Source organism: Meles meles, chromosome 17, assembly GCF_922984935.1.
Source record: "Meles meles chromosome 17, mMelMel3.1 paternal haplotype, whole genome shotgun sequence".
NCBI classification, from domain to species: domain Eukaryota; kingdom Metazoa; phylum Chordata; class Mammalia; order Carnivora; family Mustelidae; genus Meles; species Meles meles.
The window spans coordinates 20,770,394-20,842,482 of record NC_060082.1 but is presented as its reverse complement, the minus strand read 5'-3'; the positions used below and the strand labels follow the sequence as shown (position 1 = coordinate 20,842,482).

Genomic DNA, 72,089 nt, shown 5'->3' with positions numbered 1-72,089 from the left:
ATGTATCCAATAGACAGCACTTTGCGCCAATGTTTTCTTTGCCACGTAGGAGAGATTTTCTGATGTGTTCATAAATACAATCACCTGCTTTGAGACCAAGAATTACTACATTAACTGTGGAATTATTACTACATTAACTGCTATTTAGATGGAAGCACAAACTTTATAGTTTTATTTTCTGCCCACTTGCAGAAGTGTAGTTCTTTTCAAACCAGATTTTATAAAGATATCCGGCAACTATTTCTGGCTGTGTACATCTGATACTTAAGTGAACGAATTTAGAATACATTTTTGTATCCTTTAAATAAACTGAAAATTAGTTAGATAACAAATTCTGAAAACACTTACTTTGGTACTTAAGGCAAGTACTGTATGAAAATGCTGGTTCCTGCTTACTAATTTCAGAAGAGAAAACACAAAGAAAGCTGTACTGGAACAATCTGTTGAAGACCATAAGTGATGTGAATGTGTCAGATACTGCCTCCTCAGTCTCTAACAGAAGGTTTTCAAAAAAGCAATTATCTAAAAAAGAAAAGTAATTGTTTTAGTTCTATATTCCTTAAAGAATTTTTTAAAAAATATTTTAAGTTTTTATTTACAATGATATAGTTTTCAATAAAAACTTAAGAAACGTTTGAGTTCTGTAGAGTGTTGATTTGTAGATAGTACCTTGCTCTAAGAAACCACTCAAAGTACTAGTTTTGTGGGTTTTTTGTTTGTTTGTTTTTTGTTTTGTTTTATTTTATTTGAACCAGACTCTTCATTTTGTCACCAAGTAAGAAATACCGCCCTTCTCCTGGAGTGAGCAGATATGCATGAGCTGTTTCTTGTGAGGGTCTAGTTGCCGTTCACGGATCCTGAGACATCCGTCCATGTGGATTTTCCCATGTTCTGCCTCCACTCTTTGCTTCAGGATGATGGAAGTCTGCTCCTGTCTTTTTTGAACTCTGGATCTGCCTCCCCCTAGACTTTCTACTCTGTCCCTTCAGCCTTCACTTCCTTCCCATGTTGTATCTTTGCAGAGCAATCTCTGTCCTTTAGACTCCATGTCCCTATCTTAGAGTGTGGTCGAACATTCTGCAACCCAGACTTGACTCATCCCCTCCTCTTGTCTTTTCTGGCTTTCTGCCGACCAGAAACAATCTAACTTTGGCTTTTGCCTTCTGTAAACAGAGTGACAACATAAATTAGAAACAGATTCCTGAGCACCCCACACTTTTGCCAGTACAAAAATGCACTTAAATGTCAGTTAAAACTAGCTACTGATTTTGTCTGCATTTATTCAAACAACTTACTCTAAAGATGCCTTTATTACAATTGTGGTTCCTCCAGTCTGTAAAGCCCAGTCACGAGTTCCCAGTCATTATAGCTTCTACTTGATGGTGTCTCTAAATCCATTCTCTTGACTTTCCCAGGAAATTCAGTAATGCTTTCAAGTTTCTGATCTCTAGTTTGTAATTGAAAAGGAACAGCAGCCCTACTTAGTTGCCGTTTTCTCGAGAGCACTTAGCGGTTGGTCTTTTTCTGTCCTAACCAGCTAGATTCCAGGGGAGTAGTTAGAATCTCATTGTCCATGCCCCACCCACCCCATCCTCAGAAGTGTATTTAAGGCAACATTAGCAACTAGAAAAGCGATGTTCTTTTCCTGGAAAAAAGAAGATAGTTTAAATTGCTTAACTTGAACTGGGATTATCTTTTTTTTTTTTTCTCATTTTATTTATTTTTTCAGCGTAACAGTATTCATTCTTTTTGCACAACACCCAGTGCTCCATGCAAAACGTGCCCTCCCCATTACCCACCACCTGTTCCCCCAACCTCCCACCCCTGACCCTTCAAAACCCTCAGGTTGCCCCAACCTCCCACCCCTGACCCTTCAAAACCCTCAGGTTGTTTTTCAGAGTCCATAGTCTCTTATGGTTCGCTTCCCCTCCCCAATGTCCATAGCCCGCTCCCCAACAAGATGGGATTGGGAGGGAGACAAACCATAAATGACTCTTAATCTCACAAAACAAACTGGGGGTTGCTGCGGGGAGGTGGGATTGGGGGAGGGGGAACTGGGATTATCTTTTAGCTTTATTGTACATTCATGTTGTTTACCCTGTGGAACCCTCTCAGAACAAGGTTGAAGGTACATTCCTTCGAAAAAGATGTACGTTGGCTTTGTTAGGCAACCCAGGCACTTCCAAACCAGGACTTCTCCGTTATTTTCGTGGTTTGTTGGCATGGGAAAATGGTGAGTGGGGAGGTGGTTTCCTGGACCACACAGATAGAATAAATTTAAATTATAAATCTAGGAGAGAACTTAATACCCTGGTATTATGCTGAACCCAAATTTCCTTATTATCAGTCTCTGCAGGTAACTGGGTTTTCCTGTCTACTCTTTCACTGAAGATGTAGCTCTTTGAGGATCCTTGGCTCGTCTTGCTACAGGGTGCAGCCTGATCTCTTAGAATTTCTGACTTGCAAAGGTCTCCTAAGAGCCAGCCCTCTAGGTGACTGAGATTAGCAAATGCTGAGCTCAGCTATATGTTACATTCTCTGGTTAGGATGCCCTTTGTTTTTCCTTGGGGATTTTCTCTAATTTTTTTGCAAGCTTAAGTATACATTTAAATTAGTGGTGGTGGTATTTGTTACATATTTTTCCCTAGCATTTCTAGGTTTCTGATAGTGAGAAGATATTTCATGATATATCTTGTCTACCATAACCCATACTTTCTTTTATATGAAATAATGTGATATATTCATCTTCAATAAGACCAAATGTAAAAATATCAAGGAAACTGGAACTTCAGTATTTGTTTGTTAAGTCAGATGGAAAGCACCAGTATTTCCTTCTTCGAGACACCATTTATGCCTTAAACATACTAGGTCTTAAACATTTATGCCTTAAACATACTGGTATATGACTGCAAATCTGAGGTCTTTCTGGTTCCTCATCACTGAAACAATTCACTGTCCTTATTCTTTATATGAGCCTGTTACTTTCTGCAAGGTGTCTGAATTCCCTGCCATGGAAGGACAGAACAAACACACCTGTGTCATGGCAATTTTTCCTGTTTTGGGGTTTTTTTGTTTGTTTGTTTGTTTGTTTTTCTTTTTGTTTTTTTCCCCCTTCACAGAGGTTAAAATGGCTCTGCTGCAGATCACTATTTAAAAATTTGTTGACAATCTTGAAATGAATCTGTCTGTAGGGCAATGGTGATGTATAGCCCCATTGGTCCCATTCATGATAGAGGTCAATGTGATATCCAGGGACTTATGGAACAGAATGGCTAGGAAATGGCTCAGATGCAGGGCAGTTTAAGAAGAGGTCCTTCCATCAGCAGGTCAGTGGTGCCACAAGAAAAGGTAAAGAACTCAGGGTTGACTTGCCTGACTTCCTTTACTAAGGGAATCTCTTATTTTTCTCAGACATGCTTCCACTGCATATGTGGACTTAGCGCTGAGATTGGTATAGTAGATGCTCAGTAAACATTTAAACGATTAATGAACATATCTCCTTTCTAACAAGATTCATCCAAAATAAAAAATACTTAATGATCCTTTAACCGATTTTCATCAATACAAAAATCATGGAGTGGAGTTTGGGAAGAAGAAGCATATTGTGTAAGTTTTCCCATTGTGTAAATCTTTCCTATTGTGTAAGTCTTCCTCAGAGATAGTCCTGTGTCTCTCCTATAACTTTTTTATAACCCAGGATTAGTGTAGTAGTTAATGAGACATACCTGGAAATGCCAAACTTTGTAAGTATAATTTGCTAAAATATGTATTTTTATGAAGCATGCAAATTTCAACAATGGAGTCCTTGTGTTTCTATCAAATAAGGAAATATAATAAAACAAAGCAAACATTTGTCTTTAGGATCTGAGAATAACATAATAAAACTATACCTTAGAACCTTTAGAAGGACGTGATATGCAAATAAGATTAGTTAAAACACGTTAAATTTTAGTAAAGGCAAAGAATTAGAAAAAATGTGATCCCAGAGCTTTAGAAATCCACTTTCATATGCTTTCCACCATAAAAAAAAGGTACATTTTCCCCTGAAAGTTTGAGTGCCTAGTGGCTTCCTTAATAACTGTAAAGCTAGCCCATCAAATAATTTATTTCAGATATTGAAAATGTATCTTTAAAATGCTTTTACATAGAGGAAAAGTGTTTTGGCTCAAAATTATAAAGGAAAATGAAAGTAGTTGCCACGATGAAAATTATAATTTTGGGGGCCTAGAATCATTTAAGGCATCCTAAATGCAGGACATCAGACCAATAGAGATTACCCCAGTGATTTTTATAGATGAAGCCAAGGAAAAGGGTAGAATGAAAAGCAGAAGGGAGACTGAGACACAAGAAGCAGGATTTTATTTTGAAAAAGAAACATTTCTGGGCAGTAATTACAAACATCTGTTTTTTCCCAAACACATTTTCTCTTTCCTTTTTTAAAGATTTTATTTATTTATTTGAGAGAGAGACAGCTCAAGCAGAGGTTGGGGCAGAAGGAGAGGGATAAGCAGACTGCCCGCTGAGTGTGGAGCCTGATGCGGGGCTCGATCCCAGGGCCCTGAGATCATGAACTGAGCTAATGAAGTTGGATGCTTAGCTGATTGAGCCACCCATGTACCCCAAACACATTTTTGAACATGACAGAAAATAATATTTACAAAACCATGAAACTTGTTTAAGTCTATAGAAAAATTTAAAATATAGCAATTTAGGGAAAATGGCATTTGAGAATATTTTTCCCTAGGTTCATGGGCATTTATCCCATCTTACCGCTTTTCTTTTTTCTTTTAACATTTTATTTCTTTATTTGAGAGAAAGAGCAGAGGGAGAGAGAGAGCACACAAGTGGTGTTGGGGGCAGGAAGAGGTAGAGGGAGAAGCAAATCCCCACTGAGCCCGATGATTCTGATCCTGAGCCCAGGATTCTGGGAACATGACCTGAGCCGAAGACCAGACACTTAACTGACTGAGCCACCCAGGTGCCCCCATCTTATTGCTTTTCTAAGTGAGTAGGCAGAAGATAAGTAGAAATGCGAAATTTACATCAGTTAGTTGTTGTGGTTTTTTTTTTTTAATATCTTGGCTGAATAGCTTTGTGAAAGAGACTTTTATAAGAAGGGAAGTATTTCTCTATTTAAATCTTGGTGGTCTCTGTAAGAAGTTGAAAAGCTTGTTCTCAGAGACAGTCTTCTCCTACTCCACTTTAAAATAGGAGTCCTATCAGAGAAATTTAAAGTTTCAAGGAACTTTAGAGATAATCTAGTTTAAAATTTTCATTTTAATAATTTTCCCCCCATTTTACTGGCAAAAACTCTAATCTTTTATGCATTGCTCCCGACTCCCATGGTGGTTGTGCTATAGCCAAGGTTAAAATCCTGGCCCCCAAATTTTGTGCTCTTTTTATTCTAAGGTCTCTGATTCCCTTTCTGATTTCTTTCTCATTGAAAACTGAAGAATCTTATACACACACACACACACACACACACACACACACATATCTATATCTTAGAGTCTCATTTCAAATTGTGTAAGAGCCATGAGTTTTGAGGCACGTGTGTCTAGATATCTGTGCCCTTTCCCTTTCTTTACCAGAAGGACGTGTGGCACAGATGCTGTCCTTACACAACTCTGCCCCATTCTTGTTACATTATGTTCGTTGTAATTAATTAATGTCACGTTGAGAAGTTGGTCTTGCCACTTGGTTGTTATTTACATGGTTTCTTTTGAGTTGAATAAATCTAACTTCTCTGTCTCAAATGATGCAGTTTGGGCATCATTCTCTAACAAAACAGAGTATCTGCTGCCTGCCACCAGAAAATGATAAAATATCTGACAGCACCATATAGAGTGAGAAATGATTATTTATACCAAGAAGAGTGATTTATTTTACAGAAGAATTCCATAAGGATTCCTTTAGTGAATTCCTCTGGTTTGAATTTCTGAAATTTAGTCGATGCCCAGTTTTTTAGGAATATAAAGCAACATGTCTTTGAATTTTGATGATAAATGAAAAACACACCAACTTTTCTTAATAACTCTAGCAGTTCAAAACGCTGGTTATATCTAATAATGCAAATGTTAATATACTCACTAATATATTTCTTATTATTTTATTTTTACTTCTGCCAAGGCCCGGGTTGTTTGGTAGGATGAATGATCCTATCTGCAGATTGGCAACAGATTTAAATTGCTAAATTGCAATGCCTAGAAATACCCTGGAGAATTAAACGTGCCTGAGAAAAGAGAGTCAAAAAAAGTATTATGAAACACTGGTAATTAAGGAATATTCCACTTAGGTCTGTTTTAAGTCAAGCAGCGTTCCAAAGGGACCGTGTGGCTTTATATTTAGGCTGCAGTTTATTGATTCGGGCTGTGGCCTCAGCTAATTAATTGGTAAAGCTGCTCTTAGCCTACAGATGTTTTACTGGCTTTATATAATGAGAAATTAAATGTTTTGTCTGTCATCCTGGAGAAAAGACACTATTACTCTGTTGAGGAAACTTTCTCCAGGATCAAGCCCTGAAGCTAGGTGGACTGTACACAAGGTTACTTGACAGACAACTGAGATTCACACTGTCCACATACTGGGTTTCCTGTACCAATTAGTGACGGATAAGTCAATAAAAACAGAGCCAGGGTTTTGGAAGCCATATTTGACATGGAAGCAGGAGGACAATTTTGCAGATAACATTATTCATCTAGTGAATTAATTAGCTAACGGTCTCCCTGAGGGGTTGAGAGAGAATAGCAAACTTCAATGGCGCATAAGATAAAACTGTGGAGCCGAGGGTTTGGCAAAAGAAATCTCTTGAGGTTGCTGTGAGGAGAGAGGAAATAGTTCAGGTTGATGAAAATGCCAGTGTATGCATCCGTAGGGATGTTTTGAAAGGGATATGAATAGCTCAGGTCTCACAGCTAAGTGTGCAGATCTCTAGTGACTAGATCTAGTAGCTTGTGGTTCAGGGGTGACACTTGGGGGTTAGGGGCAGCTCCATGAGCATGTGACATGGCCCACAGCTACCTGGGGCCTGGAGCTCACTTGAATTCTCTGTTCATAATTTTTAACAAAGGGTCTGTTTTTTTCATTTTGCACTGGGCCCCACAAATGATGCAGCTGGTCTTGCTATAAGGGCACATAGATAGCCAAGAGGATAGACACAAAAGGCAGATTTTGGGTAAATTTCAATTTGGGCTATGGAAAAGTCTATTCTCTAGAACATGACTTAGAGGGAAGGCATTTAAATAATCCTCCTAACATTATGACTTCGAGAAGCATCAGGAGGGCATTTGACCACGGAATTGTTCAGAATGGAGGGGTGATGCTTCTGGTGGGGTAAAGGCAAGAGTGGTAAGGTGGGATGCGGGGTGGGGGGCACAGAGCCAGGGCAGAGGTCTTGGGGTGAGGGAGAAGCGCAGCCATGCTGATAGATAAGAGATCCAAAACAGGGGACATCACAGTTGCCTGGCAACTGCAATTGCACTAATTAGGAGGCCTTATGAGTCCATAGAATTTGGAGAGTTACATGGTGGTGGTGGTCAAGAGAAAGTCACTTGACTTTCTGTGTTTCAGATTCCTTATCGGTAGGATGACGTTTCATATTAGTTGCCCTCCAAGAGCTAACAGTTTTAATGTGATAGGATCTGTCAAGTGCTCCAAGCTCCTAAGAGATAGGCTCCTTATCAACTGGCACAGCAGCTTGTCCCTTTAGCAGAAATGAATCAATTTGGGGTCTAATAGACTTGCCTAGGAGGATGTGGTCCTAGTTCAAAGAAGTTTAGGAGTTCAATTGTTCTAGTTAGCAGTTCTCTAGGGAGATATCTTTTTTTTTTTAAAGATTTATTCATTTACTTGAGAGAGGGGGTGAGGGGAGAGAGAGAGAGAGAGGGAAAAAGAGAATGAGAGGAGGCAGGGAAAGGGAGAGGGAGAGAGAAACATAAGTAGATTCTGTGATCACGACCTGAGCTGGTACCAGGAGTTGATGCTTTAACCTACTGTACCACCCAGGCACCCTAGGGAGATATCTTATAAGTAATAGCCACCCACCTCCCCACAAACACCTCCAGTGTGTTGCCCAGTTGTATATATTTCCTCATGTATACATTTCCTCATGGGTCAGACCCAAGACATGAGGTCTCTCAGATATTCTAGGTGGGCCTTGCTTAATCTAAAGGATCCACTAAAATGATACTCTGTGAGCTCTCAGGGGCATTAGAAACACTTTAGATTGATTTCTTGAATTTTCAAATGACAAATTTGAAAGAGAAAGGGGTATGAATGGCTCAGGTCTCACAGCTAAGTGTGCAGATCTCTAGTGACTAGGTCTAGTAGCTTGTGGTTCAGGGCTTTTCCCTTATACCACATGTGGCTTGCAGGCAGTCAGGCCCATTACCGGTATATTTGAGGAGTTCTGTTGCATTCTGTTTACAGATGTTCCAAGGTTATTATGGAGTGTTTAGTAATCGGGGTACTACTACCACTAATAGTATGATTTATGCAGGTCCTGCAATGGGCATAGAAAGCTTAGGACTTTCCCCAATCCTTTTAACAACCTTATGAGATAGATCTTACTATCTTCACTTATCAGAAGAGGAAATCGAGACTCAGTGTCTCATGGCTTTTAATTAGATCGATTTTAGGACTTCATTAACCTTCCAGCAGTTTTCAGCAGCTGTTTGTCTTGGAGGAGACTGCAGTGCATTTGGTGGGAGATCTTCCTCTCTATTCCTCCCTGCTGAGCAAGAACCAGGCACTAATTACAAGAGTGTTTGTTTATCTTATAGTATTTCATCTTTTGTTGCATGCATTAATTCATGATGTTTCGTTTCACTGTGTTTTTTTTTTTTTCCAGTTGATAACATTGAAGCCTTAAGTTATTCTTCGTGATCCGATCTCTGAGTTGGAGAATATACACACTTTCACAAAGAATCCAGGTGAGAGAAATGAGGGTGCCACTTTATGGAAATATAATGGTGACTTGTGTGTATTTGTCAACTATCTGGAAGACAGAATCAAGGCGAGTGTTTTGATTATGAGAAAGAACAGCGTTTGAAATCAAAGGAGAATAAAGGAAGTGCAAGGCTTTTCGAGGCTGTGCTTGCTCAAGACATTTAGAATTAAGCTACAGGTCAGAATATCACTTCTGTCCCTCTGCTGGGTGCAGAGAAGAGTGGGCAGGGTTGAGAAGAGGGTAGTGGATATCAGTCTGGGGAAGAGTTGTAGAGGGGGTATGTCCTCCCTCCTCTAGCTGTTTGTTAACCTTGTTCAGAGGCAGAGAATACGGCCCCTGGAAATGAACTCAAGGCCCTTCTGTTCCAGCTGTCATTTGTGTGAACAGCGAAGCCGCTAGACTTCATTTACCTAAACCCGTGTTGTTTCTTCCTCAGAACAGTCTTGGCCGGGTAGCATTGCTGTAAGCACAGTGAAGTGTAAAATAGCCAAGCATGTTCCTCTTTGACAAGTGGAGTGCAAGTTTCTCATTACTCCCCAGGGGCCACTTATAATGAGAAATTGGTCTTGTGAGCTTTGAAACTTTTCCATTTGCCACCTTGTGTGTCTTTTATTATTTTGACTTTTAAAATTAGCAGGCTATTTTAGGAAATGAAGAAAGGTTTTAGAAGCATAACAACAGCATCTGCTTTGCAGAGTCCCTGTCTCTTTGCATTGAGTTTTGAGTTATTATCCAAGATAGGAAAATATGCAAACAGAAGATATCTATATTGACTGTGCTTTTGTCTTGAGGCCCTTCTATAAATCTAAAGGGTGGATATTTGTGTGTTGATTTGGTTCCTGTTTCTCCATGAGACTGTGCTTGTGGACTCTAGAATGTGGCACGCCCTAAAAGCATGCTGATTCTATGATGTGCTCATACAGTCCCCGGCACCTTACTCTGAGTCCTGGGACTGGACCATCAAACAGACTTTATTATTAATAATGACTATACGTTGTAGGTCCTGAGTTTCCACTGAGATGTGAACATGTCGGAAGAGTGACAAAAAGTCTGTTATGATTCCATAGGTGTCCCTCATTGGGACCCTAAAAGCACTCTGTTCTTGCTTCTGCATTACTGGGCTTGTCACAGGTGCTACATTTGCATGTTCGAGTGTCGGTCTCCTTCTGGACTCTGAGCTCTGGGAGAGGAGGGCCTATGCCAGTTGCCAGTCTTATTCATCATCGTGTCCTCAGAACAAATTAATGCAAGGCACTCAGTAGGTATTTGTTTAGTTGAATTGGTACCTTTAATTCAATATTTTTTAGTACCTTTATTATGCCAGGCATGGTAAAGAGTGTCTTAAACACCTATAATCCTCAAATAGCCACAAGAGGCTATTATCTTGGTTTTCATATTACAGATAAGTAATCTGAAATTCAGGGTAAGCAATGTGCTTAAGTAGTACGGCTGAGCTATATATAGTTTGGAATTGGGTCTATGTGACTGCAGAGGCCACACCTTATCTACTACACCACACTGCTTTAGATCAGAGGGTAGAGTGATATAAAAATCGTCTCAGAGGCTGATGGAAACTTGCAAAATATGAGAGTCGTGGAGGGCCTTGTAATATACTCTGACAAAGGAACATTGGTAGAAAGTACTCCCTTCAAAATATTCACAGAGAAATTCTTTCCATTGAATACAAGTATTTCTTGTTCCGGGCACCGGGACCACTCAGTCAGTTAATTGTCTGACTCTTGATTGGGCTCAGAACATGAACTCATGGGTCTTGGGATTGAGCCCCGCATCAGGCTCTGTGCTCAGTGCAGAGTCGGTTTCAGATTTTCGCTCTCTTTCCCTCCTGCCCCTCCCCCCTCACTTGCATGTTCTCTCTCTAAAGCAAATAAATAAATCTTTTAAAAAACACACAAACAATTCTTGCTCCTTAGACAAATAAACTAGATAAAGCATGTTTGTTCATTGTTTCTGCCATTTGAACCGGTATTCATGGATATTATGATTGTGAGGATGGCATACTAAAACTATTTCATTTATTGGTCTTACTGAGCACTTTTTTTAAAAGGTTTTATTTATTTATTTGACAGACAGAGATCACAGTAGGCAGAGAGAGAGAGAGGGGAAAGCAGGCTCCCTGCTGGGCAGAGAGCCTGATGTGGGGCTTGATCCCAGGACCCTGGGATCATGACCTGGGCTGAAGGCAGAGGCTTTAACCCACTGAGCCACCCAGGCACCCCTCAGGACTTTCTAATTCTGACAATGACACTGGGAGAGACTGGGGGTTGGAGGCAGAATAGAAAACGCAAGTTAGCAGAGAGAATACCTTTATTTTCATAAACATACAGTATGATGGGGAATAAGAAGGATAATCAAATTAATACATAACAAAAGAGAACATAATATGTGTAGTAAAACTGGTACAATATAGAGATGATATGAAAGGAATCGGTACTTACATATGGCTGGTGATAGAAATAAATTATGGAAGGGGTCGCTTTGGGATGGCTCTTGAAAAATGGGTAGGATTGAACAGTTTCATGCGTTGGACAGTTGAATAGGAATACATGGTCTCTGTCTTTAACAGCAAACCAAGACTTCTTGGCAGAAATGAGTACTGAGTATCAATGGGTCAGAGAACAGTGGACTGGAAAATGCAATGAAATAATGATGCATGATAACATTGAAAAAATAACATGGGACTTTGTGTCTTTCTAGGGGAATAGTAAAGACTTCCAGTATGGGTAGCTGGCAGCCCTAGACTCTGCGATTTAATGTTATGCTGATCTGGCTCTTGAACGTTTGTTCTAAAAATGGATTTAAAAGGGGCTTTGAGACGTAGGAAACTCAATTAACGTAAGCTCTGGTTCAGTGACTCAGTTTTCTTGGGAAGTCAGGATGCTTTGAGTATGGAATCCACAAGGTCTGGTAAAGGGAAAGACTCTTCTTTAAACAGTGGAGTGTGTTGTTGTACTATTCATCAGAATTGGCAAAGAAGAATCAGGCAGCATTTGGGTTGGATTATACTGAAATCACGTCAAAGACTGAATAATTAAAACCACTTGAAAGGGAAGTTTGTTTTTCCCTCTTGAGATGAATACATGACTCTGGCACAGAAACGTTTTTCTGGTTAAATGTTGTTTCATTTCCCATTTAAGATTTGTCATGGTAAATAATCTTTCTCAAATGACAATAGCTTGAATGTAAAATACAGTGGGTGCTGCGTAAACATTAGGCAGTCAGTTCCTTGTGGGATCAACTAGCTTTTCCTTAGATGAAGACTGTAAAACGTAGTAGAGCAGCACACATAATCAAATGCTAGGACTGTTCCCATGGCAAGGGTGGCCAAAGCTTCTTTTGCTAATAGAAGGAAAATGGGGTGGGTATTAAAGATGTTAATTAGCTGCCTATGGCAACAGCTTTTTCTACAACCCTAAGCTCTTCCATTCGTCTCCCGTGTGTACAGCTCCGTGTTGCTGGCTATGAACATGCATCTAGTGTAGAGAAATATTTCTACTCAAAAGGATCAACTTATTATTTTTAACAGCTTTGTTGAGGCATAATTTACATGCCAGTAAGTCCATTCATTTTGATTGTAAAATTCAATGATTTTCAGAAATATGTACAGTGGTGCAGCCCTCACCACAATCCAATTTTAGAATATATCCGTCATTCCCCAAAGACCCCCTGTGCCTATTTGCAGTCTCTCCTCAGCCCCTGACTGTAGTCTAATTTCTGTCTCTATAGATTTGTCTTTTCTGGACATTTCACAATAATTTATTCTTGAATAGTTTCTATGAATCGGTGACTGTCGGGGAGTATTTTCTTTTAAAAGTAAAGCATGTTTCTTTCCTGTTTTCAAAAACCTGACAAGGTTTTTCAAAAACCTTAACTAGGTTAAGGTGGGATTAACATTGTACTTATTCAATGGTAAATTCTGTACAGGGCTCACAGTTACAGAACTAAAAAGGGGCAAAAACCATACATGCAGCAAGATGAAAAAAATGAAATGAATAAATTAGATATCAAGACATTTCATCAGAAATGTCTCATTCATTTGGATGAAAATGTTTGGATAATGTGATAATCCGTCCACTTCTTTGTTTTTCAATGAGGAAAGAAATATGTATTAGGATAATTTTAAGTCAGTCCTGAGTTGTAGTTAATTTTGAATTTAAATATTGGATATGATGGGGTACTCAGTCGGTTAAGCCTCTGACTCTTAATTTTGGCTCAGATCATGATCTCAGGGCTGTGAGATGGAGCTCTGCACTGGGCTAGGTGTTAGGTGTCGAGCCTGCTTACCATTCTTTTCTCCTTTGTGGCCCTCCCCCTGCTCACATGCTTTCAAAACAAACAAACAAATAAATAAAATATTGGACATGTTGGCTCAGGTATTTTCGGAGTTGCAAGGACATATAACACACATCACAGCGAAACCCATCCTGGCCATATGCGTGAGTGCAGAAAGCCTGCTTCGCACGCATGGAGAATTCATAGGCTGCTGGTGTCATATTACACTCCCCAAGGAAGTTGTCCATGCAGTTCAAGACCAGTGTTCTGCATTGCTGTGATCAATACTCGGGTAGGCTTCTGTCTGTCAAACAGCACTCCGTTTAAGGAAAGAAGGTATCTTTTAAAAGAAAAAGTAGATTTATTTAAAGACTTCTTGATCACATTTCTAGACAAGAGTGTTTTATCTAACATATTAGTCAGTGCTGTTGTAACAAAATACCACAGACCGAGTGGCTAACACAACAGAAATCTATTGTCTCGCAGTTCTAGAGGCTAGATATCCAAGATCGAGCTGTCAGCAGAGTTGTTGGCTCCTTCTGAGGGTGAAGAATCTGTTCCGTGCTTTCCCCCTCAGCTTCTGGTGGTTTGTTGGCCATTTTTCCTGTCTTTGATTTCTAGAAGCAATCAGTACTTCATCTCTGCCTTCATCCTCACAAAATATTCACAAAATATTCTTCGTGAGTGCATGTCTGTCCCTGTGTCCACAGTGACCCTTTCTGTCCTACCCTGCTTAAAGCAGTATATTATCCTAACTGCACCTGCAACAATCCTATTTCCAAACAAGATCATTTTCGGCAGTACAGGGGGTTAAGACTTTTTTTTTTTTAAAGATTTTATTTATTTATTTGATAGACAGAGGTCACAAGTAGGCAGAGAGACAGGCAGAGAGAGAGGAGGAAGCAGGCTCCCTGCTGAGCAGAGAGCCCGATGCGGGGCTCGATCCCAGCTCGATCCCACGACGTTGGGATCATGACCTGAGCGGAAGGCAGAGGCTTTAACCCACTGAGCCACCCAGGCGCCCCGGGGGTTAGGACTTTAACATATGAATCTTTAGGGGACACAATTCAACCCATAACATCTACTAATGATACCAAACAATTATGTACATAACACAGAATATACCAAGCACTTTTCTGACAAGTACTTAGAAGCATTAACTCATGTAATCCTCATAAAAACCCTATAAGATAGGTACTATTATTATCCCTTTTTTATAAATTAAAAAAAATTTGAGGCACCAAAAGGTCGTTAAGCTAGCAAATGTGGATCTTGGGTCAGAAGCTAAGCCAACAGACTCCAGCGTACATACTCTGATACAACAAAGTGTGTTGTGCCACCGTCTATGAATTTCTGATCTGTCCACGGGTTTTTACATTATTTAATTCATAGATGGACAGTTTATGACCCTCGTCTCTTAGGACGCCATTATGAAAGGAATTATATTTCTCCTCTATGGTATAATATGGACTGTATAGGTTCAGAATGGTTCTTGATTTCCCCATTAAAGAGAGAATACGTTAAACTCATGAAATGACTAATTATAACGTGTATATACTTATATTAGGTTGAACCATATTAAATTGCCTTTTTTTTTTTTAAGAGAGGGAGAAGTGAGGAGGTATGGGGCAGAGGGAGAGCGAGAGAGAAAATTTTAAGCTGGCTCCACTCCCTGACACAGGAGCCTGACACAGGGCTTAATCGCACAACCCTGAGATCATGACCTGAGCCAAATCAAGAGTTGAATGTTTAACCAACTGAGCTACCCAGGTGCCCCCAAATTGTCTTTTTTTTTTTTTTTAAGATTTTATTTGTTTATCTGACAGCGAGAGAGGGAACACAAGCAGCGGAGTGGCAGAGGGAGAGTGAGAAGCAGGCTTCCCGCTGATCAGGGAGCCCCATGTGGGGCTTGATCCCAGGACCCTGGGATTATGACCTGATCTGAAGGCAGACACTTAATTACTAAGCCACCCAGGTGTCCCCAAAATTGTCTTTTTATAAGATAAAAAATGGCAGCAGATTAATAATTTTATGTGATTCAAGTCAGTATCTCTATTCATATTTAAAAACAACTTTTTTTTAAAAGATTTTATTCATTTATTTGGCAGAGAGAGATCACAAGTAGGCAGAGAGGCAGGCAGAGAGAGAGAGAGAGAGAGGGAAGCAGGCTCCCTGCTGAGCAGAGAGCCCGATGCGGGACTCGATCCCAGGACCCTGAGATCATGACCTGAGCCGAAGGCAGCGGCTTAACCCACTGAGCCACCCAGGCGCCCCTAAAACCAACTTTTGTTGGCTTCCAAGACTCATTTCTTCTTTGTTGATAAAGCAGGCAATATCTCATTTCTTTGGAAATTCCTTTACCCTTTTAATATATTAGTTTATATATTACCTTTCCTTCTTATATATCACCCTTCTAATATATTACCCCTCTTTCTACCCCAACCTGTCTCAAACGTTCAAGAAGCAAGACTGGTGGTTTTCTTTGCTTCTGGGAAGAATGTTATACAATATGCAGAGAGAAAAAACAACAACAAAAAAAGATGATTACTGGCTTTTGAAGTTCAAACACTTAAATCAGAATATAAAATACAGATTTTTGAGGGCAATATAAACACTAACTTTGTCCTAGATTAAATAAAGATTCCATTGTAGAAGGAAAGAAAAGTCTGGTAGCAGCAAGAAACTTCTGTTCTGGGGGAGATGAGAGTCAGTTACTGAGCAGAGGCTGTGCCTATCTGCTTAGGGCCAATCCTGGAAGAGGTTAACAGGATGGTATTTCTGTCCTGTTTTTCAGTTAGCATCATGGAAAAGAGCAGGACAGTTGCTTCTGGAACCACATGGTCTAAGTTATTTTGTGGTAATAAGTTTCATTGGCTTATTTCATAGTTAAGTCTAAACTTGCATAGACAATACGTTTACTTTAGAAAAAGAAAGTTTTTTGCATACTTGAATTTGTTAACTGATATTTATTTATGTTTATTTAAATTCAAGTTAATTAACATATTAGTGTGGTATTGGTTTTAGGAGTAGAATTTAGTGATTCATCACTTAAATGTTATACCCAGTGCTCATCCCAAGGGCCTTCCTTTGTACCTATCACCTATTTAGACCATCCCCCCCACCTACCCTCCAGCAACCTTTAGCTGGATCTCTATATTTAAGAATCTCTTATAGTTTGCCTCCCTCTCTGTTTTTATCTTATTTTCCCTTCCCTTCCCTACGTTCATCTGTTTCGTTTCTTGAATTCCACATGTGTTGTTTTTTGATAGATGATAAAGAGGCACTGTAGATTTTAGAACAGTCTGAGAAAGTTATTTTAGAACATTTTTTCTTTTCATCCTGCTGACTATCCAAAAAATATCTAGACAGTGAAAACTCATCAGTAGGTTGTATTTTGAGGCCTACTTGCAAGTCCTTTATTTTGGATTTGGCATATCCTCAGACAAATCTTTTTGTACGAAGAGTTAGTTTCCAAGACGGTCCACAAAAATTTAGATAACTTGTAATATGAATTTTCATTTATGCAGATACAGTATTTTACAAATTATAACAATCACTACATTTATGGAGATCTAGGAGTTCTGCAAGAATTTTAAAATCTTGTGTTTTTGTTTTTTTTTAAGGTTTTATTTATTTATTCAATTAGCGGCAGAGAGAGTGGGGCAGAGGCAGAAGGAGAACCAGGCTCCCCAGAGAGCAGGGAGCCCAATGCAGGACTTGATCCCAAGACCCCAGGATCATGATCTGAGCTGAAGGCAGATGCTTAATTGACTGAGCCACCCAGGCACCCCTTGTATTTTCATGCTGATGACAATCTAAAAATTATTGTAATCATATTCCAGATCATCTAAATAAACACCGCATTCTGTGATTCTCAAAAAAAATTCCACATGAGTGAAATCATATAGTTGTCTTTTTCTGAGTGACTTATTTCACTTAACATGATATACTCTAGTTCCATCCATATTGTTGCAAATGTCATGATTTCATTCATTTTGATCACTGAGTAATATTCCACTACATATATATATATATATATATATATATATATATATAGACACACACACACATATGTGTGTGTGTGTGTGTGTGTGTGTACGGATAAATTGCATCTTTATCATTCATCAGTCGGTGGATATTTGGGCTGTTTTCATAATTTGGCTCTTGTTGATACTGCTGCTAAAAACACTGGGGTACATGGGTACATATGTCCCTTCAAATCAGCATTTTTGTATCCCTTTGGATAAATACCTATTGGTGCAATTGCTGAGTGGTTAGGGTAGTTCTATTTTTAACTTCTGAGGAAACTCCATACTGTTTTCCAGAGTGACTTCACCGTTTTTGTTCCCCCAACAGTGCAAGACAGTTTCCCTTTCTCTACATCCTCACCAACATCTGTTTCCTGAGTTGTTAATTTTATCCATTCTGACAGGTGTGAGGTGGTATCTCATTGTGGTTTTGATTTGTATTTCCCTGATGCTAAGTGATGTTGACTATCATTTCACGTGTCTGTTAGCCATCTGGATGCCTTCTTCGGAGAAGTGTCTATTCATGTCTTCTGCCCTTTTCTCAATTGGATTATTTGTCTTTAATGTTGAGTTTGATAAGTTCTTTCTTTCTTTATTTTTAAAATATCTTATTTATTTATTTGACAGAGAGAGAGATCACAAGTAGGCAGAGCAGGCAGAGAGAGGGGGAAGCAGGCTCCCCACTGATCAGAGAGCCCAATGTGGGGCTCGATGCCAGGACCCTGAGATCATGACCTGAGCTGAAGGCAGAGGCTTTAACCCACTGAGCCACCCAGGCGACCCTGATAAGTTCTTTATAGATTTTGGATACTAGCCCTTTATCTGGTATGTCATTTAAGAATATCTCATCCCATTCTGTCCATTGTCTTTTAGTTTTGTTGATTGTTTCCTTCACTGAGCAGAAGCTTTTTATCTTGATGAGATTGCAATAGTTCATTTTTGCTTTTGTTTCCCTTGCCTCCAGAGACATATCTAAGAAGTTGGCCAAAGTCAAAGATGTTGCTGCCTGTGTGTTCCTCTAGGATTTTGATGTTTTCCTCTCTTACATTTAGTTCTTTCATACATTTGAATTTACTTTTGTGTATGGTGTAAGAAAGCGGTCCAGTTTCATTCTCCATGTTACTTTCCAGTTTTCTCAAAACCATTTGTTGAAGATACTATCTTTTTTCCATTGGATATTATTTTCTGTTTTGTCAAAGATTAGTTGGCCATACAGCTGTGGGTCCATTGCCATTAATCTATGTGTCGGTTTTTGTACCAGTACCATACTGTCTGAAGATACAGTTTTGTAATACAGTGTGTATTACTTTTGTAATACAGTGTGAAGTGCAGAATTGTGATGCTTCCTGCTTTTCTTTTCATTTTCAACATGCTTGGGCTCTTCAAGGTCTTTTCTGGTTCTGTACAAATTTTAGAATTGTTTGCTCTAGCTCTGTGAAAAATGCTGGTGTAATTTTGAAAGGGATTACATTGAATGTGTAGATTGCTTTAGGTAGTATAGGCATTTTTAACAATATTTGATTTTCCAATCCAAGAGCATGGAATGTTTTTTCATTTCTTTGTATCTTCTTCAATTTCTCTCATAAGTGTTCTATAGTTCTCAGTGTACAGGTCTTTTACCTCTTTGGTTAGGTTTATTCCTAGGTAAATTATGATTTTTAGTGTAATTATAATTACAAATAATTTTAATTATAAATTCAATATAATTAAATTATAAATGGGATTGATTCCTTGGTTTCTCTTCCTGCTGCTTCATTACTAGTGTATAGAAATGTAACAGATTTCTGTATGTTGATTTTATATCTTGTGACTTTGCTGAATTCTTCTAGCAATTTTGGGGGTGGAGTATTTCAGGATTTCTAGGTAGAGTATCATGTCATCTGCCAAGAGTGAAAGTTTGACTTCTTCATCACCCATTTAGATGCTTTTTATTTCTTCTTGTGTCTGACAGATGAGGCTAAGACTTCCAGTACTGTGTTGAGTAAGAGTCCTGAGAGTGGACATCCCTGTTGTGTTCCTGACCTTAAGGAAAAGCTCTTGGTATTTCCCCATTTAGGATAATATTAGCTGTGGGTCTTTCATATATTGCCTTTATGATGTTGAAGTATGTTGCTTTTATCCCTACTCTCGTGAGGGTTTTTTTTTTTTAATCATGAAAAGATGCTGTATTTTTTCAAATGCTTTTTCTGCACCTATTGAGAGAACCATATGGTTTTTGTCCTTTCTTTTATTAATGTGGTGCATCACATTGATTGATTTGCAGATATCAAGCCACCCTTGCAGTCCAAGAATAAATCCCACTTGATCACTGTGAGTAATTCTTTAATGTACTGTTAGATTCAATTAGTTAGTATCTTGTCGAGAATTTTTGCACCCATGTTCAGGGATATTGGTCCGTAATTCTTCTTCGTGAGATCTTTGTCCTGGTTTTGGAGTCAAGGTAATGTTGGCCTCATAGAATGAATTTGGAAGTTTTCCCTCCATTTCTATTTTTTTGGAATAGCTTCAGAAGAATAGGTACTAATTCTACTTTAAGTATTTGGTAGAATTCCCCTGGGAAGACTTCTGGCTCTGAACTCTTGTTTGTTGGGAGATTTTTGATTAAAGATATCATTTCTTTGCTAGTTATGGGTCTGTTCAAATTTTCTCTTCTTCCTGTTTCATTTTTGGTAGTTTCTATGTTCCTAGGAATTTATCCATTTCTTCCAGATTGCCCAATGTGTTGGCATATAATTGCTCATAATATTCTCTTATAATTGTTTGCATTTCTGCAGTGTTGGTTGTGATTTCTCCCGTTTCATTCTTGGTTTTATTTATTTAAGTCCTTTCTCTTTTTTTTCTGATAAGGTTAGCTAGGAGTTTATCAATTTTGTTAATTCTTTCAAAGAACTGTCTCTAGTTTCTTTGATCTGTTTTCCTGTTTCTATCATTTGTTTCTGCTCTAATCTTTATTGTTCTCCTTTTTATGCTGGTTTTAGGCTTTATTTGCTGTTCTTTTTTTAGTCCTTCAGGTGTAAGATTAAGGCTATGCATTTGTAACTTTTCTTGCTTCTTGAGGAAAGCCTGTATTGAAAAATACTTCCTGTCTTTGATGTTTCCCAAAGGTTTTGGACTGCCATGTTTCATTTTCATTTGCTTCCATGTATTTTTTAAATTTCTTCTTTAATTTCATGGTTAACCCTTTCATTCTTTAGTAAGATGTCCTTTAACCTCCATGTATTTGTGGTCTTTCCAAATTTTTTTCTTATGGTTGAATTCAAGTTTCATAGAGTTGTGGTCTGAAAGTATGTATGGTAAGGTCTCCATCTTTTTGTACTGGTTGAGGCCTGATTTGTGACCCAGGATGTGATCTCTTCTGGAGACTGTTCCGTGTGCACTTGAAAAGAATGTATATTCTGTTGCTTTAGAATGAAATACTCTGAATATGTCGGCTAAGTCCATCTGGTTCAGTGTGTTATTCAAAGCCTTTATATCCTTGTTGATGGGATTACACAATCTGTCCACTGCTCTGAGTAGGGTGTTTAAGTCCCCTACTATTATCATATTATTATCAATGAGTTTCTTTAAGTTTGCTATTAATTGATTTATATATTTGGCTGCTCCCAAGTTGGGGACATAAACAATTACAATTGTTAGATCTTGTTTGATAGTCCTTTATGATATAGTGTCCTTCTTCATCTCTCATTATAGTCTTTGGTTTAAAGTCTAGTTTGTCTGATCTAAGTATGGTTACTCCAGCTTTCTTTCGATGTTCATTAGCAAGACAAATCATTCTCCATTCCCTTGCTTTCAATCTGGAAGTGTCTTTGGGTGTAAAATGAGTCTCTTGTAAGCTCGTTATCAACAGGTCTGGTTTTTTAAATCCATTCTGATGCCCTATGTCTTTTGATTGGAACATTGAGTCCATTTACATTCTGAGTAATTATTGATAGGTCTGAATTTAGTGCCATCGTATTACCTGTAAACTTGTTGTTCTTGTAGATTGTTTCTGTTCCTTTCTAGTCTTTGTTGCTTTTGGTCTCTCTTCCTGCTCAAAGGGTCTCCTTTAATATTTCTTGTAGAGTTGGTTTAGTATTCACAAACTAGTTTTTGCTTTGTTGACTGATATTCATAATGGCTACATGAGAAAATAATGATTTTAAATTTTTAGATCTTAAGCTCAGCTTTTCTTTTTAACACCAAAATTTTTTTTTGAAGATGTAGTTACTAAGGGCTGAGTTTTCAATATTTCCAAGAATTATATTTATATTATATTTTATTTATGAGCTCTAATATAATTTATGAAGTACTTAAATAATAAGATATTTTCAGATCATTTTGATTTTATTTATGTAGAAAATCAGGTACTATATGAGGAAGTGAGATTAAATTAGATACAGTCTCTACATCTAATTATATTTTTACAGCACATTTAATTACATTAATTATATTTAATTACATTAATTATATTTTTATGACTTTAATCTTTATTTGTAACAACTTAAACAAGTTTATGTATAAAAAATATGTTCTGGATATACAATCTGATAGAGGTGAATATAGTGAATAAAGAGAAAAGTAACAGGTTTTTCCGAGGCAAGCTTGAGTTAAAGAGCTCAGAAATAAATATACAAAGTTAATAATTATGCTTTATGAGTTAAGATCCATGAAAGACATACGGAAGTCCCTAATGTGGAAAGATGACCAACTTTGGAATTAGAAATTGATGGATCGTATTCCCAGCTGAGTCATCAAATTTGTTGCACAATTACAAATAACTTAATGAATGCTAGTTTCCTGAAGGAAACTGAGAATTATTATAAGGATTGGTAGTAACTGACACATCTTAAGTGCTTTAATGATTCATAAATTTTATTAATATTTATTTTAATTTTGTTGTTATTATTTTTCCATAACAATGCCAACTCAGTATATATACTTTCAAATGGTTAATGATCATTACCATTATTTGAAAAGAATGTTTTCACTTATAATGGAAAACAACATTCTATTCACATTTATGTTTGGCTTATCATGTATGGTATTCTTATCAATTATCTATACAATTATAACTGATTTGGAAAAGAAATATTTATTTCCAGCAATTTTTTGAACAAGTAACGTGAAAACCGTCCTATTACAAAAGCACCAGGTGTTACATGTAAGTGTTGAATTACTATATTGTACACCAGAAACTGTATTACACTGTATGCTAATTGGAATTCAAATAAAAACTCAGAAACAAAACAAATAGATCTGCTAGCTAAAATAGTTAAAAATACTTCTTTTCCCCCCCCATTTTATTTATTTTTTTCAGCGTAACAGTATTCATTGTTTTTGCACAACACCCAGTGCTCCATGCAATACGTGCCCTCCCTATTACCCACCACCTGTTCCCCCAACCTCCCACCCCTGACCCTTCAAAACCCTCAGGTTGTTTTTCAGAGTCCATAGTCTCTTATGGTTCGCCTCCCCTCCCCAATGTCCATAGCCCCCTCCCCCTCTCCCAATCCCACCTCCCCCCAGCAACCCCCAGTTTGTTTTGTGAGATTAAGAGTCATTTATGGTTTGTCTCCCTCCCAATCCCATCTTGTTTCATTTATTCTTCTCCTATCCCCCAACCCCCCATGTTGTGCCAATGGACAGATGTTTTCTGATTCAACTATTTCCAATGGTTATTCCTTTAAAGAATTCAGCTTTAAGGGGGGGAGGAAGGGTAGGTGTCCTAATATCACTTTCCTCCATGAAATGGCCCAAAGCTATGTCTTCTGTTCAGCACAGGCATCATAACTAAAGGAAAACTGATAACTCCGGTTCTCTGGTGAGAATAGAGGTTCGGGGGGTAGGGGGAAGGGCATTGTCCAGATGAGAAAGCTAGGATCTTAGTTATGATGCCTGTGCTGAACAGAAGACATAGCTTTGGGCCATTTCATGGAGGAAAGTGATATTAGGACACCTACCCTTCCTCCCCCCCTTAAAGCTGAATTCTTTAAAGGAATAACCATTGGAAATAGTTGAATCAGAAAACATCTGTCCATTGGCACAGAAGAGAACAAGGAAGCTGAACTCTCAGCCTGGGTTGGGGACAGGAAAACCTTCGTTTTGATGAGAATTTGTAGTCATAAATTTGATGAGAATCTAGCTTACCATTCAGTTTCTGGAATTCCCAAATAAAAAATAAATGTAGAAAGTAGCACAGGCTGAAATGAGGATCTCAAAGCAATATCAGCACTCCCATATTCATTGCAGTATTTTTCACAATAATCAAAATGTGGAAACAACCTAAGTATGCACTGATGGGTGATGTACTAAAGAAAATATGTTGCATATGAACAATGGAATACTGTTCAGCCTTAAAGACAAAGGAAGTCCTGCAACGTGCCACAAGATAAAGGAAGCTTGAGGACATTATCCTAAGTGAAATAAGCCAATCACAGAAGGACAAACACTGCATGATTCCACTTATACAAGGATTCTGAAGTAGTCAACCTGTAGAAGTAAAGAAGAAAATGGTGGCTTCCAGGGTTTAAGGGGAGGGCGAAATGCTAGTTGCTAAGCAATAGGTGTAAAGTTTTAGTTATGTGAGATCAATAAATTCTAGAAATCTTCTGTACCACATTGTGTCTATAGGTAGAAATTCTTTTTTGTGCATTTAAGAATCTGTTAGAAGGTTTGTTTTCATGTCAAGTGTTTTCCCACAATAAAACACAAATGAAAATTAAAAAATAAATTGGAATTCAAGACTTCAAAAAATTCTTCATACATTTGGAAACAAAATAAATCAAATAAAAATAAACAGGAACCAAAATGGTAACTGGAAAATGTGAATAAAAGATAAAAATGTTATGTATCAAAGCTTGTAAGTTAAAGCTAAAGTAATTCTTAAAATATTTTTCATGGCATCAAATGTTGATTTTTTTAAAAAGAAGAAAAACTATAAAATAGTGAACTAAATGACAATACAAAAAATTAGGGAAATAACAGTAAGGAAAATCTATACAAAGCAAAGGAAAGGAGTAGTGTAACTAGAAGTAAAAATTAATGAAATAAGAAACAATGATAATTTTAATTTAATAGAAAGGGAACATAGAATTAAGAAATACGTGTGTCTATTCCTGTGTAAAGTTAATAGGAAAGTCTGTTTGGCAGAAGTGATCGCTGAAAAAAGAGATATCCTATAACAATATTAGGGATGGAAAAAGGTCATGGTTACAGATCTACAGATCCTATAGGTACTAAACACAATCATAGGGGAGTACTATGAGTGCAGGAAATAAAAGGTCAAATTTCTACAATAATGCAAAACTTATGTGAGCTTACTGAAAAGTAAATAGAATTTTTGAATAAATCTTTATTAGGGCAGGGGCACCTGGGTGGCTTAGTGGGTTAAAGCCTCTGCCTTCAGCTCAGGTCATGATCCTGGGGTCCTGGGATCGAGCCCCACATCGGGCTCTCTGCTCTACGGGGAGCCTGCTTCCTCCTCTCTCTCTGCCTACTTGTGATCTCTGTCAAATAAATAAATAAAATCTTTTTAAAAAATCTTTATTAGGGCAATTGAATGAAAAGCTGAAAATCTTTAGCATATCCCCCATTCCAAGCTGACCACCACTTTCACTTACACTCACAAACATACAAATCCAGCCCCAGATAATTTTACAGGTAAATTTTACCAAATATGTCTGCAACAGATAATCTCAATACAATAAACTGTTTCAGAGTGTAGAGAAGCAGTACCCTCATAAGCACATTTTCTGAGACTCGTAAAACTTCTACACCAAAACCGAAGAAAGACAACATGACAAAGGAAAACTGTAGCTCATCTTTCTTACAAATTTACAAGCAAAATTCTTAAGATAGTAACCAATCCAGTCTAGTAATACATAAACAAATACATTAAGATTCAATTGTTTCAGAATGCAAGGAAGTTTTACTGTTATGAAATCTATTAACGTATTTCATTCCACCAGCAGATAGAAACCTCATGATTACCTCAATAAATTTAGAAAAAAACATTTAGTTAAAAAATATGTAATACCTGTTTATTTTTTATTTTTTTGCATTTAAATTCAATTAATTATCATAGTAGATTATTAGTTTCAGAGGTAGAGTTAAGTGATTCATCAGTCTTATATGACACCCAGTTCTCATTACGTCATGTGTCCTCCTTAATGCCAGTCACCCAGCTACCCCATCCCTCACCAACACTCACCCCCAGCAACCCTTAGTTCGTTTCCTATGATTAAGAGTCTCTTGTGGCAATACCCTTTTATAATAAAAACTCCTGAAAAACAAGGAATAGAGGAGAATTTCCTTAATCCTACATAGAATTTCTACCAAAAATGTACAGCAGATGTCACAGGAAGAGTAAAGTGCTTGAAGCATTAGCATAGGAACTTACTCTCCCTCTTTCTATTCAGCATTTTGCTAGAGGCTCTGCCTAGTGTCGAAATTAAAAAAGAGAGAACTATGAGCAGCGAGCAGACAAAATTTGTATTACTATGATATGGTGGGATTATCTATTTAGAAAATCTGCTTAGGGAAATTATTTGTCATTAAAAAAAATTTAATAGAGGTGCCTGGCTGGCTCAGTCAGTAGAGCATGCAGCTCTTAATCTCATGTCCTGAGTCCAAGTCCCATACTGGCTGTAGAGCCTACCTGAAACAAACAAAAAGTCTAATAAAGTTGCTGAAATACAAGAGTAATAAACAAAAACAAACTGCCTCTCTTTACATAGCATAAACTGAGAAAAATGTAATTTAAAGCGTAATATTTAAAATAGTGACGGGGTGCCTGGGTGGCTCAGTGGGTTAAAGCCTCTGCCTTCAGCTCAGGTCATGATTCCAGGATCCTGGGATCTAGCCCCGCATGGGGCTCTCTGCTCCGCAGGGAGCCTGCTTCCTCCTCTCTCTCTGCCTGCCTCTCTGCCTACTTGTGATTTCTCTCTGTCAAATAAATAAAATATTTTTTAAAAAATAAAAAAAAAGTGACAAAATTATATAGAAACTTGGAATAAATTTAACAAGAGATATGAAAGAATTTCTAGAGAAAATTTAACATTTTGTTTTGCAAAACAAATGGAGTTCCAAAATAAATAGAGAGCTATGTTATGCTCATGGGGGAGAACATTGTGAACGTATTAACTCAGCCCTTACTAAGCTATGCATTCCATACAATTCCAAACAAAGTTATACTAGAGTTTCCTTTGAATTTGACAAGTTCTTGCCATAATTCAGTATAGAAGGAAAGATCAAAAATAGTGAATGCACTTTCCAAACAAGTGAAAGAACAGGTACCTAGATTTACTCAAAGTTACAGAAATTAAGAAGGCGTAATATCTGTGCAAAGACAAGTGGAAAGATGTACCAGGTCAGAACATTCCTACTCATATGGAAAAATAAAATGACAGAAGTGAAAATCAGCAGAAAATCTAGATTATTCAGAAAATAGTCCTGGGATAATTGATTATCCACATGGAAAAAGCCTCCCATAAATTTAGATTCCAACTTCTCAAAAGTCATTTAATTCTAAACTTCTTGTATTACCAATTATGGAATTGTGGCACAGAAAAGTTACGCAATTTGCTCAAGACCACAATAGCTAATTAGTGGCACAGTCAGGACTATGAACCTGTGATTTTCATCCCAGTTATTTTAGTTTAAGCAATTATGCCTCGCATTCCTAAACTTTTGGGTGTTTACTGATGACAGAGTGTCTATTAATTCTGACCATGCGTAGTCTTATTTTTTATCTTTCTTTTTAAGATTTATTAAGTAGAATATTTAAAAGATGACCTTTCTTAAACATAGATTGCTTATCTGAGCATTTCTATCTTTCGGTGGGAAAGAGAAATTTTACATATTTACTTTCTTCTTTGCCAGAATTGGGGTGTCTGAGTGGCTCAGTCTGTTAAGCATCTGACTCTTGGTTTCTACTCATGTCATGATCACAGAGTCCTGGAATTGAGCCTTATGTTGGGCTCTGTGCTCAGTGGGAGTCGGCTTGGGATTCTCTCTCTCTCCCTCTGCCCCTTTTGCTCGTGCTTACTCTCTCTCTGTCTCAAATCAATCAATCAATCAATCTTGAAAACAATAAATGTGCCAAAACCCACAAATGGACATTATGGCTATACTTATTTTAAGAAAAAAAAAAAAAAGGAAAATTGATTAAGTTGATCAAATTGAGTATTTCAAAATGTGTCTGTCAGCCACTAGGTGTCACCATAACCCACAATAATTAAAAGCCAGTATGATAATTTTTCAGGAAAAGTCAATAGCAGCAGTTTTGCTGAAGCACAAAGTGGTATTTTTATAAAGCTAGACACCTAGCTTTATTTTTCTCACCCCTGGGATTCTATATCTAAGCTCTAGGTGGAAAGATTAATTCAGAATAGACTTCACGGAGTTATTTTCATAGTCCATAAACTAGACATAATCATAATACAGAGGATCTTAATTATGAAACAGTGTGTTTTGTCGATGTTAAATAACGACAACGTTCATCGCATCTTGGAATCCCTTTATCGTGCATGTGGTATTCATGAGAGAGGGAAGGTTGCAGGAAGGTCCAAGATCTGCCCAGGCAGTCTGTTGCAGAGCAGAGGAGAGCAGGGGCTGCTTAGGAGGAGGAAGGTCACCGGGATGGCTTTGTAGGACCTGTGACTGTGTGCTTGAAGGGTGTGGTTCCTGGCCCCGGCTGACTGGAGGCCAACTGGGCATCTATTTTCTCCTGCAGCAGTTTGCAATACTGCACTTTCACCTGTGTGAATGTGTGTTTGCCTTAGGGGAAATATTCACTAACTCGTGGTTGAAAATGAAGGTGTTAAGGCGTTTTCAGAATGGGTCTGTCCACATCTACCATTGACTTCTTTGGTTTTTTTTTTTTTTTTTTTTTTTAGCCATTTGTTTCAGAAAAAAAGAGTCAACAGAAAAAAGACATTTGATCTCTCTTCATCTCTGTCATAGTACTCTGTGGCAATTATTTGTTACTCTATGGATTTCTCAGCATCTGAACCCCTTGGAGAATCCCTTACCTTATAAGATAGAGCCCATCTCCCACTTTGTAAAGGGAAATTAAAAATGTTCCAGACTCCCTTGTAGGTAGGACATGGGTACATGTCTTAGCACCTGCAAAACAGAGGTATCTGGGCCATAATGTGAATCAGAAGTAGTCCCATGGCTAGGGAAACTGCAGAATCCTTCCAGTGAGAGTGGTCTCATTACTGTCTGCTCCCAAGGTCAGAAGTGTTCTGGTGTCCGTAGCAGCATGAAGTGCTTCGTGTTTGGAATGTTGACACCACAAGCACCATGCCTGTGTCCAGAGGTTGAGGGGTAGTGAGGACCAATCTGTGAGACAGTTTTGCAGCAGGATTTGGGGTGGAGTTTCCAAACTCTGGGCCTTCTCGAGATTGTAAGAGCTAGCCAATAGCCTTCTAATACATAGATTCCTTTTATGATTCATTAGGTTTTTGTTTTGTCTTATTTTTGCTTACAACAAAGAATTCTGACTTATGTACTTCCAGTTTCCAAGGTAGAAAAACATCGATGCTTACACTGCAATAAAATAAGACTGATCACCCTTTCTCACCAGATTATCATAGATGTCCTCTTTGCTGCCAACAATGAGCTGGATAAGATGGTGGTGGCAGTAGTGGTGTGTGTGTGTGTGTGTGTGTGTGTGTGTGTGCGCGCACGTATGTGTGTGACAACAGGGAGAGAGTTCCTCCATTAGAGGCTAAGGATCCACATCCTGCCCTGGTATTTGTTTAAGCTCTGTATCTTTTCTTCATCTTTCAGAACATCACACACAGGTTTTGGAACCTATAGCCAGGGGAATGTCACAGATTTTCTACAGAAAAATGGAGAACATAAATATGGAGGAACAAAGGCATTGGTACTTCCCTTGGAACAGGAGTTAAGTCCCCAAAGCTAGTAAATCCGTGGTAGACCTATTCTATTTGCCAAAAGCATCTGCACTCTAGACCTCCAAATTAAAGTGTCTTATCCCATTTACTTTTTACTACTAAATACATACTCATTGCCTTATTATTGGAGGGTTAAATATTTTCCAAAGCATACCAGTTATGAGCATTGGGGTCTAATAGCTTGAGTTGAAATCTTAGCATTGGCAATTATTTGCCAGGTGATCTCACACATGAGTTACTTAAAGTCAGGCAAAAATGGATTTCTAGTTACATAAGTAATACACAAAATGCTTCTCTTTATGAAAAGTAAACAATTAGACAAAGGTTAAATAAAATTCGCTGACATCCCTTTGCTGCCTCAATGCCTGACCTTCGCCCAGTCAAAACCATCACCCTTTTAATCACCCATAATATAGGTGTGACAACACCTAAAGGACAGGTTTCTGGTAAGGCCCCTCATGCAGGGAACTGAGTGAAAATGCTCTTTGCTTAGAGGAGTTTGAGCTGGTCCTCCGAGTGAGGTCAGATTTCCCTGCTCTCCTCCTGCAGCACTCTCTCCTTCTTCATAACAATTTTATAGCTGTAATTTATTTTCTAAATTACAGTAGAAGATTTACCTAGCATGTCAAAGATTCAGTCTGTACAAGATGAAGGATATATCCAGAGCTTAGATAACTTTATTTCCAAAGAAAGAGAGAAAAAAAATTGTCTTGGTATATGTTTCATGCCAAATGCATATTTTATATTTGTGTAGAAATACACATATTTGTATTCTTGTTGCTCTCAACATTTGGATGAACATAGACTTCAATCCATTAATTCATGTATTCTGGAAATTAAAATTTCTCTTCTCTAACTTAATTTAAAAATCTCTGGTTGCTCTGAAGTTTCCACAAATTGTGGTATCAGAGTAGCAAGTGTTAAAAGATAAACTGAGACATATTAAAACTTTTAAGAGTCTATTTGAGCAAAAATTGATTTGAATCAGATCGTGTCTAATCTATCAGAAAGGAGCTCCAGTAGCTATACAAAATAAAAGACACATAGGCAGAAGGGAGCAGGAATGAGGAAGTCTTACTAGACAAAACGTGGGTTGCTTATTGCAAGGTTACTTTCCTTTAGTGCCAGGCAGGAATCTATCAGGCAGTTTACCTAACTAGGGTTGATCAGGTGATTCCCGATTGACTGGTTTAAGACTCCATTTCTGGAAGAGCTGAAACTGTGTCTCGATTTGGTGACAGGAGTCTTAGCATAAGTGACTCCCCTTTGGGTTTATTATCTTGTTTCTAGCAGAAGAGACCATCTGGTTGTCATCCCCTGTCCTTCTTGGTGTCCTTCCACACTGCCCTCTGTTCTTTGGTGATTGAACCATATTGATGGTCTGGTCCTTCTTGGTCCTACCTTGTCCTCAGTTGTTGGTTCAGAGGAGTAACTGCTAAATTCTTCTCGTGTTTAGCTATAAGGCCTTTTGAGTCCAGCTCTCCAGCCATTTCCGTGTTCCTCCGAATCAAAGAGAGGGTTATTCTAATGCTTCCTGAGCCCAGCTGCCTAGAGACCCCATACAGTTTTTCTTTCCTGTATTGCTCCTGCTGGGTTTGGGGAACTCTGCCATACATATGGCTTTTTTAGACTCTACCTGGCCCATTCCTTCAGCACCTGGATTCCTAAGAACCAGATGGAATTTTGTAATATTTCTCCCCTGTCACCAGGCTAATTTGGTCAGTTGGGTACTTTGTACTTGCTGTTCATCTCTCTAAAATACTCTTCCAATAAATACACAAAACTCATTTCCTTCGGGTTTCACCACTATCTTATCCAGGGACTTTGCCTGAACACACTATATAACTCTTTATCCACATATTCTCTATGCTTTTTTTTCCCCCTCTTTTTTCCCTTTCTATGCCTTTAATCCCATTATTTTTTTATTTTAGCACTTATTGCCAATCTTTCTGTCTTTTCTTTCTTCCTTCCCTCTTTCTATTATTATCATAATTTGTCTCTTCCCATTAGAATATTGGCTCACTTCATGCTGCATAGATTTTTGAACAAACGAATGAATGAATGGTTAATGAATCATCTCCTCATTATCATACTTCCTTTAAGATATAATTAACTTTTAATGTTTCGTTAGCATTAACAGAGGTTTTCCTATTTATTTTATTTTCTTCCTACTAACCATTCTTAGATTCATCAATATATAATTTATTAACTTCAGTTTTAATCCAATATTTCATTTATTGAATAACTTCATTATTCATTGAATAACTGCTTTCTCTTGTGGTTACTTCTTCATTCTTTTTGTGATGTAAATATTTAATACATTTATTTTCCTTTTTTAAAAACAAGACACACACTTGTCATTTTGTGTATAATATTCTCAAGTTTTTGAAATAGTTGTATGTTTTATTTTACAAATTGTTCTTTATTTTACACATTTGACCTAAGAGGTTTTTTGGAATATTATAATCACAAACTATTTTTTGTTTAAATGTGTATTTTTTTGCAAGTTTTTATTAAATTGTGGTCTGTGTAATTTCCTCTTTGGGAATGTATTGAGGATTTTCTTTATGATCAATTTTTCTAATGTTCTATTTGGTAATCAAAAAAGATGCATTTATTCTCTTTAGAGTGAATATATCTATGGTGAAAAAGATATGTTTTTATCTACCGTCATTCTTTTGAACTGCAACCCATTTATTTGAAAGAAATTTACTAATAGGCCATAGTTGTTGGGAGTGTGGTGTTAAAGAACTCGAGTCCATGGCGGACTTTTTGTGTTGACAAACCCCCATCCCCAACCACACCCTGTTCCGCCTTTGAGGTTGAAATAGCCTTGGAAGCTGATCTCATACTGTGGGATGGGCAGCTAGTCTCCACAGCAACTTGTCTCATCCTTCCTGTAAGTGTTTGACTGTGGAGTATACTCATTTTAAGATGCTACTTCTCTTTTCATAGCCTTACTGTGTTCTGGGAGTTGTTGTTTCTGGATATATGTATAAAGAGAGAAACAGATGACACTGTATAATATTAATGATGTTTTAATTAATCCAACTGAACCACATATTCATGAGTCTTTGTTATGTTTTCTCCATCAAGACTAAAGGCAGCTAAAGTGGTAAAAATCATGCTTCATTAAGCATCGGCATTTAGAGACACAGTCTAAGCTGGAATTCCAAGTACTTACTAAAATACTATTGTTTAGCCTTAAATACTTTTTAAAAAACAGTTGGAAATAATGGCAGTTCATTGTCTTTTTTAAAATTTTCTTTGGAAACATTTTTATTAAGTTAAGTCAAGAAGAGTTGGCTAGTACGTTTTCATATCAGAACTTTATCGACTTGAGGAACTAGTGGTCAATGTGGGTCTCAATGTTGTCAAGTGATCTGAATGTTTTCGAAATTATCAAAGTAGAAACACATATTAAAAAGATAAGGGAATGCGGCGCCTGGGTGGCTCAGTGGGTTAAAGCCTCTGCCTTCGGCTCAGGTCATGGTTCCAGGGTCCTGGGATCGAGTCCCGCATCGGGCTCTCTGCTCGGCAGGGAGCCTGCTTCCTCCTCTCTCTCTGCTGCCTCTCTGCCTACTTGTGATCTCTGTCTCTGTCAAATAAATAAATAAAATCTTTTAAAAAAAAGATAAGGGAAAAAAACAACAAAAAAAGAAGTACATTGTCATCAAACACGTCATACATCTCTGCGTCTTGCTAAGGATGATGATTCTTCTGTATGGAGTTAGATGTCACTAAAAAGCATAGGCTGTGATTAAAAATAGTTGCTGTGGTCAGACATGTGAGACCACAAAGCGGAAGAAGTCTAATCTTGAGCCACATGTATTTTTTAGAAACATCTTAGTGCCCATTTATTTACAGCAACAGGTTTGGCCATTCACTAGTAACCAATGCAGGAAGAAGTGACCTGATACCAATGAAAAATTTCAGCTATTTCAAGTTGAATGAATATAATGAAAATTGAAATACTTAGTTTTTAGACAGTTATGTTTATTAATAAATCAATAATTAAATTTTATATAAAACTTCATTATTTGCATAGTACTTTATATATGTTATCTCATATGTTTTTTGTAATAATATCTTGAGGAAGAAAGAGTAATTATTTTTATTATCCCTGTGTTATAAATGAGGAAATGAATTTAGAGAGGTGAAATAACTTGTCTTAGTTCACATAACTAATTAATGGTGAAGCCCGAACTCAATCTAGTCTTGAAAGATGTAGTCTTGGAATAAAGTTAAAAACCATCAGAAAACATTATCCAGTTCCATTTCTTTGCCTATGGTGTACATATTATTGAGGCAAAATGTATCTCAAAAATCTATTGGTAGCAGATAACTTAATATTTCATAGAATACTACAATTGTAAATCTAAATAGATCCAAGAGATCCAATCTGACCATCTCTTTTTATTTTGTGTTATAATGAAAGTTCCTTTCTGTTAATCCATCAAAACCAAATTTTAATTGTTTGCATATGTAAAAATCACTAAATAAACATAATTTGTATCAAGTTCGTTGTATGATGATAAATATATTTTTTAATATACAAAAAAACCAGAATACCATATATTGGAACAATTGCCATAATCTCTTAAGAGAGAATATAACCTAAAGCAGTTCTTCCAAAATCTGCTTACATTATAGGGTTTATATTTTACTCTTCTTAGATTGTCTTTAGTCTATTTAATATGTATTTTCTAGATAGACACTAAAAGCAGAATATAATTTATTTTGGAAAATTATTGAAAACTTGAGTCTAAAATTTTCCCATAATTTTGATAGCATATAAATTATCTATCTATATATGAGTAAAACTCATAGTCCAATACTTTGTAATGTATTTTATAAAAATTCCACATAATTTCTGTTTTAAAATATTCTGAATATTGCAATGCAATTTCATACTGGAATAAAATGTGTTATATAACTACAATCTTATTAGCAACAATTATACTTTGGGGAGTAGAGAAAAGTAAGATATTACTTATAATGCATATTATAGCTATTATAACACTCAGAGATGCTATACCAAACACTCAAAATTTTTTTGTTGCAGTAAGACTTGAAATAGGCTTTGAAAATGATAGATTTGGCCTTACAGAGAGAAGTATAGCATTCTGAAAATGAGGAACATTAAAAAGAAATCATATAGGACTCAGAAGCAGGGAGTAGAATAGTGGTTACCTGTGGTTAACTATCAAGAGAGACTGAAATAGCAGTCAATAAAGAGAAATCCAGAAAGACAGGGAGCTAGTGGAAATCCATTAGTAGATCTAGTTAGTGGAGGGCTAGTATCAGTACCTGGGTAATAAATAAATAAATAAAAAGTAAGTCAAGTCAGTATGAGGTACTCGTGATCATAAGGAAAGATGAAAGGTAGTCATGTCAGAATGGCTATAAGCATCAAGACTAGTTCAACTAAATAACTATTATTATGCATAAATGAAGTGGCCTTCTGACCCTAGTCCCCATCCTCAGCCTCATTGACTAGATCAGTCCTCAGAGCTGCCAGTAATGGCTTTCTGCACAGGATCTCACATACAGAATGTTTTCTTCAGGTACAAGACCGAATGAGAGAACCTCTTAATGCGTTTTCCAACTCTAAGAATGTATGTACAATATTAAAATTTTCATCTGGCATTTGTATATCTATTGAAAGCTTAAAGCCTTTCAACACATGAAATAATTAAGCAACCATCAGTCTTGGTTACTTCCTTCTATTCTGTGACTAAATGGTCTTATTTATAAAAAGTGTTAGTAGGTGGAGTAAATTAGAGTGTTTGAGAAGGAAGGACTGGTAGTTAACACTCTCCAAAAGCCAAGTACCATCCTTGGGTTTTAAATAAACTTGAGGGAAAATATACCTCATCTAGTCTCCTTTCATTGTCCAGAAGTTTCCTAAGGGCTGATGCTTTGTCACTTCTTCAGTAACCACAGAAAGAAGGAAAAGAGTCATATTGTTTGTGGTTACGTCATTTTGTGACAAGGTTATGGTTGTCATCTTGGGGCGATGATTGCAAGGCCATGTCCGGTAGCTGCCCTGATGTTATTTTCTTTTCATCTTGAGTTATACTGTGAAGTTGTTGGAAAATGCTGTCTGGCCATTAGAGGCCACTGGATTAGTCACACATGTTTCTCCCTTTTAGATTATTATTTTTTTAATATTTTTTATTTATTTGACAGAGAGAAATCACAACTAGGCAGAGCGGCAGGCAGAGAGAGAGGAGGAAATAGGCTCCCTGCGGAGCAGAGAGCCCGATGTGGGGCTCGATCCCAGGACCCTGAGATCATGACCTGAGCCAAAGGCAGAGGCTTTAACCCACTGAGCCACCCAGGCGCCCTCCCTTTTAGATTATTTTAAAAGAAAATTTTATTTTAATAATCAAAATGCAGAAGATAATAAAACATTAGGAGAGCACTGACTGAAATCCATGAGTTCTAGTCCCTTTTGCTTTGTATAAACTGGGTGGGTTTGAGTAAGTTCCTGCATCTCTCTTAAAACTCTCGTTCCCTAGGTGGGTTTAGATGGGTCATCTCTAAAAGTCCCTCTCAGCTCTTCTATTTGGACTCTGTCCCCTGTTCTGGACAAGGAGGCCTTTCCTTAGCATTGGTGACAACAATTGGTGACAACAACAATGTCCTCATCAGTTTGTGTCATTCCCTCAGTGTAGGAGTGAGACACCTCTACCTCAGTAAGCTATATATGATAAACAAGTTAAAAAAGTCCTTCCAAATACTACTAGTTACTAAGGACAGTATCAGGTATTGGTATAACATTTTATATTTTTCACACTCATGTCCAAAACATTCTTATTTGATGGGCATAATAAACACATTAAATAAATAAAAGCAAATGAAATCAGTTCCATTATACAAAAGGTATTGAAGTTCATATAGGGTCATGGCAAGCCCTGTGTTATATGGCTAATGTGAGGCAGGCCCAAGTTTCTGAATTCAATTCAATTCAGTTTTCACACTCTTCATCAAATAAACATATCTGTAAGTGTTACTACTTACCACTGTAGTTATGTTACTGATGTAAAAGAGTTGTTCTGCCTGATTCTCTTTGTCAGCTACCACAGGGGACATTGATGTACTTTTCTGTGACTTTGATGAAGAAAAGACTACTTCATTACATTCTTGATCCATTTTCTGTTTGAATGTAGCATATCAGATTAGCAAAGAGAATTGTTAAAGGCAGTGGGCTTTAGGGAAAATTGCATAACATACATTTCTTAGTATTTTGAAAAGGTGTCCAGGAAGGTTTTATTCTGTTTAGGTCCTCAGGACACCGGGCCCTCCTCTTGGGCCATCCTGTTCACCCCCCAGGGAAGCTGCAGTCCTGTGACATCACCTACAGGAGCTAAAGGTCCAGGCTGACCCATCCTCCTCCTTGGCTATCAGCACAACACCCCGGACTGGATTCTTCTGACTTCTGTGACTGTAATCTTGAGTCAACTAGCTAGAGAATCAAGTCAAGCACTTGGCATAGTTTGTCATGGATTGGACAGGGAAGGATGAACACTGGAAAATAAGATAAAAGAGAAGGATTTAGCAAGTTGTAGCGCCAAGAATCTCCTATATTACTGTACCTCTGGAGTCAGGCGGAATAACTTCAAGTCTTGCTTTCCTTCTTGGTAGCGGTGTGAACTTATACAAATGATCTATCCTCACTGAGACCCAGTTCACCCATCTGGATAGTTTTGAAAATGAATAAATTTATCTTAACCAGGTGTGGGTGAAGATTAAACAAGAAATATAAGCAAAGTATTTAGTATAATGCCTGGCACGTGGAGATGACAGCCAGACTTGCCATCCAGTTATAATTCCCTTGTGGCTCCCATGTAGTGACCAGAGGCATTTATTTATTTATTTTTTTTAAAAGATTTTATTTATTTATTTGACAGACAGAAATCACAAGTAAGCAGAGAGGCAGGCACAGAGAGAGGAGGAAGCAGGCTCCCTGCTGAGCAGAGAGCCCGATGCGGGGCTCGATCCCAGGACCCTCGGATCATGACCTGAGTTGAAGGCAGAGGCTTTAACCCATTGAGCCACACAGGCACCTCGACCAGAGGATTTTAATGAAAAAAAGTTATGCCTCTGTAGAGGCACCTGGGTGGCTCAGTCAGTAAAGCATCTGGCTCTTGGTTTCTGCTCAGGTCATAATCTGAGGGTCGTGAGTTTGAGCCCCCAGTCAGGCTCCACACTGAATGTGGAATCCACTTAAGATTCTCTCTCTCTCTCCTTTTCCCCTGCACCTCTCTCGCATGGGCTCTCTCTCTCTTAAAACAAACAAACAAACAAACAAAAAAACACGAGTTATGTTAGGTTTTAGGATTTGGGGGGAATAACATTTATCCCTTTGAAAAACAATAATTCTGAAGTACAGAGATAAATTATAGGTACAGAGATCATACCTTTTGAACTGGTAGATGGTCCTCTCTCAGCCACTAACTAATTGGTGCCCGTGGAGTAGTTATTTTGCTTTTCTAAACTTATATCAGGTGAGATCTAGATTATCTCCAATACTTCTAGATCTAATAGTTTGTGATTCTCATGAGTGTGTGTGTGTGTATAGTCTCTATATGTTTATTATTTATAAGTTATATATATATATACACAACTATATCTAAAAATACATATCTTTTCTCTTTTCATGGAAATTCCTCTTTATAGTCCTACCATCACATGTTGGGGATTTCCCCTTGGATAAACAAATGTTTTGAGCACACCCTCAAACTCATCCTAAAAGAAGGGAAGCTCCTCTGAGCCTAATGAATGTATGCTTTGACAGATATGAGGAAGTATTATTCAATGTAGTGGTTACTTTGCTTAAGGAACTTGTTACCCCAGAGTCTGCAGTTTAAAGTGTAAAGTATATCAAATCCAGCTACTATTTATAGCTGACTTTCCACATGCTAGGCACCGAGCTGCAGGCTTTTCCGACAGTACTTCATTACACACACACACACACACACACACACACACACACACATACACACTCCTATAGGTATTGTTCTCGTTGTACAGTTGGGAATCCTAAAACTCAGAGATGTTAAGTGACTTGTCCAAGGTCACGTATAAGCTTGGGTCTGTCTGACAACTCCACTGATGCCCTTGGCCTCCAGCTTGTCTCCACAAAATGGTTTAAATATATAATAGGAAGCCAAACAAAATGTTCTAGAAAACAACAACAACAACAACAACAACAACAACACTGCTAACTTTTTTTTAAACTGCTAACTTTCTGAGTTTGACATAAATCAGGATAATCTCTTTTTCTCTGGTGTATCTTCTGATACCTTTGTCAGACCCTAGGTCAGATAAACCACGGCATGTTTCCATGAGGGAAGGACGGTGTATATTTACCATTCAGCACAGGGCTGGAACATGGTCAGTATGAGTTGAGTGACTAACATTCTAGAAGTTAATTTATTCAATAACCATTTATTGTGTACCTATCATGTGCAAGGCATTCTAAGACATGTTCCTTACCTTCCAGAAAGTAAGGAAAAGGAAAGGGAAGGTGGGGGGGGTAAGACCTGTATTTTAGCACTAAATAAAGTAGCATATTTTCCTCCAAGATGGTTATTGCTCCATTCAATCTTAAAATGTAGACTGGGCGACGATCAAATTACCTTTAACAATCTTCCATACTGCTTGACTTTTTTTTTAATGGGCTCTTATCTAATTTCTCAGTTCAAGAAGATATTCTATATTGACTATATACAAAATTCAGCAATTACATTTTTTTTTGGTTAAGTCGACCATCTCTCTCTTATCTGTTCTTGTCAGTATTAGGTAATTCTGTTGCCAGTACTGTGGTGCAATCTGTTTATCATTATCTCTGTCTACTTCTGTCTATAGAGATAGAGATAGATGATAGATGATAGATAGATAGATAGATAGATAGATGATAGAAAAATAGGTAGATAGATATACAGATTTCAAGGAATTGGCTCCTGCAACTGTGAGGGCTGGCTAGGCTGATTCGATAGGGCAGGCTGATAGGCTCAAAACGAATGCTACAGTCTTGAGGCAGAATTTCATCTCACTCAGGGAAACTTTGGCCTTTCAACTGAAGGAAGACCAATTCATGTTTCTAAGGGTAATCTCTTTTATGTAAAGTCAGCTGGTTATAGATGTAAATCACATCTACAAAATGTCTTTCACAGCAACACCCAGATTACGATTTGAGCAAATGGGTACCTATAGCATAGCCAAGTGGGCACATAAAACTAATCCTCACAATCACAGTTGATAGTATGAAGAAAATCGCCAAAATAATAGAATAAATAGGTTTTTTATTTTTTTGTGAAGTGGAAAGGACTCCTTGGATGGATTGGTACGTCAAACGTCTAGGTTAAATTTTGGGGATCTGAAATCACCACAAGGAACCACAGGGTCCTGTGAGGTCAAAAGTAGTGCTTTGATGCTGACAACAAGTAAAAATTGTGTCCTTTCAAGGAGTATTACGACAAACACTCCCAGGAAATCTGTACTTCAAAATATACAATGGAGTAACGCACCATCGTTCTTAAGATTTCATTTCCACTTCTACCACTCTACAATCACTCTTTGAAACAAACACATCCTTTTGTAGTAAATGGAGTTGAAGTCTAATCTCTGTAGCTTCGTTACTTGAAACAGTTTCCTGTATATCAACCAAAAACTTCAGCTTTTTTTTCTGATTACCTTTCAGTGTGAGGATGGGTACAGATTTGTTATCTCAAGTCAAGACTAGTTCCAAGTCTCGTTTAGTAAAATTTCTATGCATTAATCTCTATATTTCCATGAAACCGTCTTTTAACAATTTTATTTCAGTTTGCATGTGAGAGTTCATTCTCAGAAACCACGTGCAGATCACACTTGTTTTGCGCCTTTCTTTCCCTCTCAATTTCTCAGTAAAAATGTCCCTGAAACTCAGATTTCATAACTTGTGTAGTCCAAAAGCCGTACCAATTTTTCCATCAATTCTAGGGGTGAAAGGGAGTTGGAGATCTTAAATTTCATGGTTTCCAGGGCTTCCTGTTTCTTTAGTGATAGGTTTTGCTAATTCTTTAGCCTCTCCATGCAGACAAGCACAGACTCCTCTTTCATTTTATTAGTAGCAACAACAAAAAATGTCTTCATTCACACAAAGCATTTATTAGGTAAGTAAGCAAATGTTACTGAGGGAAAAAAACCAAAATGTGTGTATTTGTGTCTGCAGAATTAGGTACAATGAAGGTTGTACCTAAAAGCCCTGGGCTTTTGTTTGTTTGGAGATTTTTTTTTAAAAGATTTTATTTATTTATTTGACAGAGAGAGAGATCACAAGTAGGCAGAGAGGCAGGCAGAGAGAGAGAAGGAAGCAGTCTCCCTACAGAGCAGAGAGCCTGATGCGGGGCTCAATCCAAGGACCCTGAGATCATGACCTGAGCCGAAGGCAGAGGCTTAACCCACGGAGCCACCCAGGTGCCCCAAAGAAGGGGTTCTTATCATAAGTCAACCTCAGATGAAACAAGAAATACCCAATATGCCCTGTGACTTCACCATCTCTTCTCTGACCCTCTCTCTGTTTCTGGCCCCTCTCTTTCCTTTCTCCTGTTTGTCTCTTCTGCATTACAGCTATCACTTACTTTGAGGAATGGTTATAACGACTTTGTCCCTGTTCTTACAGGGAACATCTTTCTCTTCCTGTATTCATTCTGACACCTATGCCCTTACCTTTTAATCTATCCTAAGGAAAATACTGACTTTTTATCGGATACACTATAATTATCATGAAGAACAACGAGATATCAAACACAAAGACTGCCTAATGAACAGGGCAAGTATTTACTGCAGTGATGGAAAAACTGCAACCTAAGAGAAGACTTTCATCCAGAAAACACACTATCCTGGTAAAGAATGCAATATTTTCCATTCTATGGAAAGCTCCTCCTGAATCAAAGGAGAAAATTCTTAGCCAAAGAAGAAAGCTCTTCCCATTTCTCTTCTCTTTCAGCTACCCGTAAGTACTGTTTCATGTTTTTCCTCCTAACTCCTGTCTTCCCTACACAGAGTATGATAATGGACACTGTTCTTTGAGATTACTGATGACTGGCTGATATTTTCATTCATTTAGCAAACTTGTGTATTTTTCAGGACTAATGGAGAACAGAGATGCAAAAGTAAATTAGACATTTTGACTTCAAAGACATTATAGTCCAATGATTGTCAGTCAATAAATTATGCAAATACGAGTTGTCAATGCTATGGTAAGCTTGTGCTTTGTATACAGAAGGATCACAAAAGAGGGCTTGGATAATTTTTCACTGGCAATGTTTGGGTGTAGGTGACACACATCACTTTGAAAAACAAATAATTATTATAGGCACTAGAGATGGACAATTCAGCAGTGGGACAATGGAAAACTCTTCCCTAAAGAATCAAGATCCTTATTGGTTGAGGGTAGGGCAGGTGTAAAGAAAGGTGAGAAATGTTAGAAAGGTGAATAAAGATGAGGGAAGAGAAATTTCTCTCAATTTATTCAGTCTACTATTCATTCAAATTACTGGCAGCAATCTTCTCAGAAGAATCTGGTGGAATTTTGGTGTTTAAAGCTTGGTGGGTAATGGCTCACCAAATTCGCACTAACGGAATGTGAGATAATGGTGTATCTAAGTATCTAAGTGGTGCTGCATCAGCAAACTCACTATTCATGGTCATTATGTAGAGTCAAGATAAGACAATTTACCTAGTGCTGGTGTGCAGAGGAGTCATTGGCTGGACATATAAAGAAGCTCACAAATTATTGTTCAGCAAAATATTCATCCAGTGTGATTGGCACTTTCTGTTTCACCTTGAGAAGATTCATAATCCATAGACTGGTTGCTTATGTATAGTTCTGTAGAGGGTAACTGCCCTGTTCCAATGCATTTAATCAAAACAGAGAACAGCCTGGCATTGTATTATGGAAATATTACTAAAATATCACAAATTGGCAATTGTAGGTACCAGCTTTGGTAAGGTAGTCACATGGGACAGTTTATAAAACTCTCAGGTCTGAGACTGGCTCTAGGGCATTATTTACTTGTGGGTATTTAACTTTGTGACTATATTAGATGGGTCACTTAATCTTTTTGCATTGGGGCTTTGAAATCTATTACTCTTTGAATAGGGAGAGTAAATTAGACAACACTAGATCTGGTATTTTATGATTCCAGACAATGGAATAAATAGTGTGGCCTTTTGCTTCTCTCCTGCAGCACAGACGAGAGAGTTCTTAGCTAGATGGAAAGCCCACTTATGTTGCTTTTTCATCTCATGACTTCCTCCTAGACACTACTGGAGTGGAATATACATTTAATAGGTCCTTGTTGACTTAATAATGATCTTTCTGGATGGTCAGGATCCTTCAGAGATTTTTAAAATATTCTCCGGATTCAGACCCTTCCCTCCCTCCCTCTCCCCATACCTTTCTTCCTTCCTCTCTTTCTTTCTCTCTCTTTTTCTTTCATTCTCCCTCCCTCTCTCCCTTCCTTCCTCCCTTTCTCTCTCTCTTTCTTTCTTTCTTTCTTTCAATTTTATTTTTTTATCTATTTGAGAGAGAGAGAAAGAGAGTGAGTGATTGAGACAGGCAAAGGGAGAGAATCCCCAGGTAGACTCCCTACTGAGCATGGAGCCAGATGGGATGCTGAGCTTGATCCCATGACCCATGAGATCATGACCTGAGCTGGAACCAAAAGTCAGATACTCAAATGACTGAGCCACCCAGGCACCCCAATGACATCTCTTTTATGATACATCTACAAGTATGGATTTAGCTTTGGGGGCATGTGAATAGTTACTTTAGTCAGGTATTTTCCTGGAATAAATTTGAACTGCTGTAATTGGAAATTTTTTATGTTGTAATTATGTTATAGAGGCTGGGACATAGGTTCATTTTTATAAATGGAAAAATAAAGTAATTCAGCCCAAGAAGATTCATTTTTGAAAGAGAACCTAGTGGAAATATAACACCATCCCACCTCAGAAACTTGATGAACAAATACCCAGGGACAGAAACAGAAACCACAGGAGATAGAAAAACGGTCTGCACCGTAAGAAGCAGGAAGAATGTGAAAGGCCTGAATTCTGACCACAGGAGTCATGAAAATCTCCCTTTGTGTAGTTTCCATGGAGCTTGTTGGAAAGGGAAATGAGTGGAGAGTCTTTTAATTTCTAGTTTTAGTGAAAAGAAAAATCTGTTTTTCCTGTTGCTTATGGCTAACACAGAAAAGAGAAAAAAAATCAAAGCAAGGATGAAGATAAAAGGGGCAAATAGCTTTCAGCTAGTATTTTTGTTTGTTTTAATACCTAGCGTCTGGCATGAGGCCACATGTGGGTCACTGAGGATGGTGAATGAGGTAGGATAAAGTATAAAAATGGAGAGTCATTTTAAAGAAGAGCTTAAGAATTTGGGGGACATGTTCAGAAAACTCCAAGTTAATACCTTTTTAACCTTATCACATCATTGTACACATCTTCCAAAAAAAAAAAAAGGTAAAACTTGTCCATATCACTGTGGTAAATGCTTGAAGACATCTATTTTCAAGGGTGCTAGGGCCGCTTTGGAGCTTTAACCATCCCATCCCCCCACCTGAAGGCCCAAGGACTTAAATATCATTGTTCATCTGACATTTAAATACCATAATAATAAATTTGCTACTGTGTTTGCTACATGAGAGGTTATAACAAAGAAGCTCCAAAGGCAATGGTTAAAATGTCTCCCTCAAGTAGTAGGGCAGGTAGATATCTCCTATTTCCTAAAGTCAATCAGGGACCCAAGCTATAAAGGTAGCTCTGCCCTTCTCTGAGGCATTGTCATCATCTGCATTCTTAAAGCTGGGAGGGTGTACATGTAGGTCCCAGCTGGCAGGAAGTGGAATCAAGTGCGGAGGTGGCCCACCCACTGCCTTATGTTATGGCCTTGGGTATCAGTGGAACACATCACATCCACTCATAGCCCCCTTTGAGGAGTAAGCATGACATACCTATGACTGCCCAGGAGGAGAGAAAAGATTTAGCCAAACAACCAATTTTCTCCACTACAAATATAATTTTTCCTTTCCTTAAAAAAAAAAAAAAACAATGTAATAGTTTACAATTACTTTTATAAATATTTCCTTACTCTTACCCCACAAGGTTGGGTATATCAATTAAACAACTAGGATTTCTCAAGAATATTTTCAAAATAAAATATTGTTATAAGCTGTTATTATTGAAAATGTATGCTACATGCTTAGGAGATTTTAAAAAATTAACACATGGAACTTTCCTTCTAGGACCTTCCATAGTAGATAGAAGCTCAGAAAAAATACCAGCTTAAGTTAAGAATAGAAGGGACACGAAATAAATCCCTATAGAGTTAATTGCCTAGAGAAACTAGGGGGTAAAAGACAATTTAGGAATTCAGAAGATGACTGCAATTTTTATTGTTCCTATAGGGCTTTATTGGAAAGTTGTTTTAACTGGATTTTGAGGGAATGGTAAGATTTGGATGGCAAACAGAGTGAAGTTATTCTATATGAATTTGAGCTATCCTCAAGCCCCTAATACAATATTCTGGGACTAACATTGAATTTGGCACATTAATAAAGTTTTTAAGGAAGTAGAAGGACATGATAAGAAATTACAAGACTTATTAATGGGATACTTTATTATCTTTTTGGACTGAAATGAAATGTCCGGGTAGCTAGAAGACTCGAGGTTGGACCATTTGGGGTATGTTGCAAATACAAATGGCTTTTCATAAGGAAAAGATTGGATAAACCAATCAACCAGACAATTGCTGCTATTACCAATAGTTATTACAAATAGTGGCATACTATAAAAGAAGTTCTAGACTTTGACAAACTTCACCACAAAGCCCTGACCAGTGAGTAAGAAGGAAACTTGAAGTACTCTGTATCTATAACTTTACATCTCAAGATAGCTCCTGGGTGAGTGATAGCACATCACAGAACACATCACATGTCCCTTTTTTGGCTTTCTGGTGCTTCCCGTAATCCTGGCATAGTTCTCTGTCCTGCTCAGCAGTAGTTTTAATATCTTTTTTTTTTCCTCCTCTTTGCATTGACTTTCTAGTTCTCATCCTTAGCCTGTCTTCCAAGTAAGTGCCCTCAATTATTCAAGGGAAGTAGTCTCATCTTCCTGTCAACAGTGACCCACTGGTCAGCTACTCTCTCTGGTAACGCTCCTTACCTCAGATCAACACCTTTATATTTCTCGTTGGCTCAGGTCCAGAGTAAGAAATCCTCTTGCTGTTTGTTTCTTTCTTTTTTTCTTTTCTTTTCTATCCCTTTTCCTTCTTTTGGGAAATCAAGTGAGCCTTCTCCATTTGATGATTCCTGGCCACTTCAGGGTTCTTTGTCAAAACCTACACTTAGAATCTAATCTTTTGAAAATAAAATTCTGTTCTTTATTTTTACAGTTGATTACTATTAAGCAAACATCCTTCTATGAAGTGGCAATTTCGTAACAGTGGAAATTCCTAGGGAGTGAGTCAGCAAATTACCACATTGTCATTCTAACATTATAAAGCTTGAAATATTCAGTTAGCAGATAGTATTCAGTGTAACTCAGAGACACTGAATGTTTTAAAAATAGTTTTTTTTAAAATAGTTTTTAAAATAATGCAGGATACCAAGCAAGATGAAGCAAATTCTCAAAATGGTTAAATGATATAAAATCAATGTCTCCAAGAGGTTTTTTAATGATGACTGAGAAAATGTATCATCTCTATGGATGATGATATCATCCAAATATTATAATGCTGTAAAAGAAAAAAAATTGGATTTAAATTAAAAAGTAATTCGGCCACTGGCTGGGTAAGTGACAGTACCTTGCTGAATCTTGGCTTATAATATAGGAATAGTAACAGCTCTTTCTATCCCATAGTACTGTTCTGGAATCAAAGAAATGATATATGTTGATAGTTATGAATACTGTGATATCTCGTCTTCATATTTTGATTATGCACATACTATCTGCTAGATCAAGCTGTGATCATATTGATGGCATAACATGTGCCTAGTTGATCATAGCAGCTACACCAGTATCTTTATTTGAAGAATGACCTTAATAAATTTTGTTGCAAACAATGAGCAATATATCCTTTAGTTTTGCCTTATTTCATTGTACTTTATTGTTTTATATAATGTGCTAATTTTATAATTGGATATAACTCCTTTTTTGGAAGTAGATGGATTGTAAATCTTAAGCTAATACATGATGTAGCTGCATCATAGGTCTCAGATGATTCTCTCAAGAGTTTTGGGCATGAAATAGGCCTTCCTATATGACTTTGTTGAAGAAAGGGAGCCAGATTTTTGGACCCTACACTGACTATTCATTGGATCCAGGCTCCCAAAGAGGGAATATAGACCTGGTAAGGCAGCTTTCTTAGGACAAGGGAGACTCCTGGAGAGAAAGTCATCAATGAGCTCTCAGTAGCCTCAACTCAGCTGTGGGGAGAGATAGCACTTCAGTTCCAAAGATGGATTGTGTCCTCCAGTCCAGTAGGGCTTCTCTATTAAGGTCCACTTCTTGCACCACCCAGATATAATTGCTTCATACAGTGTGTTCAACTATATCCACAAACAGCTGCTATAGGGTTCTGGAAGCACTCTTTCCTGGGGAGAATTTGTTAGAGAAACGTCAGTGGGTTGAAGTGCTCCACCAACACTATCACTACATTTGGTCTAGAGGCCACAGCTGATCCTCATTATTTTTCTCTTCTCTTACCCATTCTAGATTCTTCTCACCCTGAGCCAGCTCTTGTGCTAGTGTTAGTAGCTTATGCAGTGGGGGTGATCTAGAATTTCATTGTTCAGAGGTCTGATTCCCTTGTCACCATGCCCATCCTAGGCTGGGCTGCTGCCCTTGTCTGTGTACTGTTCAAGTGTCAGGAGATATCCCATGGGATCATCTGAGTACCCCAAATATTCTTCCTTATCCTTCATCTGTAACAGCAGCCCAGTTTTTTCTTAATAATCAAGATCAGCTACCTCTGCTAGGATAAAGACTCCTTTCTTTGCTTGATGGTTTTTGGGCACAAAAAGCTCAAGGAAAGCAATGGGTGCCTGTGATTTCAAATTTAATGTGCCTCTGGTTTGACCCTAGATGGAAGCATTCATCTTCTGGAATCCAAATAGTTGAGAGTGATAGCAAATGGGGCCACTCCTACTCTAACCCCTTGGTCCCCAGGCCCATGTATTCTACATATTGTGGGCATAGTACCATATAATGGTCATTAATTAAGAGTGTATTCTTTGTTCTAGAAGATGACATAACTTCCTTAAAGGATATCATCTCAAGATGATGATTCAACTGTGCCATCACAAGATGATTTCATTGTTCCATCAGACTGGCAACATCTGGGTATCATGGCATGTGATATGACCCATGGATCCCATAACCATGTACCCACTGCTATACCACCTTTGCTGTGAAGTAGGTTCCTTGATTTGATGATACAGGATCCCGTACTGGTGAATCAAAAATGGCAGATAAAAATCTAAGCCCTCCTAGAGTGGTACTGACTAAGACACTCTTGGCAAGAAAAGCAAACCTATAACCCAGATGATATATGTTGATTCAAGTAAAGATGAATCACTTCTTTCAGGTTGAAAGGAGTCCAATGTAATCAACTTGCCATGAAATGGTTGGTTGACATCTTTGAGATAGGGTACCTTATCATTTGCTCAATATTGGTCTCTTTTTCTTGATGGTTGGACTTTGGCAAGGACAGTAATTAGATCAAATTTCATGAGTGGAAGTCTGTTCTTTTGGGCCAATGCATATCTGTTTCTGCCACCATTGCTATTCTATTGATGATAGATGATGACAGATGATGACATAGGCTGATGAAAGGCTGGTTGAGGTCAGTTGGTATAGTTATTCTGTATACTTGGTTCTTTATGCTTTTTGTGTGATCAATAATCTCTGCCAAGTGTGACCATGTGGTATCTTTATACCACATACCTTCATATTTTTGAACACTCTGGTAGGTCTACCCATATGCATCTCTCCTTGAATTTCTTATTCTCAATTTTCTAATCATTCTCCTTCTAGGCTCCAAACCACTAGCCAAGCCATTCTTTACTGTCCATAAGTCAATGTCTATTCTAACCTCAGGTCACTTTCTTTCTATATGGAGTAGATGACTGGGTGCATCACTCCAAACTCGCCACTGGGAGGAATTTACTTCCCTACTCTGTTTTAGGCCTGCTCCTTAGCAGAACTGTATTCTAGTAGCAGTTCATCTTTAACTTATACACCATCCCAACACACACTTGGTGCTTTTCATCCTCCATGATATAAGAGAACCCCAAGCTGCCATAGGGCATATATAAGACCTGCTCATATTTAGCATGGATTTACCATTTCCATCTCTGAGTGGCTGCTGTGGGGTCACCTGATTTTATGGTTTGGTGGTTTGATAGACCTGAGCTGCTTATGGGCAGACACTCCAATACTAACAGGCCTAGTCATAAACCAGGAGCTCCGCACTGGACTGACTCTTCACACTTGTCCTAATTGATAAAAGACAACCTGGATATTTGCTCCTCACATATGCCATCCATTATATAGAAATTATGCCTCTGTCTGACACTGCCTGCAACTGGGTAGCAAGTTGGTCTAATTCTAAGGTTTAATTAGCAGACCCATTTGGCTCTCTCCCAAGACTCTGTACTCTGACCAGGCTGTATCTGTAATATTGTGGTCTCCACCTTAATATTTTTATGTTATTTCTCAAATAATCAGAACCTGGGTGGGTTAAAAGGATATTATTCTCCTTCAAAGAGACCCTTTCAAGACCCCTACACCTATATAAGATATTAAGCTGACATAAGTGCCTGCTCATGATGGGGATGATATCTATGGGAGCAACCAAACATGCTCTTTCCAGTTCTTTGCCTTTCTTGACTTGGAGTGGTCTGGTTATCAATCCAGTGTGCTCTGTCTAGTCAGGGCTCTAATCCTAACTCCAAAGGGGAAGAATGCTTCACCATCACTTGACTGATACCCTGTTCCTATGTGTTCTCAACGATTTACAGAATGTTCAGGGAATTTGTTCTTTTTATGTTTATCATTCTTTTATTGCCCTCTCCTCTCCCTCAGATTACAGACCTGCATCAAAGGGCAATATGAATGTCAGCCTCCTACCATATGTAAAGTACTCCATTTCCTCCACCTCCTCCCACTATTTTTAGTCCAAGTTTGTATATCATCTTTTAGGATGAATTCTTTCTTTGGATAGTTCTTCGGTCTCAGGAAAATTGGCCCCCGTGAGTTCACCCCTCTGGTTTTCTGGATGCCCTGAATTCACACTTCCTGTCTAAATCCCAGCTTAACCACAGACATGCTTTCCAGGGCTGCACACCACATATTCTTGGAATTATGACTCTAACTTGGTGATTGGCCTGTTTAAGCCTTCAGGTATTTTTGTCAACATGGTATGTGGCCTAAACTGAGTCAAAGCGAGTGAGTAGAAAATACACGTTGTGCGGGCAACTTATTTTCGCTTCATGTTTTTATCAGCTGCAAAATTTTCCATCACTTGTTCTTTTCCTGCTTCTTAGACCTCACCTCCCTTTTTGTGTTGTTTTTGGCATTTTCTATTCTAAGTTACATCTGAAATAAGCTTTTCACATATTGTTCTCATCCATAGTGTACATCCTCTGTTCCAGGCAGCTCTATCTCACAGAAAATCACAAGGTCAGAGAGATAACCTCTGCCTAATGTGGGAGCAAAATTATACTGAGTTGTGACAGAGAAATTGCCCTGTTTTTTTCCAGGATGTCTACAAATAACTTTAGATATGAAATAAGCGATTGTTTCTTTTTGAAGAAAACACTATATATAGTGTTTTGAAGAAAATACTATATGTATATCAGTGTCTTTGCATTCATCAGGAAAAACTCCCTTGTTACGCTAACAAATAATCCCCAAATCTTAGAGGCTTTTATTTTTCACTCACACAAATGCTGGTGTAGGTTGCTTGACTGTACTGGGCTTGGTGATTCTGCATGCAAACCACGTAGCTTTGCAATATCAGAGTCCTTTGCTTGTAGCAGTGTACATGGAGAAGAGAGAGACAATCAGAGTGTTTTCTTGTCAGCCCTGGAGCTGTGCCTATCCCTTCTGCCCCCTGGACAGAACTCAATTTTGTGGCCCTAATAATTTAAGGTAAAATACCATGTTGTAATTCAAGGCAAAATACCAAATTCAAGTAAAATAGCTACTGAGGAGCAATACCCAGCCAAATATTGACTGTATGGAAACATTCATAGAAGGTTCTATATTTACTACTCATTGTCAGAGGACCTGGGAAATGTAGTCTTGCTGATGCTCAGGGTGAGGGCCTAAGGTTGGTGAGTATGTAGGCAATCTCTATCACAACCTCCTAAAATGGAACAGAAAAAGAAACCACTATTTTTGGACAATAACAGCTAAAGTAAAATGATATTGAGTAAGTGATATTGAGTCTGTAAATAATATTAGTAATTAGTAGGAAAGACTTACTCTAGCCCTTTTGAAACCCAATAATGCCAAATTTGCACTTATTTGGGAGTTACAGAGCTTGCAATTAATCAATGATATAGCAGTTCAGAAAGTTACTTGGGGGGCGCCTGGGTGGCTCAGTGGGTTAAGCCTCTGCCTTCGGCTCAGGTCAAGATCCCAGGGTCCTGGGGTTGAGCCCCGCATCAGGCTCTCTGCTCACAGGGAGCCTGCTTCCTCCTCTCTCTCTCTGCCTGCTTCTCTTCCTACTTGTGATCTCTGTCTGTCAAATAAGTAAATAAAATCTAAAAAAAAAAAAAAAAAAAAGAAAGTTACTTGGGTTACTTTGAATTTAATCCACATTTTGTTGTGCAATCATCCTTTCTCTAGAGCCATATTCTTCCTCCAGGATAGAATTACTACTCCCATTGCTGAGTTCTCATGCACACTGTTCCTGTTGAGCTGGGATGAACCCCACGAATTCCACTGGTGCAAGAAGGAGAAGCAGCAGGCCATGTCAGCCTTGTAGCATCTCAAGGAGAGACAGGTATAATTTACTCTCACTGCTCCCTTTTTATTAAGAACTTTGGAAAGGAATAGATAGCACCCAAAAGAGTTAGTGATAATAGAATTTTCTAAAGGAGATAAACTTGATGTAACTTGATTGCCTAGGGGAGTTATATAAAGTGTTGATAGCACTTGATGACCTTTTAAAAAGTTAGCACCACACGACTTCTCCCATTAAGGAGATGAAGGGGCACCAGTCCCATTTGGCTTTTCACCAGAGACCTGGAAAGAGCTACTGGGGAGATCGACTATCATACAATATTAGTTGTCTCTCCCCTCCCCTCCTCTTATAATGCTTAGTCTATTTCACTATAATATTTTTTTGTTGTTCTTTTCTTTCCAAGAGCACCATGAGCCTTTCAGTAATTGCGAGCTCTGTCTTATCGGTGCTTCCTGTCATCAGGTATGGCTTCTGGCATATAGCAAGTGTCATTAACTGGTGAATTTATTAAGGAAGCAATAATTTAGGCTCTTCCAGAAGTTTATAGTTGAGCCTAGGTTTCTAGATTTCTGAATTTAAAAACGGCTGAGTGAGGGATACTTTGTACTTCTTCCCCTCTGTTTTGACACTCTTAACTAGCTCCATAGATAGGAATTATAATCATTCTAGTAAAAATTGTGCCAAAGAACATTCTAGAAAGTATCTCATTCAGTTCTTAATATGGGAACATGTTCTACCTATACAATGGATCATTTGTAAATACTGAATTAACAGACAGATTTAAGGAAAAAAAAAACACTGGACAGGCTGGAATACAATCTGACTTTATAGTTAATGCAAGCTGAAGGTTTTAAGATACAGCATAATAGATAAGATGTGTAGAAAACATATGGATTTTACTGATTTAATCCAAACCCACTGCGTTTTACCATGTTTGGCTAGAATAGCAACAGAGAGTTTGGGGGAGATAAGGGAATATCTGAAAGCTACAAAATTCCTGTTTTTCTTTTTCTCTATCAAGAAATAATGGGTAAAAATAATTTCACCTATTTTGAAGAGTGAAGGTAGGAATGATTGAAATAAAGAATGTGCCAAGAGAGTGACCAGCTAACTGCAGGCCTCCAGTCCTCTTGTTTATCTCTGTTGAGGAGAAGTGAACACTGGAACATTCCACCCTTCACGTAGACCCACCGTCAAGTTAAGGGCCAGGACTTCCATATAAGGAGGCAGAATTCCTGCCTCAGAGTCAGTTTCGTCACCACCCTCTGTGTTGTCTAGTGTCCCTGATCCCCGTGGCGGCCTCTGTTTGTATTTGACAACCGCTTTGCCTGTCTCTTGGCCTGAATCCTAGACTTTGGTTTTGTCTCCGGTCTTTGAAAGGTGCACTCAACACTAAAGCAATTACTTGCTTGCAAACGTGTTGAGTCTCTTTTATTCTTGGTTTTTGTTCTCAACCTGGATGATGACTTGCAAGTCTCGATTTTGTCCAAGATGAAAGTGAGCTTCGAAGGAAAACATGTGGAATGCTTCATCTGTAGGTTAATTAAGAATACGCTGTTATCTATTGAAAGTACTACATAATTCATTTTGCATATGGAACTTCTTAAAAGCTTATGTCTCAGTCTTCCTGCAATGCTCTGCTCTTCTATTTCCAAGTTATTTAATGCACATTTGTAACTAAAAGCCTCAAGGAGAACATGTTTAGAATATAGCCAGAAAGGAATTTGCTGTAACTTTGAGGGTCCAGGCTAGACAATCCAGAGGTATCCTATATTGCTCTCTCTTATTTATCACAGCACATTGCTAACCGAGTTTTGTCTGTTGAACTTCTCCTTCCCATTGCTTTGACTGCTGCCCTAGTTCAGGCCCTGATCTCTCCTGCTGGGCTAATAAATAGGTAATAAAACTAGGTTCACATTTGGCTTTCCTTCCTCAATGATGGCTTCCTTTGGGTAATAAGGAGGGCATGTGTTGTGATGAGCACTGGGTGTTGTATGCAACTAATGAATCATTGAACACTACATCAAAAACCAATGATGTACTAACTGAACATAATAAAAAAAAGAAAGTGTCTTCTACACTAAATCTTAACACAAAATAATCATCTCATGTTCAGAAAAAAGCGTGAGATAATGGAAAGTCTTTGGAAACACACACACTTGGATTCAAATCTTGGCTCTGCTACTCACTAGTTATGGATACTTAGGTAATTTTTTTCAATTTTGTTTCTTTATTTGTTGATCAATAAAATTAGGTTAAGAGTGCTTACCTCTAAGAGTTTTGGTGTGGACTCACCAAGTGATGTGTAGCTAGCACAGTGCCTGGCCCATAGTAGACAATCCAAAACAACAGCTATGTCTTAACTCTTTTGCTTAAAATTTCAGTGGTTACCTACCACATAAAAAAATATACATTCTTTGGAGTGGACTATATCTCTTCTTAGAATCTTTCCTAAACTATCTTCTTAGTTTTCCCTCTTACTCTTTCCAGCCCAACTAAATAAATCCCTACTACTGAACAATTTTTTTTTCCTGATTTCCTGACCTTTTCACAGACTCTTCTGTGTACTGAAGTGTTCCCACTTCTCTTTTCCCCTGGGTAGGCTTTATTTAATCTTCAAGATCTATCCTAATTACCGTCCCTTTGGAAAAAAATGAAGAAAATTAGCCAGCAAATATTATAACAAGTAAAAATGCATACTAAATAAAGGACAATAGCAAATACCTTTCTTAGAAACAAATCTAATGTCTAATGTGTTATTATTTGAATAACTGTTTTTGTTAAGAAAACTTGGAGTTAAAGAACTTCTTAGAAGTTACACATTTTTCACTTGAAATGTGGGAAAATTATTAAAGCATCATAAAGTACATATCACCCTCATTTCTATCTTCTTAGATTCCAAGTTTTCTGTGATACACATATTAGAAATATGTAAAATAAATCTCAGGAAAGTATATTTGTTTCAATTTTTTTAATTAATGAGTTTTATTTTATTTATTTATTTTTTAAAGATTTTGTTTACTTATTTGAGGAAGAGAGGGAGAGCAGGAGCAGGGGAAGAAGCAGAGGGAGAAGACTCCCCACTGAGCAGGCAACCAATGTGGGACCCCAGGCCAGGCTCAATGCCAGGACCTGGATCATGACCTGAGCTGAAGACAGATGCTTAACTGACTGAGCCACCCAGATGACCCTTTAATTAATGAGTTTTAAACCACACATATTGTTGACTGCCACCGCTTTAATATGACAATGGAAAACAACCTGTGAGCTGAGACTCAGATTAAGCAGTTGGATTAGATTTCTGTAAATAGTAGATGTCATTAGAACTAATCATATCACTGTGATTTTTTTTTTTTTTTTGACAGACAGAGATCACAAGTAGGCAGAGGCAGGCAGAGAGAGAGAGAGAGAGTGGAAAAGCAGGCTCCCTGCTGAGCAGAGAGCCCCATAGGGGCTAGATCCCAGGATCCTGGGATCATGACCTGAGCCGAAGGCGAGGCTTTAACCCACTGAGCCACCCAGGTGCCCCGTGAATGGTCTTATAAGAGAGTCACACCACAGTAAAAAATGCTAATGAAAAGAAAATTGTCTTTTCAAGTATTTTTTAAATATCTTGAATCTATGCTGTCATGATGAGTTATTTTATTTGTTCTTCTTGTCCTTCTCCTTCTCCTCCTCCTCCTCCTCCTCCTCCTCCTTCTTCTTCTTCTTCTTTTAATGAGGAGGAATCTCAGATGTTTGTTTTGACCATCTGTCCAAAAATTGGATGGCTCTTTAACATGGCATCTTAACAAGACAAAGACCAGAAGCATTTATTTTATGACCAGAGTGTGTACTGGACCGTTGCACTTCTCATGCCTCACAGTCTGAAGGGCCTGGGCTGTGTAATGTGACAGTAGTACTGGAAATAGAAGCAGAGTGTCTTGTGTTTATATGGACTCAGTTCATGTCCATTAGACAGTGAAAATAACTACATAGTGATGGAAGGTTTTCAAAAACATTTGCGGAAGAGTCATTCTGTCCAGGCCTTGAATAATTGGCTGGATTTTGAAAACTGGACAGAGGTAGGGAAAGGCATTTTAGATGGATTGTTGAGATTAACCAAAGGCCTGGAGAAAGTGAAGGCCAGAGCTCATTCAAGAAAAGGCAATTAATCCAGGACGACATGAAGGTAAGGAAGTACCCAGATGGGAGCAATGGGAATTATACCATCAAAGTCTAACTGGGAGTGTTTTTGATTCCAGAAGAAGAAATTTCAACTTATTTTATATGTCATGGGAAATGACTTGGTCAAATCTGTGTTTCCCAAAGGTGATATTTGTGGCTATCCAGAGGATGGATTGAAGAGGTGAGGCTGGCAGAGGAAAAACAAGTCACACGAATTAACAAGCATTGAGAGCCTCCATCAAGGCAGTGCTAACAGAGAACAAGTAAGTGGTGTGTCTCCTACGCTCACTGGTGAGAAAATAAAGATTGACAGAACTCAGTAATGGAATGAGTAAGGGAGAGAAATACTTGATTATTACTATTGTAAAACTGAACTTTTCCTAAGCCAGTCTTATTATATGACTTGCTAAGCCATGGACTAAAGCTTAAGGTGGGGCCAATTTGGATTCTATCCCATGGAAACTCAAGAATAATGCTTTTAAAATCTTATCTAAGTATTGCCCCATACCTTTGCTGTGGGCCTGATGACTGGGTAAGCTTGTACTGAGAACATCTGCAGGGTTTCACTGTGGCGTGTGGACGGCTGATTATTCAATACAATATGGGACGATACAGTTACGTAGGCTATGCCGGAATGTGCTTCATCACGATTATTTTTCTGTGCTCTGTAGGTGATGTCCACAGAGTAGTCTTATTTTCCTGCTTACTTGACACGTAGAGGACTGTCACAGACGCGAGTGATTTAGGAAATGTCTTCTGGCCGGTGGGGGGCAGTGTCGCATAGCAGAAAGAGCTCGGATTGTGTCATCTGAGAGCAGCGTGCAGTCCCTGGCGGAATGACTGTCCCTTGATCCCAGGGTTCCCAGCCCTGAATTACCTTTAGAATCACCTGAGTCTTCTTTCTAAAAATGTAGACTTTCGTCCTCTATTCCTTCAAGATTCTGATTCAGTCAGTTTGGAATAGGGCCCTGAAAAAGGAGGGGTTTTGCTGTGGTGCTAGTTGTTTTTTAAACATCCTCAGTGATTTTGAGAGCTGAATTTGGGAACTAGTGACTTAGTGTGAGTCTCAGCTTTCACAGGATGGCTATGAGCATTGAGTTTTATAAACTTTAAATCACAATAAAATATCCATTGATAGTTGGATTACTTCTTGAAATAACTATTCCATCTCCTTTCTAAAGACTTCTTCAATCTTTCATCAGTTTGAAGCTCAACTGTATGAGAGCATTATTTGTTTGCTTTTTATGCATTGTGATAGCGAAAATAGAGAAAATAGAGATAGAGATAGAGAAAATAGAGATAGAAAATAATGAACTCTGTACAATAGATATACACAATGCGTAAATATAGGATTAGTGGCATGATAGTTTTAGATTTTGAAGACATGATAGAAAGTAGAAGACCCCCGTTTGAATTTTTGTCAAATGTGAGGAATAAATACCAGTTTCTAAACATGGCAAAGAAACATAAACAGAAATTGCTTTTAATAGAAAACTCATTTATTATTGACACTGTGATAATTTAATGTACAAATACATTCTGTCTTCTCAGTTTTAAGAGCAATAGCTTACATTAAATACATTGTCCTTTCCTTCATCTCTTTCAAGCAAAAAACAAACAAAAAATATAAAACACCAAAAACCCTTACAAGCATCAATAATAGCAACGGTGGTTTCAAGCACATATTTTCCAAATAGCCATCCAAGTTAAAGGGATTGCAGCCGTTCAATACAATCTCTATATAATAATATGTAGCATAAATATCAGTTGACCTTGAAGCTTATAACATGTTTTAATCGGTTTCAAAACCTTCATTCACAGTTTCTGTGTAACTGGAGTTACCCGGCCTTCTCAGTTCTGAGGGATTTTCTGATACGTCCACTGCTTTTTATGACAGTACTACAGTGTCTCCTTCCGTCTCCCAGGTCTCATCTTGCTTATGTGCCTTCAACCCAAAGCCTGGATAACTTCCATGTTAATCCATTTTGAGTCTTTTGTTCCTTCCCTGGGCCTGTGGAGTCACTCAAAAGGGCCAGGTTGTTCACCCACGGAGCCATAACTGGCACGTTCCTCTGTCCTTGATATAATCTTCAAATTCTCTCTAGGCAGGAACTGATCACTTTAGACTATTAGCCTGAAGTTCATTCAGAAGATTCAAGTACATATTTGATTTGAGGAATCTGGGGTAAGAGTCCTTTTCCATAAGAGTATATATAATTTTTTGGGCTTCATCAAAACACGTGGGGGTTGGTGCTTTAATCTTCTTGGCTGTAGACTCTCGAGTGTGAAAGTCAATATTGATCTGAAAAGAAATACTCACTAATTAATACATACTTCCAATGTATTGCACATTTTATGATGTGACTGTTTGTTGAAACACCTCAAGACAATGGGAGTAAACCCTCATTTATATCAGCTTGATTATCTTTTAATTGCCTACTCTATACTAGCTCTGTAATAGGTGTGATGGAGGTAGAAAGAATTGTCACAAGAAATTCTTTGTTCCAAGCTGGTTCATCATATTGTTGGGAGATGCAAAGGAGGCAGACATGAAAATTTTAATTATCCATATAAAGTGATACATGCATCAGAAAATGTGATCATTTAAAATCTATAGGAGAGGACACTTTGTGTGGCTTTATTTTTGCTATAACCAAGAATATTGAACTGGAAGGTGGGTATACTACTAACTGAAAATATTTCAGCTGCTGTAACTGTATGTATTACACTGATCTGTATTTTCTCCTCATGTAAAATGAGCTAACTCATTAAGGACATTCTGACATACAATTCTGGCTAACAACATTGCTACTCCTTACCTCATCCCTGTCATGTTAGCTAATTTTGCAAAATCGATCTTTTCATTTTACTGTCTCCAGGTATAGAAAATTAGATTATTATTGCACTGAACTATTGAACATACCTAAATATTTAGCAGTGGAATTATGATACTTAAGATCTAATCTTGCTATGTCTGCGGAATGCTATTTCTGCACCTAAGTTCCTTTACACATAAACTGATGATAATGAAGATAATACTCACTTGTTTAGCAGCATCTGAATGCACAAATGCTTTATATATTTTCTCTGCTTTGCAATGCAAAAGATGAGACTCTGTTTTTTTATAGTCCTCACAAGCCAGCCAGAACTCAAGGTTCTCCTCACTGAACTCAGACTTTAGGAAATTTCCAAAGACGTCTTGACCAACTAAAAGGAAAGGTTGAGGGGTGACATAATTAAATTAATTGAGCCAATAAATGAATACCTTAAAGAAGAAATTTGCAAGAAAAACACTACTGTGTTGTCTAGGTTCAAAGGTAAGAAAGGACTAACTTTAATAACTGTGTCATAATTCATAAAGATGGGAAGACCTCAGAGATTCCTTCACCGATAGTTTATCTCAGACCGGATGAACCTGTCCACAGTCCCACAGCTGCTTAGTGATGGCTACTGCACTTTGCTTCCATCTGCTAATTAAGTTAAAATTCTGCTCTTGTGATCACAAAACAATCTCTTTTCTTATAAATACCAACTCTTAGCCAGACTGTAGAGTGTTTTAGGGAAGCAAACATTGATGAAGGTCATTAACATCATGTTCATTATTAACAAATATAATTCCCCCATCCAATTCATATTAGCCAGAAAATGTGCTGATGTACTGATTCTGTTTGATGGTTTACTGAGGTTTTTAAACGGGCCACTTGTATACCATTTCGTTGTTTGGCTGGATTGTAAACTAAGTCAGATGATAAGAGGGATGAACCATATTGAACTACTTGACCCACCCCCCCAGCAAGGATTCTTAAGAGTGTTTGTGGGGAGAAGAGGATAAAGTTCATCCTCTAGATAGAGACCACACTGCTCATCCAGACCTGAGTGAGGTCCTAATCCAAGAGACTTGCAATGGCCATGATGAGGGAAAGGCAAGCTGATTTCATTCTTTACCTTCTCTTATCAGAAACTCCCCACAAGACTCTGCTTAAAAATTCTTTTTATCATATCTATGTTATCATGATCATGTTATATAAAATACAATTATATATTGCATTTCTCAACTTCCTTCAAGGCAGCAAGGCACGGTGTGTCCTTGTTTTTTAAATAGTTGGTACTTCTGAAACGCCTGCCACATAGAAGTAGGCTAAATGAGTAAATGAATGAGTGAATGGTAAAATAGTGAATTGATGGAATGCATCTTACTTCTTACAACCACCAGCTACAGAAACACTTTCTACAGGTAGCTTTCAGAATGGCAGTTCACATGTCGAGATGTTTTGTTTACTTTTAAAAACTAAACCTGAAACTTGAGAACCCGAGTATAACTTTAAATTTTGCTCCTATAATGATCCATGGGAATACCTAATTGTCTCAACAAACTTGTCTGAAGGACAGCGACAGAACTGAGGGCTAGATCAACCTTACACTACAATGAGGCATAATATGCTGAAGCTATTAGTGACTACAGGAAAACTGGAATACAACTTTTCACATACTCTTCCTTCCAGAATACTATATTTTAATGAAATCATTCAATCTATTAGTGTACTGAGCTAAACCCAAAACCATTTAGTAGTTAATCATACTTACTTTGGTTTGCAAGTAGTTTTTCCAGAGATTGAGACCACTGCATTACTTCATTAACAGAGAGTCTGCCAGGGACAAAATTCACACAAATTAGTAAAATATTGTGTGTGTGTGTGTGTGTGTGTGTGTGTGTGTGTGTGTGTGTGATCACACATGAAATCAGAATGGCTGCTATATTTTGATAACTCCATGAATGAAGATTCTAGTTCTATATGTTTTATTAAAAGTTATCTACAAGATAACAAAACTTCCTTTAGAAGGACTACAGTTATGGGGCGCCTGGGTGGCTCAGTGGGTTAAAGTCTCTGCCTTCAGCTCAAGTCATGATCTCGGGTTCCTGGGATCCAGCCCCGCATTGGGCTCTCTGCTCAGCAGGGAGCCTGCTTCCTGCCTGCCTCTCTGCCTACTTGTGATCTCTCTCTGTCAAATAAATAAATAAAATCTTTAAAAAAAGAAGTACTACAGTTATGAAAATATCTGCCAATAAAATGTGAAGAAATCTACATCTTCTCTAATAGTGTAGCAAATAGCAGATTATCCACACCCATGCTGGTACTTAATTTACACTGGTAGTAATGTAGTCTACTCTCACGTGGTTTGTTACTTAAGAGAAACAAGGTCCAATATGCACAGTATTAATCACTTGCTCCAATAGAGAGATAATGCATAGGGTTTTTTAAAAAAATGATAGTTCAGGGCACCTGGGTGACTCAGTGTGTTAAAGCCTCTGCCTTCGGCTCAGGTCATGATCCCAGGGTCCTGGGATCGAGCCTGCTCCCCGCACCCCACCCCACCTCCCACCCTTCTCTGCCTATCTCTCTGTCTACTTGTGATCTCTGTCTGTCAAATAAATAAATAAAAATCTTTTAAAAAATGATAGTTCGGCATATTAGTATACATACATGTCTTTGGACTTAGAAGGTTTAATTCCAGATTCCAGATGTGGGATCATAGATCTCAGGTACGCTTTCACATCCATCCCACTACAAAAGATACAAACATGAATATTTGCATTTCTTCAATTGAATACATTTTATTTGTACAAGGAACATGAAATAAGCTTCTCCAAGGAACAAGGCAATAATAAAAATAGCTGCTACAACAGTTTTCTATATTAAGATTGAGTTAATTTTTATGAGCCAAAGTCTGCAAAAATTTCCACATTATTTAATGTCCTATCATGATTCATTTTAAAATACAACTGAATATACATATATATATTTATATATGCAACAGCTAATTTCTCTGATTTAATTAACTAAGTGCTCATATTTTCTTCTATTCATTCTCAATCCTTCTGCCACTAAAGACAATCCAAGTCAAAATTCACAAAGTGAGACACAGAATGAACTTACAAAGTCTTTGGCCTCTTTTTATGCGTTTTATCATCAAGAAGTGAATGATCAGTTTCTTTCAATTCCTTTGCATTAGTAGAGAAGAACATTCCTGGCATTTTGTCTAGTCTTGGCGTGGAGATGGCTGCTGCTCGCATAGTCCTCACTCGGCAAATAATCTGCTCGTCAACGTCTCTGCTGCTTTATATAGTAAAGGCAAACGGGCTCTTGCTGTTCAAATGAGTGTTTATCAAGTGATGTTACCACAGACACTGGAAGTTCCCTCTTTCTTGGTGTGTTATGACGTGGATCTTGAAAAAAAAGAAGCACACAGTGATGTCTTGTGGTTGAAACTCAACCAAATGAGAATAGGTCACTTGATTAAAAAGAAAGAAAGAAAATTAAGCATACTGAGGCACACACACATATACCACATGTCTAAATTATTAGCAGCATCAGTCTTTGGTTTGAGGGGATCCCTGTTTCTTCATGAAGATTGCATATTTCAGTAGAATATTTCATTTAGTGTATTTATCGTATCACACAGAAACTCAGTATTAGAGATGTGTCCCCTCAATGTTTTGAAGAGTCCTTAATTATAACGTTCATTATTTGTTTATTGATTTATTTAAAGATTTTATTTGGGAGAGAGAGAGAGAGCAGGAGCAGGAGGAGGGGGAGAGGGAGAGAAAAAAACAGACTCCTTGCTGAGCAGAGAGCTTGATGTGAGCTTGATACCAGGACCCTGGAATCATGACCTGAGCCAAAGGCAGGCACTTAACCGGCTGAGCCACCCAAGTGCCCCTGATCACAATATTTTAAATAATTTTTTTTATTCTTTCAGAAAGTAGTGTGAAGTAAACAAATACTTTGTTTGATTATTTGTGTATATATCTGATAGGAAGGAGAGTTATGAGAGGTTATCTTAACTTTTCCCCACTCCACCTCCCATCTCCTACTTCCATGGTGTGAAATTTCCATGTTCTTTTTTTCCAAGGTGTGTGCTAGACCTTCTGCTGGTGATACACAAGATAACTTTAAGGGACTCATGAATATTAGTATTTACTAGGAGTATAATTAATATAGCAAATTGTGATTTTTTGGTATATTACTGCTTATGATAAGAATAAAGGAAAATTAAACAAAACTATAAATATATAAAAGTAGAGTTAACACAATAATATGATAAAATATGTAAACATAATGATACTAAAGAATCACACAGTATCAAAAGAAAACTGCTCAAGGTAAAATGAGAGTATGTGGATAGGCCAATAATGTGTACTTGTTAGGTGATGGTCTTCCAAATTTTGGCAGTATCTCTGGAGAGAGCCAATATAGCTTTAATTAAGATGAAGGATTTAGGGGGGCCTGGATGGCTCAGTCTTTAAGTGTCTGCCTTTGGCTCAGATCATGATCCCAGAGTTCTGGGATCCAGCCCCATATAGGGATCCCTGCTCAGCGGGGAGCCTGCTTCTCCCTCTGTAGCTCCCCCATGCTTGTATTCCCATTCTCACTATCTCTCTCTGTCATAAATAAATAAAATATTTTTTAAAACTAAGGATTTATAAAACCACAATGAGATACCACCTTACACCAGTCAAAATGGCTAAAATTAACACGTCAGGAAATTACAGATACTGGTGAGACTGTGGAGAAAGGGGAACCCTCCTATACTGTTGGTGGGAATGCAAGCTGGTGCAGCCACTCTGGAAAACAGCATGGAGGTTCCTCAAAACGTTAAAAATAGAGCTACCCTATGACCCAGCAAGTGCACTACTGGGTATTTACCCCAAAGATACAAACGTAGTGATCCGAAGGGGTATCTGCACCCCAATGCTTTAGCAGCAATCTTCACAATAGCCAAACTACGGAAGAAACCCAGATCTCCACCAACAGATGAATGGATAAAAAAGATGTGGTATATACACACACACACACACACACACACACACCCCACAATAGAATAATGTTCAGCCATCAAAAAAAAAAAAAAAAAGAAATTTTGCCATTTGCAATGACATGGATGGAACTAGAGGTATTATGCTAAGCAAAATCAGAGAAAGACAATTATCATATGATCTCACATATGTGGAATTTAAGAAGCAAAGCAGAGGATCACGAGAGAAGAGAGGAAAAAATAAAGCAAGATGAAATTAGAAAGGGAGACAAAGCATAAGAGACTCTTAGTCATAGGGAAAAAACAGGTTGTTTGAGGGGAGGGAAGTGGGGGATAGGGTAACTGGGTGATGGACATTAAGGCAGACACATGATGTAATGAGCACTGGGTATTATATAAGACTGATGAATCACTGACCTCTACCTCTGAAACCAATAATACATTATATGTTGATTAATTGAATTTAAATAAAGAAAGAAAAAAAATTACTGAAATCCAAAAAAAAAAGGATTAAGGATTTAAAGAAAACAAACAAACAAACAAAAACAGCCCCCAAACAAAACTTAAATCCAATTAATTAGGTGACTTCTCACTGATGAAGGTAGAAATGTTAGTGCAATGGAAGCTTTTACAGAGTTTATCTATAGAGTGTTCAGTTTAACATAGACCCCCTTTTTTTGTCCCTGAAAAGGTTTTTGTTTTTGTCCCTGAAAAGGCAAAACAAATTTTATACAGAGAGGCTTCTCATGGTATTATGTAAAGTTGACAAAAAGTTGACAAGAAGAAGAGAGTATTACTTTTCCTATCTTGATTCTATCATCAAGATAAAGAAATAATTGAATAAATTAGATTTATAATATTTAAAAATTCACTTACTACACATTCACAAATATGTATATTACACTGTATGTGCCAGCATCATTTAATGTTTGAAAGATACATGATGCAGAAAGAGATCTGGTGAGATGGGCTAGCCACTTTGAAAGTGACCCAAACAAAATTGATGGGGCTTAGAAACTGATGACAAAAGAGCCTTTGTTGGTATATTTCTTGTGGTTCAGCCTATATTTAGTTTTGTGTTAAAATCTTCAATATTGTTCATGTTGGTTTATCTGGTAGCCTCTCAATTCTCCAGATTATTGTGGGTACATTATGTTAGAAGAACATAATTTAACATTTATTTTTAATGGCCTGCTATTATTGTTATTATTGTTATCCAAATATGCTGACAATGTGCAGAGTATGTTTCTGCAACAGTAGTTCCTTTGGATGTGAATTAACAATATCAGGACAACAGCAGCAACAGTAGAAGCAGCAAAGGTTATGGGGCCATGTAAGTTTGCGAAATTAAGGTTAAATAAGGTTCTTAAATTGGTTAAGGCAGATCTTCTGAGGGCCTTTAATATGTTAACACACCTTTGTCAATCTCTTAAAGGAGGGTAGAATATGAGGCAATTTCCTAACATTTTTGAAAACCGAACCCTCATTACATAGGGACTATAGTCTGCAGAAATAATATTCTGGATAGATTAGGAAACTCTGGTCTGAGATAGCAGTAAATATTCACTTCATTTATTAATAATTCTTCTACACCTCTCATTTTTGTTACTTCTAAATACTGAATTTCAAGTGAAGCTTTTGCAAGCAAGTACTTGCATGTAATTGCATACCTCCAAGCCCAAATAGAGAACTAAACTCCTGATAGAGGGGGTCCTACTGAAATTCCTATGTCCCAATTGACTGTTGAAGCCAACTCCATAGCATAATAATGTAGCTGCTCTCCCAAAGGCTGTTTGTTAGCACATGCAAAGCATGCATGTTCCAGAGCTAGGCAAATTTGGTGGGGCTGGATCAGCAAGGGCTGATGAGTCCAGGGCAAGTCATTGAACATTCTCTACGAACTTTACAGTGTCACTGTCTGGCTGCTCTGTGAAATTCATTAAGAAAAGACAAATGAAAGAAGTTGCTGTGGCTGATATCGAAGAGGTTACTGCCTATGTTCTCCTCTAGGATTCTGATAGATTCCTGTCTCACGTTGAGGTCCATATACACAATGGAGTATTATGCCTCCATCAGAAAGGACGAATACCCAACTTTTGTAGCAACATGGACGGGACTGGAAGAAATTATGCTGAGCGAAATAAGTCAAGCAGAGAGAGTCAAGTATCATATGGTCTCACTTATTTGTGGAGCATAACAAATAACATGGAGGACATGGGGAGATGGAGAGGAGAGGGAATTGAGGGAAACTGGAAGGGGAGATGAACCATGAGAGACTATGGACTCTGAAAAACAACCAGAGGGTTATGAAGGGGCGGCAGGGGGGTGGGGGGTGGGGTGGGAGGTTGAGGAACCAGGTGGTGGGTAATAGGGAGGGCACGTACTGCATGGAGCACTGGGTGTGATGCCAAAACAATGAACACTGTTATGCTGTAAATAAACAAATAAAATAAATATAAAAAAAAAAAAAAGAAAAGACAAATGATGGGGTGCCTGGGTGGCTCAGTCATTAAGCATCTGCCTTCAGCTCAGATCATGATCCCAGGGTCCTGGAATCCTGCCTCACATCGGGCTCCCTGCTCCGCGGGAAGCCTGCTTCTCTCTCTCCCACTCTCCCTGCTTGTGTTCCCTCTCTCTGTGTGTCTTTTTCTGTCAAATAAGTAAATAAAATCTTTAAAAAAAAAGACAAATGATAAAATAGAAACTTAACTGAATATAACACTTTGGTTGAAACCGTAAAGGGTTTGATAAAAGCCAATAGAAGAAACAGTGGCTCTCAGAAACACAGTCTTGTTTGCATATTTCCTCTGTGAAATTGTACAAAAGTAATTAAGTTGGAGTCCTAAGAAAAGGAGTATTTCGTGTGGTCTTAGTGTTATTTAAAAAAAATCAATAGACTTTAGTTTTAGAGCCATTTAGGTTTACAGGAAAACTGAGAGGAAAGTACAGAGAGTTCCCACATACTCTCTCCAACTCGCCGCAGCCTTCCTCACCATCAACATCCCACATCAATGTGGTATATTTGCTGATGAACCTACATTGACACATCATCATCACCCAAAGTCCTTAGTTTACATTATGGTTTCCTCTGATGGTGTACATTCTATGGGTTTTGACAAATGTATAATGACACAGATCCACTATCATAGAATCATACAGAATAATTTTCCTGCCTTAAAAATCCCAGTGTTATATTTGAAAATGTCTATGAGATTGGCTCAATAAAACATTTCTGATTATGGCTATTAATCTTGATGGGGAAAATTTTAATTTTTGCTGAGTTGATTTTGTATTTTGGTTCCAATCACTCCAGCCACCTGAATCCGAGTAGGAAATGGTTTGCTATATGGCTTTTTCAAACTTGATATCGATTAAACTGATTTTGAACCTTTATAATATTGCTGAAATTTTGTTGTGGACATTAGGAATTATCAGGAAAAGGACATAATGAGTATGAGATTGTATCTTAAAAATAAAAATGTATCTACACCATTAAAGTCAGTGACATGAACAGAAATTTTGATTCATTAAAACAAAATGTCTTGAGGGGCCCCTGGATGACCTAGTGGATGAAGCCTCCAACTCTTAATTTTGGCTCAGGTCATGATCTCAGGGACAGAGGATTGAGCCCTGATTGGTGTTCTGTGCTGAACCTGCAGCTTGTGTAAAACAAATTTCTCTCTCTCTCCCTCTGCTCCTCCTATCCTCTCCTCCCCTCCCCTGCAAGCACTCTCTCTCTTAAAATAAATAAACAAACAAACAAATAAATAAGTAAAAAAATTACGTTAAAAAAAAAGTCAGGATTTCACAAACTTTAATAGCAGTCCTACAGTGCATCAGATATAGGTACTGCAAATAGAAAGATGAATGAATCTCTGTCCTTAGGGGCTTACAGTACAGTAGGGCAAACATGTATTTAAGCAAGTAGTCACAGTGAAAAGCACCATCACAGAGGCATGTGGAAGAGGAGTGATTAACACTGGATGTGTGAGACAGAAAAAAATGCTGTTGCCTTTTATTACAAAATCGCCACGTATCTTTTCTCTGCCTGTTTCTGTATTCCAGACCAACACCCCTTTGGAATGTACAAAAGACTGGAGTAGAGAAACTGGTCTTCAGCAAGTAGACATCTCTTAGGTGTACACAGATCATGGACGAATGGATCCTCTATATAAACACAAGATTCGGCAGAATTTAAAAGTGACTCTGAAAGACCATTGAATTAGCATAATCACTCAACAGTTACAGAATTAAGACAAAGGCTCACTGTTTGGGGGGCTCTTGCAAACTCCATGTTTATAGGTAGAGCTACCAATAGTATTTCAGCTACATTTCATAGAGTTTATTTGAAAGCTTCAACTAAGGTAAATTTGGAAGGATTTTTCTCTATGTCTAGGTAGAGGGAAAGAATTAAACAATTTAGACTTGCTTATGATTTTGTTTTCTAAATGAAGAAATCACCTGATAAGTTTTAGTAAGAGAAGATATTTGCAACTTGGTAAAATTCAGTGATCTCAGAAAATGCAAACTGAGCAAGATAAGAATCTAGTTTCTTTTTCTTGCTCTGTTCTAATCTACTTATAGTCAACACCAAACACCTCTTTTCTATAATTTAAGTGATTATAAGAAAATGATATGTGATCCCTTCAGTGAACTGGAGGCTCATGTGATTCTATAAACTTCAATCACCTTAGATCTCATCTTGCCAATAAAGTTCTCACTAATAAGCCCATTTTTCTTTCATTTTTGAACATACTAAAGAAATCTTTGATTAATATTATCTCTGATATACTTCCTTCACACTGGACTCATTTCATTTACTATCACCCTATAATTTATAATCATTTCAACAAGGGAGAGTAGTCATGTCAGACTCTATTTGACTATGCTTTGCAAACAAAATTTGCAAGTATTGAACCAAGTGTCTTGTTCCCAGGTTGAAATAAATGGAAAACTAAATGCTATAACAATATTAATACATAATTTGCAGTTGGATTGGAATGATATGTTCCATAACACAGGACATAAATGCAAAAGCAGAGATACTCAAAGGTCAACAAGGAGAGGCAATTTGTAAAAAAATAAAGTATTTTTTAATTCTTAGGGAACAATTTCAATAAATGGTTGTGCTAATTCCTCAGATTTCTCATAACACCATTTCAGTGTTTTGCTTTTCCTTTTACTGCACACGAAAGTAGTTAACAACAGTGACTTATTTGCTTTGTTTTTCTCCACTAATTATGCAATTTTCCCAGAAAAATTCATCAATGTTGCCTGACATGCTTTGTCCTTTCCAAAGCTATGGCATTTACTTCTCATGACTTCATGTCTTCTCTAATTTGCTTTTGTGTAGTTTTACATGTATTGATGTCAATATGTGCTGGACATTTATTTTATAAAAAATGTCATACTCAAAATAAGTCATGCTCTTCCTCCCTGAGTAATCACTTTAAAGTCAAGAGATAGTGGCTACTCTTAGCTAGTTCTACTCTTTCTGTAGGTACATGTGGTCTGTGAAGTTCTACTCTTCCTGTCTGCCCCATCCTTTTCAAATAGGCTTGATCTATTAATTTCTTTTTTTATTCTTAATTAAATGAAAAGCTTTGAGCCTACTGAATCCTAATGGTGTGCTAACCTTGCTGCATTTCAAGAGGTTTGTGGGTTTAATACCAGGCTGTACCTTTGGCCTGTTCTTGTGAGTTTGATCAAATCAGCTAACTTCTTGTCAGTTTCCTCTGTATGGAAGTCAAAGGTGATCATTAAGCAACTTGCAGCATTGGTAGTGCTGTGGGGACATTTTTGCTCCTTTTGAGATTCTATAGTGATCAAAAAATTAGACTCAGAAAAATAAGGATTTAGATAGAATTTGTGGCAGGAGTATGTTTTCCGTTTTTATTTTATGTTAAAACCCTCTGTCTAGACTTCTCCTTCCTAAAACTCCGTGAATTTGTCCCCCAAGACTGTAGGTCCAGAGCTCATCCTGACATTACAGCTTGGCCTGGACTGGGCCAGTCTTCCAGACTGTTTATTTTTCTATCAATATTTGTTTGGGGGCACCAGGCTGGCTTGGTCAGTGGAGCATGAGATTCTTGATCTAGCATGATCTAGGGGTTGTAGGTTTGAGCCCCATGTTGTGTATACAGATTACTTTAAAAAACAATCTAAAAAAATTGTCACAAAACTCCTTTTATCTTAGCTAAGGCATTTTTGGAAACTAATGTGTTAAACAAATATATAAATGTATGTTCAGATGTTAATATTGTGGAAATATCACAAACTATTTCTGCCAACTGTAATCTGATTTTCTTGGCATCTGCTTTTTACTGATACTTGTACCTGGAAATATTGATCACTTCCAACTGCAGACTTAACACAGCTCCAGTTTCTGAGCCAATGCATAATGAGACTAGACAGAGTTAAGTTATTTCAGTTTGAATTTAAACTGGTGGAAAGTTTCTGTTCTGGAATCCATTTTTAAGATAGGATTTTCATGGTTACAGATGTCAACAACCCCATTTTGAGTATTAAGTTAGCTTAGACAAACAGTAAGCTAACTGGAAGTATCGTGGGAGTACTTTAAGTATAATAGACCTGGAGAGCTACAAACCAGAGAAACATGGCTGCCATCAACTATGAAACTTATATTCCATAGTTCCGAAGGTAGCAGATTCCTAAAGCTTATTCTTCTAGCTTCTTATTTCTGTTTTCTTCTTCTATGTGCCTTCTTTTTTCTTTACTTGGGTTTATAGAAACAGAAAACCAATGCAATATATTTGGTGGAAACTAAAATTTAGAACAAGTTCATAGTCTTTTTCTATCTTTTGTCTCAGATCATATGGAAGAGCAAGAGATATAAACTAATGAAGTGCTGTGTGTTTCTGTTAGGTTTTTTGTAAAAATCAGGTAACTTTTTTTGTAAAAAAATTTTTTTTTGTAAAATATTTTTTTGTAAAAAATCAGGTAACATATTTTTTGTAAAAAATTTTTGTAAAATTCTTTTTGTAAAAATCAGGTAACTTCTAGCTTGAGAAATTTTTGTCTTCTCTGTTTTGTCATTGTGAAGCTTTAAGTTTTATTACATTTGGATTTGGTGTCTTGCTTTGGCTTTTTCCTCTTGTTGAGTCTGTTCTGATCAGGTTCTTAGCTGAGACAGTAAGATCTTAACACACCAAAAACAGCACAGAAATAGTAAAAGCAGCCTGGTTTGTGTGGGAGTTTGTTCCATTTTTTTAGTTTGTTTTATATATATATATATATATATATATATATACATATGTATATATATATATATATATATATACACACACATTTTGTTTAAGCAAGGTTAAGATATGTTTGCCTTCCCCATATGAAAGGGTGAATGAGCAATGCAAAAAAAAAAAAAAAAAGTGAAGTGATTAGCAATGTTTGGACTCGATTATAGCAGGAGGTTGAATATATGCAAGAAAGTGGGAAGCAAGATCAGAATGGGATAAGGAGTGGAAACGTCACAGTGGGACTGGCAATGCGCATGACCAACTCTGAAACTGATCTGTCTCTCTCTCCTCACTTCTCTGTTCACTACACAACAGCAACTGATTCTCAAGAAAACTGAAACCTGTTTAGAATATGGTACTTGCATCATGACTTACATGATCCTATACAATCCTGAGAATCACATCTTTACAAGTATCTTGGGGTTGCCTGACTGGCTCAGTGAGAAAAGCGTGTGACTATTAATCTCAGGGTCATGGGTACAAGTCCCATGTTGGGTGTAGAGATTACTGAAATAAACAAACTTTAAAAATAATAAAAGTTAAAAATATGAAACAAGTATCTTATAGGTAGTTGCATATTATAATTCATCCTTTGCATCTTTAAGTGAACCATTATTTTCCATGTATAGAAAATCAAAAGCTTCTGAGAAAACCTAAGAAAAGATCAATACATTAGCATTTTCTTTCTTTTATATACATTTCCTCCTGCTTTGGGATCGTTTCGAAGACAATGGAGGCCAAAGACCAGGGAGAATGTCTCTATTTCATTTTTCTTTTACTAGAAAAATTGATTTAAGAGGGGGATCACTTCATAATTAACCATGAAAGAAGTTCTAAATTTTGAGTTGCGTTGTTGTTGTTGTTGTTGTTTTTTCCTGTTAGAATCCATATCCAACTATCAAATCAAATGTCAGTCAACCCAGAGAAAGAAGATCCAGGCAACTGTGGATGTCTCCAAAACCAGACTATCCCACAGCTGTAGAACTTCTAGAAGGTGAGGCCACTGACTCAGGGGCCTGTGATCTCAGAGAAGTCTTAAATCACTCATGATTACATCAAGTTCAGGTCTATCTTAACCACAGACCAACTTGGTGGCAATAATTGATATTAATCAATGAATACAACTATACCCAAATTTATGTAGTTCACAGGCCATTATCCAGATTTGTTTATTCTTTCTCAGATTCACTCTCAGTCTCCTTTTTCTATCCCTTGGGCTTTCCTTTGCTGCTAAACCCCTTGTATTTTTGTGCCCAACATTTCTCTTCCCTTCCCTTCCCTTGGGTCCCCCTCTCTTCTCTTTATTCTTCACGAACTGCATTGGCTTGTGAATGGGCAGGCCAATTGTGAATGGCTACTGGATGCCACAGTGAGAACTTTACCTTTACTAACTCTTCCTTTGTGAAGCTGGAAGAAAGAACAAAGCAAGTCAATGTGGAGCTAAAAGCTTAGAGCTTCTGAGGGCTCTGCTCCCCAAGCTCCTATAGAACTTTTTGTCTGATTTTTAATGGATACGAATGAGTCTGTTTTGCTCAAATGTCCAGAACAATGTTTGAAGAAGATGGCTAAAAAAGGCATTAAGGGCTGAGGCTTACATGAATTTTTTCAGCTATTTTATTTATTGAAATTTTTTTATGCTATTCACGCTGCTAAGTATTA

At 37.7% G+C, this 72,089-nt stretch overlaps 1 protein-coding gene across 1 annotated transcript; it reads right to left on the bottom strand.

Moving 5' to 3' along the window:
* Positions 1 to 56,836: 56,836 nt before the first annotated feature.
* Positions 56,837 to 61,489, bottom strand: RGS1 (regulator of G protein signaling 1). Its single transcript, XM_045981964.1, has 5 exons — positions 61,296 to 61,489; positions 60,843 to 60,923; positions 59,944 to 60,005; positions 58,403 to 58,566; positions 56,837 to 57,661 (listed from the first exon to the last, which is right to left on the bottom strand). The coding sequence occupies exons 1-5, from the start codon at positions 61,430 to 61,432 to the stop codon at positions 57,476 to 57,478; spliced, it is 630 nt and encodes a 209-aa protein (XP_045837920.1). The 5' UTR covers positions 61,433 to 61,489; the 3' UTR covers positions 56,837 to 57,475.
* Positions 61,490 to 72,089: the final 10,600 nt, after the last annotated feature.

Bases quoted from the DNA above. Each gene is read 5' to 3' on its own strand.
- RGS1 (XM_045981964.1), bottom strand. From the start codon at position 61,432: ATGCGAGCAGCAGCCATCTCCACGCCAAGACTAGACAAAATGCCAGGA. The intron at 60,006-60,842 runs GTATGTATACTA...TGTCCCTGGCAG, and splicing joins CCTTCTAAGTCCAAAGACAT to ACTCTCTGTTAATGAAGTAA. The intron at 57,662-58,402 runs GTGAGTATTATC...ATTTCTTTTCAG, and splicing joins ATTCAGATGCTGCTAAACAA to ATCAATATTGACTTTCACAC.